Source organism: Lissotriton helveticus, chromosome 1_1, assembly GCF_964261635.1.
Source record: "Lissotriton helveticus chromosome 1_1, aLisHel1.1, whole genome shotgun sequence".
NCBI classification, from domain to species: domain Eukaryota; kingdom Metazoa; phylum Chordata; class Amphibia; order Caudata; family Salamandridae; genus Lissotriton; species Lissotriton helveticus.
In genome coordinates this window covers 1561224281-1561296369 of record NC_136057.1, presented here as the reverse complement: position 1 = coordinate 1561296369, position 72089 = coordinate 1561224281, and positions in this window count along the sequence as shown.

The following is a 72089-nucleotide window of genomic DNA, read 5'->3' as shown; positions in this document are numbered from 1 at the left end:
ACCTTCTACCTTTTTCTTTTGTAGAAGCGGTAGGTTTTCTTGAATTAGTTGCAACGCTCTGCCCTAAATGGAAGGTTCCGAGCCGGTTCTATTTTGCCAGAGTTGCGGTTCCAGCACTACATGAAGATGTGCTGCAGGCGATTGGGGCAGCTTTGCAGAAGAGTGCTGTTCACACAATACATCTGACAACAGACATGTGGACCAGTGGCCCAGGCGATGATTACATGTGCATCACTGCACACTGGGTCTCTTTTTCAGGTGTTATAGCAAAGCTAAACGCAGGTGTTGACCCGGACCAAGTTTTCAAAGCTGCTCGGAAACATGCAACACTAGCCATGTTTGCCTTGGAGAAAAGTCACACAGCAGAAAACCTTTTGGAAGAGTTTGACAAAAAGGTGTTGTCAATGCTATCCCCCCTAAAACGCAAGATTGGTTATGTTTCCACGGATAATGGCGCCAATGTAGTTAAGGCCATGTCACAGGGTCACCATGTTAGAGTGCCGTGTTTGGCGCACTGTATCAACCTGGTAGTTCAAAAATTCTTGAGTGATAAAGAGAGTCCAGCGTTCGAGGTAATGGCCACCTGCCGCAAAATGTGCAACCATTTCAGCCATTCTTTTAAGGCCCGGAAGCATCTGCGGAGACTGCTACTTCAACGTGGAATGCCAGTGAAAGCACTCATCCAGGAGGTGGCAACACGTTGGAACTCAACCTTCTACATGCTTGAGCGTCTGCATGAGCAGTATACGGTACTCGATCACTATTTCTTGACAGAGGCTACATCTCAGAAGGAGGACCTGCGGATGAGTAAGGCGCAATGGGCCATAGTTAAAAGCCTGACAGACATGCTTCGTCCTTTTGAGTTCTTCACGCGTGCAGTCAGCCAGGAGGACTGTAATTTGGGAAAAGCTATCCCATTGTTGTGCATACTGGAGCACCAACTGATGGCGGTTTCTTCTGAGTTTGAAAAAGATGAAAAAAAAAAAAACCATTTCATTTTGTCTGAGAAATTATTACATCGCCTACGTGGTGATGAACGTCTTAAAAACATCAACTCAGATCAGCATTACATTTGTGCTACTATTCTGGATCCACGCTACAAAAAGGCGCTGGCAGACAACGCATTCTTTCCTTTCGCTGATGCAGATGTTCAAAAGTACAAACATTGGTTAGCCTGGTCAGCCAAGAGGTTTGAAAAAGAACGGCAGGTTATTGAAGGAGAAGCCAGTACATCAGCATCAGCATCAGCAGGCCATCCGCAGTCACAAGAATCCACTTCTGCACCTGTGGCTGGGGCACAAGTGACCTCTCAGCCGTTAAAGACACCGGCAACTGGATCATCTGCACCACACACAATGACAACACTAACAGTGGCTGGGGAGGAGGATTGGCTAAGTTTGATGGGGTATGGTTCTCTAAAAAATGTCACAGGCACAGCAAAAAGTAAGCAAAGTGGAGGAACAGTTGATGACCTTGAGTCGATGGTGCAGGACTATCTGAATGACTCAACAGTGGTCTTTCTTAATGAGGAGCCATTGCAGTATTGGCATGGCAAAAAACAATTGTGGCCACAGCTCTACAACCTGGCTATAAACTATTTGTCTTGCCCACTCGCAAGTGTGTCTTCTGAACGTGTTTTCAGTGCTGCTGGTGGCATTGTAACTGCCAAACGGAGCCGCCTATCGCCCAAAAATGTGGAGCGGCTGACAATGATCAAGATGAATCAGCACCTCATACCACCAGATTACAAAGTGCGAGAAAGCACGCCACATGAAGACGATGAGGACAGCAACGTAGATGAGGGGATTTTTTCTCTGTTCGGTGCCACTGACCTCATCCAGCCTGAATTCGCAGAGTATGATGACGAAATCTTGTTCTTATTCCCTGACACCGAGCCCTGAAAATGAGACAATCAATCAAGAACTTTCTTTTTCGTCCTTATTCACTTTTATTCCTGTGTGCTTTGTGTCTCTCTTTCTTTGTTTTGCACAGTTAATTTAATTCAAACTTTAATCACCTAATCCCAAAAAGAAGACCATCATCAGTACTGTCTTCACTTGTTTGCTTATTGATTTGAAGGTGCCGCAGTCTACATTCCTCAGGTTCACAAGTTCTGAAGAACATGCTCCTCTATCCTCCTCCTCCAGACTGCGATTTCCCTCCAAGCAGAGTGCTGGATTACGCACAATGAAGAAAGACTCAGCACTTGTGGGGGTGTTGTACTTCTTTGCGGGTGAGTTGACGGTTTTGGGCCCATTGCTGTGAAGCTCTAATAATGGACAAAAGTGTTTTGGACCAAATATGAGGTGAAAATTTCTTGCCGTTTTTGCTGACTTGCTTGCCTTTGAGGTGCTCTTTGGCGGGGTTCCGGGGGTTTGTGTGTAATTTTTGGTGTCTGTCGAAGCACTGCTGCGACAGTCTAATCTTGATTGCATTTGCTTTTCAGGAAATCCGTGGTGGAAAACAGGAGTTATGATGATTGATGATGACCTAGCTGCACAGCGCGTTACTTTGGACCGAAGGCCGAGAGATATTGTAAGTATGAGATTTAGCTTTTTCGCTGTTTGGGGGTGTTGTCGGGTGTTTTTTTGCGGGTGGGTTGGCGCCGGCGGGTCTTGCCTGGGGCATTCCTGGGAAGGTCTAATACCGGATACAAGTGTTTTGGACAAAATCCATAAGGAACAGCCTTTTTTTTGCCATTTCTTCAGACATCTTGCTCAATGTAGCATTTTGGGGGGCTTCCTGCTGTTCGTGGGTGGGTTGCGGCCGGGGTCTCTGTCGAAGCACTGCTGCGACAGTCTAATCTTGATTGCATTTGCTTTTCAGGAAATCCGTGGTGGAAAACAGGAGTTATGATGATTGATGATGATGACGACCTAGCTGCACAGCGCCGCGTTTGGACCGAAGGCCGAGAGACATTGTAAGTATGAGATTTAGCTTTTTCGCTGTTTGGTGGTGTTGTGTCGCGTGTTTTTTTGCGGGTGGGTTGGCGCCGGCGGGTCTTGCCTGGGGCTTTCCTGGGAAGGTCTAATACCGGATACAAGTGTTTTGGACAAAATCCATAAGGAACAGCCTTTTTTTTGCCATTTCTTCAGACATCTTGCTCAATGTAGCATTTTGGGGGGCTTCCTGCTGTTCGTGGGTGGGTTGCGGCCGGGGTCTCTGTCGAAGCACTGCTGCGACAGTCTAATCTTGATTGCATTTGCTTTTCAGGAAATCCGTGGTGGAAAACAGGAGTTATGATGATTGATGATGATGACGACCTAGCTGCACAGCGCCGCGTTTGGACCGAAGGCCGAGAGACATTGTAAGTATGAGATTTAGCTTTTTCGCTGTTTGGTGGTGTTGTGTCGGGTGTTTTTTTGCGGGTGGGTTGGCGGGTCTTGCCTGGGGCATTCCTGGGAAGGTCTAATACCGGCTAGAAGTTAGTTGGACAAAATCCATAAGGAAACACCAGTTTTGGCACTTTGTAAGTTAGGGTTCGTTAGGGTTAGCCCTAGCAGCAGGATTGCATGTGTTTAGGGGGGTTCTATTGCAACGCGGTTCTGTTGTTGTAGAGCACTGTTGGAGCGATGCTGGCTATGGATACTTTTGCTTGCAGGCAAGTGGTTTGAATACAATCCACGGTCTGTATTTGGGTCTACTGTTACTTTCAAAGTACGTTTTGTAACCATTTTTCTGCTAGGCATCATCAAAGTGTGACTTTTTGAACCACACAGCGTACATACCTTTTATTTATTTATCAGTGGTATTGTAATAGCACTTCCTGTTTTCCGTTCAATAATTACAGGCCGGGTTTCAGTCAACATCCGCCAGGCAGGCAGTGGACAGGGTGTCTCTTCTGTCAGTGGTCACCACCACATTGATGGACGAAGCGTCAGCTGGAATGGAGGAGTGCCGCCAATAAGAGGAATTGTTTGCTGCATGCAACTTACTTACCAATTTCAACAGGACAACTCCAACAACATACGCAATACAGATACAGTATCCATTGTTGTCTTTTATTCTATGAGTGTGACTGCATGTGCTTACCTTTACTTTGTAACCAAAGATTGTCTGTAAACTCTGTATCTTCAATTATTGTTTGTCCATGCTCTGCTTTTTTTTTCTTCTCTCAACAAAACCTACCCAAAAAGAAACCCCCATTCCCATCCATTTTACAAACCCTAACCCTCTTCCCCCGGGCTGTGTTGTTTTGCTTGATGTCTGACTAAAATGACATCAATAATTCCACACACTTGCTGGGGAGGATAAGGTGATAGCAGCAACAGGCTGGTGAAGGAATACGAGGATATCTTCTAGACTTACTCAGCTTCAGTACTATATCTTCTAGTAGTAGTAGCCAATGTCAAATAAATTCAACGCAAGTACTAGTTATACTTGCAATACTTTACCATTTGTTAGGCTACATTATGGCACTGTTCTAGTGTACTGTCACCTGCTATTTTCTCGATCGTACCGTAACCGTTGTAATGCTACAGTAAGGAGTACAAACAAGGTTTCGTTTTCTTTTTTTCCATAGGCATGCAACTGCCACTGTGTCACACCACTAGTAACACCGCAATGAGGAAATGTCACCCGCCCAGGAATGACAACGTTAATCCCCATTTCACCTGGAGCCAGCCCTGGGCCTAGCCCTAATTTCTAACACAAATTACAGGTAAGATAAGCGTTTGGTGGGAGGTAGTATAATGGAGTATTATTTCGGAGTAGACAAGAGTTTGACGGTTGTACTACTAAAGTCCTACGACTGTTCAGGAAAACAAAGTTACTGTTACACCCCCGCCCCCCACCCACCAGACTGAAAAGCAGTAAAAAACAGGTATGGTCAGATAAAGTAGTTGAAAAATATATTTATTTATCCCTAACAAAATAATCTCCCTCACCCACCCTAACCCCAACGATTGTCTCTGAAACGTCCCAAAACGATCCCAACTCCCAAATCCCACCCCCCAAAAGTCTATAAAAAAAGGGCAAGGGACACTCCACTACTGGAGGGTGCTGGTGCTGGTGCATGATGCGGCATGGGCATCATACTCCTTGCGGAGGGTGGCAAGCTCGGAGCGGAGGCCCTTAACCAAGGTCTTATACCTCAGGACCTCCTGCTCCAGGTTGGACATGCGGACTCGGAGGCGGTGTTGGCGTTCCTTGCAGCTCCTGTGGGGGGCAGCTGGTGTTTCCGGTGCTTGGCGGTGGCGGTCGGCTTTCTTAGCCCGGCTCGGTCCCGCTGGTTTAGTCACGGAGGAGGATGCAGTCGAAGATGTTGCCCCGCTCGACTGCGTGTCCTCCTCCTCCTCCAGGGCCACCAGCCGCCGATACTCGGCGACTGTGGCCTCCAGCCTCCGTTGCCGGGCCAATCTAGCCTGCTCCCTCCTTGTTGTTGATTTGGAAGAAGGAGCAACTATATGAAGAAAGAAAGACATAGTCTGTAACCAATGCTCCTTATTAATAACACAAAGTGATTGAGCCGAAAGTTGGGTCACAGAGTACAAGTAGCAAATTGAAAGCACAGTACATAACTATTGAGGACAGTATCTATGTAACCCTCCCACTTCTGCATCCTTGCTCTAACAGTAGTGGTAGTTTAATGAACTAATTCTACGACCACTATGGACTTCCATTACAGTCGACTATGACAGTACACCAGTCTTATTCTTCTTCTTCTCTCTTGTTTAGGGAAATGGGTACGTTATCTTATGCAAGCCGGCAGAATGACATGGACACAGCACAGTGAAGTTGCACCCGAGAAAAAAAGTTGCACACCATGATGATGGAGACAGACTTGCGTTACTGTACCGGTCCAGTACATGCAGGTGGTGAAGCTATTACTTTTCTATTACGGGTGGCACTGAGAATACTCTGTTACAAGGGCTACTGCTTAATTAATTTACCTTTCACCCTACAGTGCAAATGAGTACTAGAAAAGGAAACTGAAGAAGCTAACTAATTTGATTATCTATCACTTCACATGGGACGTATTTAATGACAGATGAGATGACTTTAGGTGCTTTGCTTAATATTGAGTGAACACAGTGATACACCCACACATGAATGACGTACTACAAGTAAACTAAAGTTATTAAGAGAGGTACGGAGTGTCCACCGTAATAACCAGATATATGCTGTGAATGCAAACGCAATACAAAGTACTGCTACTATTCATGGAAGTATTGGACACATTTACAATTTCTTTTCCTTGCCTTCCCTGCACTGGGACGGACGTGCGGGTGCGGTGGTACATGCTCTTCAAGGTAACACTTACTTCACCTGGCGACCATCTACTCTCTCTAGATACACATTTGCTATGTAAGAGTCAGAGAATACCATGCTCCAGGCATCCATTCATTCAAAGTATACGCACACATACAGTTTCTGTTTCACCCACCCAGGCTGCTGTCCTTCCACCCATCCTTGCTTCATCATTGACCCAGCCATGCACCATACCATATTCTTTCCTTCCCAGCCACCTCTGGGTCCAAGCAAACACATATCGTTCTTCTTTGCCAGCCATCATACAAGTTCGCGTCCCACTTACTTACACCCTTCTTTCGCTTTTCGTTCATCCCATCCATCACGTTCGTCTAAGAACTTATTGGGATTCTTCTCACCAAAAACTTCACAGCTAAGTCGAAGTACATTTCGAGGAGGCTACTACCTGGTTGATTTGTAATTGTAATACACCCGTGCAGAAAGCACACTATGCAGTCTTCAATCTCAATAAGTAAGGAATATATAGCTTACCTGTTTCCGCCACCACCGTTTGATCCCCCACAGGAACGGCCACCAGCTCTTCTACCGCCGCATCCTCCCCAGAGGCCTCCGAGTCCAAGTCCAACACATCAGCCACCTCCGCGCTGGCCCCGTCACCAGATGTTACACCTACAAAGTACATTTAAGAAAGTTAGAATACACCACTCACTACTATATAATATTTGGTCTAGGAGAAATGTTAAAAAAACAGAATACAATGTAATAATTTGTGACTGTCTACTCCATAGTAAAAATGTCCCATTTTCCAGGGAAGGCTGTTGTCTTGCTGCACTTTTATGCACAACTGATGAATGCTTGCTTTTGATTTTTAACACGCACCACTTTTTCTCCTAACAGACAGAAGCTTGACTCCTGAGTCCTAAGAACACGACCAGGATCAAGTTCAAAGTAGGTGAGAGTTCGGCTCGACCACAAGAAATGTGTCCAATTAATCGTCAGCACTAACCACTTTTCCGTTTACAGTTAAATAGTTTTATGACAAAGTAGATTTCAATAAATGTGTTTACTTTTAATAAAGCTTTTACACTTAAATAGACTCTGTGGTTTTTGTTCCTCTAGACTAGAGTGGATGAGCTAAAGGTTTTGGAATTTTTGCAAGCATGAGTGCCTCTGACACTTCTTGACTGTGCTGTGACTCCGTACTACTCTCTTGTCCTGCGTACGATAATCTAGAGATCATTGGGGATCTATAATCGGTGACTTCGGGAGCTGAATGACTCTGCCACACTATCTAGTCAGTAAGGAGACAGTGCATAGAGGTATTGCTGAATATAATGGGAGTCCAATGGAATTGCCAAATGTCCAATCTTAGTTAGCTACACAGACAGACTAATAAAAATAGTCTAGTAATACCACAGGGAGTCATCATATTCGAGGCAGGATAAGAATTTATATTCAGTCTACAAGAAGATCAAAGACGATTTAGAAAAAATCGAATGAGGAACGCTAGGAAAAAATAGGTACTGTTTAGTAAAATGTAAACTTACTGGGGCCAGCAAAGGAGCCCTCGCCTGCCCGATCCTGGCCTGCATCCTCAGCACCCTCCTCCTGTGTCCTCTTGCCCTTGGGGGGAGCTGATGTACAACATGAAAGAAAGAAAAACCATAAAACATGGATGAGATTTTTCAACCAAATCAAACATTTCAAAAGAACAATAACAACATATTTTGGAAAAATAGCAAATAGATAGACAACTATTCCACGGGATCTATCTCATGTGGTATACTACGTTATTCGTATTGCCTGATTTGCGGAACGTTGACTTAGAAAGTTCCTATGTAACTCAATAAACAGACTACTAAAGAGGTTTGCCTAGGCCTGGCACTGCAGGCAGTAGTGCACAACACGTGACAGACAAAGTCCATCCTGCTTGCAGATCAGTGAATACTCAAACTATCAATCCACCCGCCACCACCGCCACTATTTCTTCTGATAGCCATGTGACTGTCTAAAGGAAGGACACTGGACTTCAGTCTGTTGGGGCTGATTTATAAGTCCCTTGCGGAAGTTGCGGCTGATTTTCCTCCATTGTTGCGTGCCTTTTCTGACGCAGCGGCAGAACAAAAGACTCGCCATGGTGTTGGTGCGGCGTATATATTAAAAAAAAAACACATATGGGCATATGGGCGATGCATCACGTTGTAAAGCCCTGCGCCATCAGGGGGCGTTCCGGCGCAAGGGAGGGCGTACCTGCGCAGGAACGAATCCTAAAAGTGGCTGAGGGAAATCTACAAGATGTCAATCAGTCATTTTTATGACAATGATGCATGACTCAAACCCTGCGCGCTTGAAGCCGACGTACGGCTTGATGCAGCATTGGGGAGATAGGGTACCCCAGAGCATTGCTGGAGCTGCGCCATCGTTGGCACGCAACTCCAGCAATGCGCTGCCTTTACGGCACAGATGCGTAAGGCTTCTGTGACGTTTTGGGCCAATGGGTGGTGGTGGCATGGCACACAATTACTGCCGCATCCCTGCTACTTTGCAGGGATGCGCCGGTAATTGAAAATATGACCCTTACTGTCTAGCATTACGCAGTTCTTTTCTTTACAGTACACTGATACATAATTTCTCAGGCCAATGAAATGCTTCTGAACACAACATACAAAACAAAGAAGCATAGTAGCAAGCAAGGCTACTGAGAAGGAGAGCAGTGCACCTGAAAATGAAATGCATAGAAGATTTTGAAATATAATTTACCTCAATGTAATCGGCAGCATTATTGCTCTTGGTAAAGAACAAAGATTTGCAAATAACAGAGCCGGATAAAACAGAGTAGTAAATGTACTACTACTACTACTCACCAAGCCCGGGGACCTCTACGCCGAGCGCGTCCAGCAAGTCCCGCTCCCGGTCCATGACATCGGTCCAGCGGTGGGTGGCCTGGTTATACGTGCGCCGGACCCCAGAGATCTTGTACATGGCCCGGCACACCTTCTCCCACCGCTGGCGGCGCTCCCGGATGCCATAGCCGGTCGCGATCTTGCCGCCTCCCAGGATCGTCTTGGGGAGGCGGCGCTGGACATGGAAGATCAGTGCCGCCACTTCCTCCGCGCTAAAGATCTCCCTCGGGACCACTTGCTCCCCCCTTAAACGCCCGCACGGGAGCCGGGCACGGGGTGCGGGACCCTTCCCCTTCTCAGGGTGCTTCCCGGCTCCCTTTACCATGGTCTGGGCAGAAATAAACTTAAATGATAAAGAAGAAATAGAATAGTGAAGAAGAAAATAAAAGAGTTTAAAAAAGTAGTTTAAAAGTAACTAAAAGCTGCAGAAAACACAAAAATATAGAGCTAGAAAAATAGAGGGTTAGATAATAAGTAAAATTAGATCAAAAAAACTTCAAACAAGCAAAGGATGGCAGAGATTGAGAGAGGATAGAGAAAGCATGCCCAGAACCATAGCAATGAATGAGAAACAAGATGGCCGCGCCCGTTCACGACCGCGTGGGTAAGTTCGCGCGAGATTTTCCTTGCGAGTACGCGCGAACTTGTACTCGCGAGCAGCACACTTTGCGAGATTACACATAGCGGGCGGAAACGGAATTACGTCACGCCAACAAGATGGCCGCGCCCGTGTACGACCGATAGGGTAACTTGGCAAACGAATAGCTAGAAGCGCCTCGCGAACACGCGCAAGATCACGCGAACATACACGTCGCAACAAAAACAATTTTGTATTCGCACGTATTCGCGGCTTCCGAAATCGATCTCGCACGGATTCGCGCCCCAAATAACGCGCGAAATTGCAAAAAAAACGATTTTAGCTAAAATGAAAGCAATGAGCAGGTGCAAAAGTTCAAACTTAACATTAGTAACATTCAAGGTAGTGCTTCCTGATGGGCCCCTCCAGAGTTTGCAACAATTCTATGACCCTGCTATGACCCAAACAGCAGGCTCATAGAATAGCACCATAAAGGTCCTGTAAAAAAAAAAAATCACTGCAACAAATAGCAAATTACAGATAAGGAAGGAAGCAGGTGCCAGCCAGACTGGAACTTTCAAAATTACTGACACATTAATGAAACACAAATTAATTGATGGCAGTTGAAGAAGGGCAGGTGTGCTAGCTTTTTTCAACCACCATAATCTACAGTAATAAATAAACCTAATAGGTGCCTGTGAGGATGTACTAGAGGGTGGCATGGGTGTCCCAGAGGGTGGCAGTGGTGAAACAGAGGGTGCTGTGAACCTGTGATGATAAACCAGACGTAGAAACAACATAGTCGCGGCCGTTGCAAGCCGAAAAGTAAGTTCGCAATTGCGAACTTGTCCCAAAATCGGCGCGAACACGCGCCAACACAAAAAACGGAAAAATCCGCAAGTCCGCTAGAGTTCGCGGATCTTCGCGGATTGCGAATCCGTAAATACGCAAGTTCGCGGATTGCCAATCCGCAAAATCCGCCCATGCTTAATTGAAGCTGAGTAGGATGCATAAGCCTCCAGCAATCCACCAGGCCGAACGTATCCAGAAACCCACCCAGCCACTGTTGGGCCAAAGGGGTGTCCCTAGGGGGGTGACGATCATGTAGACCTGAAAACACAGAATTAAAGTCACCTGCTATGAAGAGAGCACTATCTGGGAGGTTCAACAACACACGGCCCAAATCGGAAAAGGTAGAGGTCTGTAGACCAGGGGGCACATAAACGGCAAACAAGGAAAGGGTCCGACCCTCATAGCGACCCACGAGGACGGCATAACGTCCCCGATCATCAAGGATCACATCATCAATAGCTAGGGGGAGGGAAGCCCGAACAAGGATACCCACCCCCCTAGAACCCGTGGTAAACCCCGAATGCGCGGCGAGGCGATAGCCCCACCTATTCATTGCACGACAGGTATTGCCCACCAGATGAGTCTCCTGTAGAAAAACAATATCTGGAGACAAACGTCGTAGACATCGCAACACCACACCCCGCTTAATACGATCCCCCAGACCATTAACATTCCACGAAACAAACCTCAACCCGCTACCCCCCATCCCACACAGCAACGCCGCAACCCCCCTCCAGTGAGCATGACATCAAAAACATCTTTAGCAAGATAGAATCCCCTTGAGAACACAACACACAAACATCAAACTTCCCATCCACCCACCCCCCAACAATAAAGGAAACACCCCCCACCCTGCACCCCTGCAAGAAGCTAAAAAGCCACCCCAACATGCAGTGTGCCTGTCGCCCAAGAACCCCCATTCTACAAAAAGACCCCGGAGGAGGAAAGGCTCTGGCCCACCCGCCACCCCCACAAAACAAATAACAAGGAAAACACATAGACAATAGAGGCACTGAGGCATAGAATCCCAGAAGAAGTTACTTTACACGAGGACCCGGGCTTAGACCAACAGTTCAGCTCTCTACACCACCCTCAGCACCACCCGGGTGGGCGGCTGACTCAGCCGCAGGAGGTCGGTCTGGCAGAGAGTCCAGCCAGTCATTCACAGAATCAGGCCGATCAAAGAAAAAGGTTCGGTCATTGTACTCAACTCGCAGCCTGGTCGGAAAAAGCATAGCGTAGCGCAATCCCATGTCCCGGAGAAGCTTCTTAACTTCACGGAAGCCCATACACTGTTTCTGCACCTGTTGAGAAAAGTCCGGATAAAAGTTCACCGTGGCATTCTCAAAGGCCACCGGGCCCTTCACACGCGATGCCTGCAGGATAGCGTCCCGATCCCTATAGTGGAAGAGTTTCGCAACAATAGGCCTCGGCGGGGCGCCCGGCTTACCCTGGCCTCCCGGAACACGATGGGCACGCTCCACGGCGAAGAACTTACTCAGCCCAGACCGAGAGAGGTAGTTCTGGATCAGGTCCTCGACCAGGAGATCAACAGAGTGCGGTTCCGGATTCTCCGGAACGCCAACCACACGCACATTACAGCGACGTGCCCTGTTCTCAAAGTCCTCCAAGCGCCGGGTCATGAAATCGTTCACCCTGCGGAGGTTGCCAATCTCCGTCTGTATCTCCGAGACGTCTGCCGTGAGGCTGGATGACTTGAGATCCAATGACTTCACCTTCTCATTGGTTTTAGATAGGTCGGCCCGAATCAAGGTCACATCAATGGCCACAGTGTCGATTTTGTGGGCCAAAGCTTCATATTGTTGGCCTATCGTTTCCTTCATGCCAGAAATGGCGCCCATGATGTCCTGCAAGGACGGTTCCATTGACGCGTCCACACTGTGGTCAATCGCACTTGGGCCAGGCAGGGCGGCTCCGGGGGACCCCTTCGCATGGGTGTAGCGGTCCATAACGTTAGACTGGACCGGGCCCCCACGCAGGGGCGTCTTGGTCTTCCGTGTCTCTCGGTCCCCTCTGCCAGCCATGTCGGAAACCGCGTCACCAGGAGACTCACTCGACTCGATGGAAACGGCCACAGGAAAGCAGGGCGTCGGGACCAAAAGGCAGCTGCAAGGGTACCACTAGGAGAGGACCAGCCTGAAAGGAGAATAAGCCAGCCAAAGGCCCGACAGCCGTCTCGTGCGCCGGACCCAGCCCAGGCCAGACTCCCCAGCCAGATGTCTCAGTCTGAGGCCGAATCGAAACCGAAACTTAAGAGGGGGACCCACAAGTCCAATCCCCCTGCCGCTGTTGTTCAACTCCGAGACGGCCAGAGAGCCTCACCCAGTCCCGGGCGCACCGCGAGGGCGGACCCCGAAAGTTCGAATCGCCGTAACTTCGGCGCCCCGGGTCCAAATCAAATTCCAAAAGTCCCAGGAAGATCAGCCCAGCGTCCTCTACATAAATCCTCGTGAAGAATCAGGATATGTTCAGGATATCATGCCGGGAGTGGCGGGGGTCCGGAGAGCGCTGTGCTCACGCGGCCATCACGGATGCCCGCCAAGCTCCTCCTCTAAGACGACTTTGTTGAGGTGGACGTGGCAGGAGATCTGCACCTTCTCCTAGGACTAGGAGACCGATGAGATCTACTGCGATCCCTTGAGTGTGCATGCCTCTTTACTGGAGACCTAGATCTTCTTGGAGACCCTCCAGCCGGTGGTCTTGAAGCTTCCAAGGTAAGAGGCCTGCTATTAGGCTTGGGCTGCATCTTCCAATGACGGATGCTCTCCAACCATCTAGGAGACATGGTCGCAGGAGGTGATCTACGCACCGGAGACCCCTCCGGGGTAACCTGCACAATTTGTATTCCCATCGACGATGAATAGGAGCTCCGAATAGACTGCGGAGATCTAGACGCCGATGTAGACACCTCTCTGGGAACCAATTGTCTGTCCCTCAACGTCGAATGCCTCGACGTCGAAGCAGAATGAGCCACAATAGAAGACTCCTTATGAGGAGAGGCTCTGACCGATGGAGACCTGTTCGACGATGCCCTCGACGTCGGGTCTTTCGACGTCGATCTTGGATGGTCAGCCAATGTCCTGGATGTTGGCTCTGACCTCGACAAAGACCTATGAGGGGTCATCGAGGCCGATCTAGAATGTCTCAACGCCGACCGTGAAGCAGGTGGTCGGAGACCTCGACGTCGACTTTCTCGACGTTGGTTGCCTTTTCGACATCGAACGAGCCTTTTCATGCCTCGAGTCCGAGGCATGCCTCGATGTCGACCCATGTCTCGACGGCGACCTCGATCTTCTTCTTTTCTCAGGTCTCGACGTCAATGCACTTCTATCTCTCGACGTCGATCTCCTTCTCACTCTCGACGTCATCTTCACCGCAACCGACACAAAATGCTTTGACATCGACAGACTTCTCGACGGCGATCTCGACCTCTGCTTCAGCGGCACAGGCCACAGGCCAGGTTGCTCCCCCACTGCGTCAACACCACCCCTGCTGCCCCCTTGCTGCCTCTACTTTCCCGCCGTTTTTTTTCCCGCCTCCCGCTCCTGCTGCTGCCTCCCCTGCGTCCCCACCCCTGCCCCTGATTGGACCCCTGCTCCCCCTCCCACCTGCTCCTCCCTCCCTCGCCCCTTATTAAGGGAGGGCACTGCGCACTAAGGGAGAGACCCTCGACCCTGGTCACAGGCCAGGTCGCTCCCCCACCGCGTCAGCACCACCCCTGCTGCCCCCTTGCTGCCTCTACTTTCCCACAGTTTTTTCTCCCGCCTCCTGCTCCCGCCGCTGCCTCCCCTGTGGCCCCGCCCCCCGTGCCTGATTGGACCCCGCTCCCCCTCCCACCTGCTCCTCCCTATCTCGCCCCTTCTTAAGGGAGGGCGCTGCACACTAAGGGAGCGAGCCTCGACCCTGGTCACAGGCCAGGTCGCTCCCCCACCGCATCAGCACCACCCCTGCTGCCCCCTTGCTACCTCTACTTTCCCGCCATTTTTTCCCCCGCCTCCCGCTCCCGGCGCTGCCTCCCCTGCGGCCCCGCCACCAGCGCCTGATTGGACTCCCGCTCCCCCTCCCACCTGCTCCTCCCTCCCTCGCCCCTTCTTAATGAAGGCCACTGCACTGGGCCAGGGACAGACTAATTTGCATATAGCCAGGTTCTGAGCTGGGATGGGGCAGTGAGATAAATAACGGTGATGGATCAAGCCCTGATCTTTGGACTGGGTAAGAGTGGTCTGCTTAATTCAGACACTCTGTTCATCACCACCCCCTTTTCTGTATCGTTTTTGGCCACTATAGGTGTGGCAGGGTATACTCAGACATGAGTCCCTTTCTCACTGCTCCATCAGGATTCAAGCAAGCCGGGCCGAAGAGGCTGAAATGCCAGAAACCGGTCCCCGGTAGCTTGTCTTCTTTCTGGTGAAGAATTGGCTTGGTAGTTTGGTCTGCCCTGTTCCCATGATGCACTGGGCCAGGGACAGACTAATTTGCATATAGCCAGGTTCTGAGCTGGGATGGGGCAGTGAGATAAATAACGGTGATGGATCAAGCCCTGATCTTTGGACTGGGTAAGAGTGGTCTGCTTAATTCAGACACTCTGTTCATCACCACCCCCTTTTCTGTATCGTTTTTGGCCACTATAGGTGTGGCAGGGTATACTCAGACATGAGTCCCTTTCTCACTGCTCCATCAGGATTCAAGCAAGCCGGGCCGAAGAGGCTGAAATGCCAGAAACCGGTCCCCGGTAGCTTGTCTTCTTTCTGGTGAAGAATTGGCTTGGTAGTTTGGTCTGCCCTGTTCCCATGATGCACTGGGCCAGGGACAGACTAATTTGCATATAGCCAGGTTCTGAGCTGGGATGGGGCAGTGAGATAAATAACGGTGATGGATCAAGCCCTGATCTTTGGACTGGGTAAGAGTGGTCTGCTTAATTCAGACACTCTGTTCATCACCACCCCCTTTTCTGTATCGTTTTTGGCCACTATAGGTGTGGCAGGGTATACTCAGACATGAGTCCCTTTCTCACTGCTCCATCAGGATTCAAGCAAGCCGGGCCGAAGAGGCTGAAATGCCAGAAACCGGTCCCCGGTAGCTTGTCTTCTTTCTGGTGAAGAATTGGCTTGGTAGTTTGGTCTGCCCTGTTCCCATGATGCACTGGGCCAGGGACAGACTAATTTGCATATAGCCAGGTTCTGAGCTGGGATGGGGCAGTGAGATAAATAACGGTGATGGATCAAGCCCTGATCTTTGGACTGGGTAAGAGTGGTCTGCTTAATTCAGACACTCTGTTCATCACCACCCCCTTTTCTGTATCGTTTTTGGCCACTATAGGTGTGGCAGGGTATACTCAGACATGAGTCCCTTTCTCACTGCTCCATCAGGATTCAAGCAAGCCGGGCCGAAGAGGCTGAATTGCCAGAAACCGGTCCCCGGTAGCTTGTCTTCTTTCTGGTGAAGAATTGGCTTGGTAGTTTGGTCTGCCCTGTTCCCATGATGCACTGGGCCAGGGACAGACTAATTTGCATATAGCCAGGTTCTGAGCTGGGATGGGGCAGTGAGATAAATAATGGTGATGGATCAAGCCCTGATCTTTGGACTGGGTAAGAGTGGTCTGCTTAATTCAGACACTCTGTTCATCACCACCCCCTTTTCTGTATCGCTGGCGCACCAAAGGCAAGCCCATCTGTGCCCGTCCGTGTCTGAACCGCGCCCAGTGCCAGATCCCCTGACCCCGCCGAAGCCAAGCTGCCCGACTGAGATACGACTCCACCGCCCTCAACGCACTCAACACCGGACGACCACCCGCCTGCTACCAAGCCACCCCGAAGCGCACCCATGGACCCTTCACCTGCCAAGCCTGCAAATTCACCTGCCTCCGTACCTGCACCCCACCCACCAAACACAGCAACAACAACAACAACCACCTCAAGTGCATCCTGCTCAACACCCGCTCCGTCCACAAACACTCCGTCGAACTCTGGAAACTCCTCGACACAACAGCTCCAGATGTCGCCTTCCTCACGGAAACCTGGATGAACGCCTCTTCGGCCCCCGACATCGCCATAGCCATCCCGGACGTATACAAAATCACCCGGAAGGACCGCGTCAACAAAACCGGAGGAGGAGTCGCCATCATCTACAGGAACACCATCCGCGTCACGACCAATGCCGAAGACACACTCACCGCCGCCAAACACCTACACTTCCAGATCCACACCGACTGACCCCCAGACCACCCTCAGAGGAACCCTCATCTACCAACCCCCGGGCCCACAAACACAATTCAGCGAGACCATCGCCGACTTCATCAGCCCGCATGCCCTAGCCTCTCCAGAGTACATCCTCCTAGGGGACCTGAACTTCAACCTGGAGAAAAACAACGACAGCAACACCATCACCCTGCTCGACAACCTCGCCAACAAGCAACTGGTGGACACGCCCACCCACCTTGCTGGCCACACACTCGACCCCATCTTTTCCGCCAGCAACCACGTCTCCTTCAGCCACTCCTCCGGACTACACTGGACCGACCACAGCTGCATTCACTTCACCTTCAAAAAGACCACCTCCCACCACCAGACACCACAGATCGCAGCAGATGCTGGAGCAAAGTCACCACAGACCAACTGACCGCATCGCTGAGCCAGAACTCACCTGCCGACACCCCCGACACCAACGACGCAGCGCACAACCTTGCACAGTGGATCACCAACTGTGCCGACGACCTCGCCCCTCTGAAGAAACCCCCAGGCAAGACTAGCAACAGAAAATCTGTATGGTTCACAGACGCCCTCAAAATCGGAAAGAAATCATGCAGAACCCGCAAAAAAGCCTGGCGCCACAAGCGGACACAAGAAAACATGACAGCCCTCAAGAGCGCCACCCGCGAATACCACCAGATGATCTGCACAACCAAAAGGACATCATTCAAAGAGCGGCTGGACAACAACGACCACAACAGCAAGGAACTCTTCAGCATCGTCAAAGAGCTCTCCAATCCCAGCGCCAGCAACAACGACATCTCACCGTCACAAGACCTCTGCAACTCCCTCGCCACATTCTTCCACCGCAAGATCACAGACATACATGACAGCTTCGGACCCCAGACCCCGCCCCCAACCACCAAACCAATGACCCCCACCTCCAGCCTCAACGCATGGACCCCCATCAGCACCGAAGACACCACCCGCGTCATGAACAGCATCCACTCAGGCTCCCCCTCCGACCCATGCCCTCATCATATCTTCAACAAAGCCGACACCATCATCGCACCTCACCTCCGGAACGTCATTAACAACTCCATCACGTCAGCCACATTCCCTGAAAGCTGGAAACACGCAGAAATCAACGCCCTACTGAAGAAACCAACAGCGGACCCCAAAGACCTCAAGAACTTCCGCCCCATCTCTCTCCTCCCCTTCCCGGCTGAAGTCATCGAGAAGACCATGAACAAACAGCTGACAGCATTCCTTGAAGAAAACAACTCACTTGACCCATCCCAGTCTGGATTCCGAGCCAACCACAGTACCGAGACCGCCCTCATCGCAGCCACCGATGACATCAGGACCCTGATGGACAACCGAGAGACAGCCGCCCTCATCCTCCTAGACCTCTCAGCAGCCTTTGACACCATCTGCCACCGCACCCTAATAACCCGCGTCTACAACACTGGGATCCAAGGAAAGGCCCTAGACTGGATCACATTGTTCCTCTCCGACAGAACCCAGAGAGTCCACCTCCCACCCTTCCGCTCCGAGGCCTCCAAGATCATCTGCGGCATACCCCAGGGCTCTTCACTCAGCCCTACCCTCTACAACATCTACATGAGCCGCCTCGCTGCCATCGCACGCAAACACAACATCAACATCATCTCTTACGCCGACGACACCCAACTGATACTCTCCCTCACCAAAGACCCCCTCACCCCAAAGCCAACTTCCAGGACGGAATGAAAGATGTCGCAGAATGGATGAAGCTCAGCCGTTTGAAGCTCAACTCGGACAAGACCGAGGTCCTCATCCTCGGACAATCCCCATCCGCTTGGGATGACTCCTGGTGGCCCACGATGCTGTGCACCCCACCGATACCCACAGACCACGCACGCAACCTGGGATTCATACTGGACTCCTCCCTCACGAAGACCAAGCAAGTCAACGCAGTCTCGTCCTCATGTTTCAACATCCTGCGCATGCTCCGAAAGATCTTCTGGTGGATCCCCACCGAAACCAGAAAGACGGTCACCCAGGCCCTCGTCACCAGCCGACTGGACTACGGAAACGCCCTGTACGCAGGAACCACAGCCAAACTTCAGAAACGCCTTCAATGTATACAGAATGCCTCCACTCGACTCATCCTCGACATCCCTCGCCACAGCCACATATCTGCCCACCTGAGAAACCTGCACTGGCTCCCCTTCAGCAAGAGGATCACATTCAGGCTGCTCACCCACGCACACAAAGCGCTCCACGACTCGGGCCCCGAATACCTCAACAACCGCCTGTCATTCTACACTCCCACCCGCCAGATCCGCTCCACCAGCCTCGCCCTTGCCACCGTCCCTCGGATTCGCAGAACCACCACCGGAGGAAGATCATTTTCCTACCTGGCAGCCAAGACATGGAACTCCCTCACCGCACACTTACGACTGACCCAGGACCATCTCACCTTCAGGAAACACCTCAAGACCTGGCTATTCGAGCAGTAGCGGCACCCCCCTCTGTTCAGCACCTTGAGACCCTCACGGGTGAGTAGCGCGCTTTACAAATTGATTGATTGATTGATTGATTGCTTCGACGTCGACTTGTGCCTTAAAGGCGATGTCTTCGACGTCGGCGTACTTCTCTCTACTGGTCTCGACGTCGACATACCTGACGGCGATCTAGACTTCGACGCTGAGCTCACTTTCTTCGACGTCAACGCCTCTTCATGTAGTTTTTTCTTACTTCTACCCTCAGGGGAAGCAGATCTTCGATGTTTTTCCGGAGAAGAGGGCCTTCCAGACGAAATCTCACCTCTTGCCCCCTTTTCATGATGTCTTTCTCTCTCTCCATACGCCCCAAAAGCCGAATCTTCTCTCTTTCCTTCAAAGTTCTTCTGGAAAGTTTGAGGCAATGATAACATTTTTCCACATCAAGTGTGGAAGGAAGACAAACCACACAAACAGAATGAGGATCTGTTTTGGACATTTTCTTCCCACAGGAAGGACAGTTGTAGAATAAAGGTGGCATAACTGACGAAAATTTAGCTAAGACTTCGGGCCCGATGTAGGTAATCCCAGATTACCGATTCTTAAATACCGAATCATACTGATTCGGTATTTAAGAACTGGCCATCGGGATGTAGATAATTTTACCGAATTAATTACCGAATCGGTATGATTCGGTAATTAATGAATCGGGATTTACCGATTCTGTAATTGCCATTGATTCCTATGGGCCTTACCGATTCGGTAATTGGGGGAAACATTGAAGGGTGGCAGGGTGTCACTTTGACACCCTGTGGCACCCCTCAATTGTGCATGGGTGCACATGTTGCAGACATACATGCCCTTAGGGCATGTATGTCTGCAACATGGCACTGTTTAAAAAGCAGAAGAAATGCTTTTTAAAGGGTTTTCATAATTTACCACCAACTACTAGTTGGTGGTAAATTAAGAATTCTTAAACCCCTGTAGCACTGATTACAGTGCTACCTACATGTCAAAATACAGATTTGGTAATTATACCGATTCGGTATTTAACCGATTCGGTAAAATTACGGAATCTGTATTTTAACATGCCCCTACATCTCAAAAACCAATTACCGGTTGGTAACGGCCGAAATCGGTAATTGGCCACCTACATCTGGCCCTTAGTCAGAAGAGATTGAAAAATACCACCAACAGCACAAACTGTCGAAAAAAGTAGAAACAAACTAAATTATGACTGAAAAACAATCAGATTCAGTCGAGCTCCAGTTCCAGGTTCCTCACAGAACAAGCCGGAAAAAAAACTGACCTAACTGTCACCTGTGGGGCATGATGGGAGCAGAGTCCCCCTGGAGGCCTTAAAGGCAAAGTGGTCAGATTCTCTGAGGCCTTAAAGGCGAGGTGACATTCTCCTTTTCTGTACTGGGATGTTATTTATTTTTGCAGCCTACTTAGGCTAATTGCCTTTTATTACCTGTTCTTTGATGAAAATAAAAGTTTTTTTTTCTGTGGAATGCATTTAAGGCTCAGGTCCTTTTCTTGCATTTGATTTTATAGATTATTTTCATTCTGCAGAAGGCATGTAATTAGGGCTTTATTAGCCTATTGGTTATGGATAGGGCTGCATATTATTAGTTTATACATGTATATGTGCATAATTCTTTTAGTACTATGTACTCTTTTATATATTTTACATATATATATGCATTAGTCTATATGTTCCGGGTTCCCGCTTATGGGCGGAGATAATTCAGTGCTTATGACATTTGATGAGTATCCCCTGGAAGAGAAGGGACATGAGAACACTCTGGGCCACTTCTTCCAATTTAACTCCGATTACTAGAACTTTGTAGTAGCCTGAGATGAAAAGGGGGTTAATGACAATTGAAACCGTGAGGTACAGTGTGTCATTAGGACCACACAATAAAAGTCAGAATTACTAACTTGAAATTAATTGAGTTATTACAAACTCAAAGTCAAACTAATATTAAAAAAAATCTCTAGAGCATACGTCAAAAGTAAAGAATTATCAAAGGTAGACCAAAACGTAGACTAAAATGACCAGCAATATTGGTCCTCAACAACAATGAACATACAAGAATCTCTGGCCGCGATACAAAACATGAGGAAGAGAACTTGATTACTGGATGACTGGATGAATAGTTCTGATCCTTCTCCCATACATGGATAGATAGGGAAACCCCTTATGTTAAGGAAGAAAAAAAGGTGTCATCATCAGAACCTCTGTAGAGGTTCTACAAGTAAGGGGTCATGTAGAGCAATCAGAGATGTCATGAGAGGTATGTACCTCTCCAAGTCGTAAAAGCATCTGACTAAACCCAAGGTGGTTTCACTAACTAAAAATGCACAAAGAACATTTGACAAAACATGACCTCATTCACATCATAATATGTTTTCAGTTCCCAGAAAAGAACTTGGCGCCTTGAACATTACTGCCATATTCCAGTTTCTGACAGTACCAACTGGTATGACTCCTTTGTTCTTCAATTAAAATCATTTGGTCTTGCCAACTTTTCCTTGCCTCATTATCTTTGAAATACAATGTGCCTTTCATTAACTAATGAATGCCTTTGGTCTGCACTTGCAAAGGAAACAAGCTTACAGAAAAACAATTTTCATATTAGTATTAACTATTTCAACTGTAAGCTTAAGGCCCACAGTCACCCTAACTTAAACCTTTTCTCTTTAACCCCTTTGTTGCGGGGTGTTTTCCCCCCTGTGCGGGGGGGAGGGGGGCCGTGCGCGGCGCCGCTGTTCTTGTGACGAGCCCGGCTCGTCATGAGGCACAGTGCAGCTGCACTCATGACGAGAGGAGCTCGTCACAATCACACCTGTTTTTCGAACATTCAGCACAGCGGGGTAATTATCCCCGTGTGCGAACGTTCCCACGGCTGTGACAAGCTCAGCTCGTCATGAGTGCAGCTCAACCGTGCCTCATGACGAGCTGAGCTCATCATGAGCATGGAAGAGGTTAAGACACATTAGTTCTACAACCTACATTTAATCCTATAAATGAAATCTTTGATAATAAGTCAGGTATATTGTGCTGTATTCTTTGTAGCACAGCAACTAATACATGTAATTTTAAATTAGCCACAACATTCTGGTCACAATTTAGAAAACATTAAACACACTTATAATCCACTCTCACTAATCCCTGGTGAATTTACACTGCATTAAAAGCATTTTAGCTCACCACCTTACAATCTGAACCCACAGAAGATTAATATCAGCAGTATAGATGCTTCTGAAAAGAAAAATCATTAACATGAAAGCCTATATTCATGAAAGCACACAAGAGAAGCACTTTCAATAACTTTGGTGCACCACATTTCATCTATATCATTGCATCACAGTATATAGGGCCAAAAGTAAATATATATGTGTGGCCTAGCCAAATATAAAAGGATGAAGCTAAAATTATGCTGCTCCAGACATGTCACTGTGGTTCTTAATAAGTAGCAACAGCACAACCAGAAAAATGAGGGCTATTTCACATTGAATCGTAGCCAAATTATTTAAAATAACATTCGTTTATTGAGTGTTCAGCCTCAAGCTGACGTAAAAAAAACACATTACAACAATGTCTTCATTTCGACACATTTGCCAATTTGGTTTCCTTCTTTCTTAAGGTGTTCGGAAAGCAATATTAAATCTCCAGCAAGGTCGATGTGTTTTTTAACGCTTGCACATCCACTATTCCTTCTTTGCAAGGTAAGAAATCTTACTTACGGGCATGGAGTTCACGTTCTTGAAGAGCATATCCTGCTGGGATGCACTTGGATTGTCACTATGACAAATGACCATGTAAAATAGGCCACAAATACATCAGGAGTATGCAAATCTGGTTTTTAGCCACTATTAGTCTATAAAACCAGAACCGGCAAAGGGTGAGATTCAGGAACAAGCATCTATAGGCAGTTTCAGAAATATGAAAAACTAAGTCATGCATTTGTGAAATCAGAACTTATTCATCAGGTGAGGCTTTATGAAAAAAAGGTCCGTCATAGTCGCATACCTGTCTTCAAGGAAACTCTGACGGCTTACCTCATCAAATATTAATTCGCTCTTAATTATATGATGTAATCACAGCCTTTGACAACAGTAGATTGCTGATTTTGGAATTTCACAGAATATAAAGTCTAGAATATCGTGCTATCAAAAATATGGAAATATTTCTTTCAAGTAGGACTTTGTGATATTTTTATAAGGCAAGCATAAACTCTTGGTGCAAGGGTGTCTGCTTTGTTGGAATTATTATTTTGTGCAGAAAGGGACACATTACTACACAAAAAGAATCAATAGAGGCATGTTCCTCTTTTTATAGAAAGAGGAAAACAGGAGGAGAAATAAATGTATTTCTCCTCATTACGCCACACCTGGGAAGGTGCACAGTTTTGAAGCATTCCCAGATGTATCCTATGTTGAAAATCTGTGAATGTTTCAAATTACATGGGCATTGCGTGGGAACACCTAATGCAGAGATCATGGCACACCTAACTGGCGTAGTGGGAGGCAACACAGAGACTTGCACTGCGTTGCCTTAGCCAATCTCTACGAGGCCATAGCAAGCCACACAGGGTGGTTTTTCGTGGCCTTATAGATATGATTGAGAGGCCAATGCCACTGGAACGTCATTAAAAGTGACACTCACTCCGACGGTGCAGGCCTTTTGTAAATGTAAAAGCATTTTGGCGTGACAGCCTATAATGCACTACTAATGTTCACTGCTCTTTAGAAACTAGATTGAAAATACATTGAACTGGTGTCCTGCACACCTTTTGTATTATTGGGAATACTTCACTTACAATGTTCATGCACACAAGTTCAGCGCAGCTCAGGGGCATCACCCTCCAAAGCGTCCGGCCAGCGCAACTTCATCCGGCCTGTGATGAAGAGAGGCGCCTCCCACCGTTGGTAATCCCCCTCTCTACCTTCCCTTACAGCGGATCATTTCAGAATCATGCAAAGTGCCAGCAGGCCTCTTTACCTTATCCATCACCCATGCCCTCAACCAAGAATATACCTCATTAGGAACTTCCCCATCATGGGCAGTGTCCGCAGTTCCATTTACCAACACATCCACCAGAGCACTGCATAGTGCTTTGTCCCTGCCAGGGGATACCGGTCACCAGGAAAAATCCCCCAAAATGTTCAAGTTCCGGCAACCCGGGGTAGGGCAGAAAGGTCCAGAACCACCCTCCTGTCTGCCAAGTACCCACACAAATCAACACCCCTCCAAGGGGAAAATTCAGTAAATCAGTCCACATTTGGGGTAGCCCCCATTTATGCTGCAAGAAATACCGCCACATTCCAACTCCTTCCAAGGTGTGCAGTGAAGGGAAAAAGAGGCCGATCTCTCACCTTGTGGTGCCTTATAAGCTGCAGCCCTTGGGTGCCATCCGATGACGTCATGGGCAACCCTCTTTTGTGGCGACACCGAAGAAGGACGAATCTCCACCTTGGCTGCTCCTTTCCATGGAGGGACTAATCCCTCCCATTGGCTTTATGCTGGGGGTGCCTTCACAGTGCGCTCACAACGTGCATCTCCCTGTCCCCCACTGAATGAACTCACAAGGAGATAGACAACAGCCATTAATGTGGTTTGAAGAAGGGCATAACCTTTTATTCACATAGACTCATTGGGAAATGATAAATGATAACCATTGTTAAGTAGACATTGTTATGAGAATACAGGATGTAAGATCAGCTAGATCACACATAATTGTTATGAGAAGCAGGACATGAGGCAGAGAAACAGCTCAGAGATTGTGCAAACAATACAACAGTATCTCCACATTCCCTTACAGTGAAACATTTCAGAATCATGGAAAGTGCTAGCAGGCCCCTTTACCTTATCCATCGCCCATGCCCTCAAACAGCGGCATACCCTATTAGGAACTCCCCCATTATCACTCTGATGGGCAGTGTCCACATATCCATTTACCAACACATCAACCAGGGCACCACATAGCGCTTCACCCCTGCTACTGGATACCTGTCACCAAGCAAAATGTTCAAGTTCCATCAACCCGGGGTAGGGCAGAAAAGTCCAGGACTGGTATATTTCATATAGCTACCCCATGAAGGCACAGGTAACACTGCAACCTTTCACCTATATCCTTCCCTACATTTCATACAGAATGGTTCATAGGGACTGACCTTTTACCTAGAACGCAGGTTTTTCCCTGGTTCGATACTCATACAGTATGAGGCTTCTTGGAAGCACAGCAGGACTCACAGCAGGATGGACATCTCCTGTATAATATCTATGTTAAAGTTCAAGCCTGATGTCATCCTTTTGGCCGACACAATAACACAGCAAGGTAGGACCCCTGGGGCATCATGCCTTGCTAAGAAATACAGAGGAGACCGTGGCTTCCCGGCTGACACACTGACCAGAGATGCTGAGGTTCTTGCATGCAGATGCTCCAGCTAGCAGTGGTCTAACATCCCTCGTGGTGTATCCAATTCGAGACCAGGATGGGGTCCCATATTCTCTCTTTACTCAGGTAATGTGGTTGACTAGACTTTACAGGGATTCTTGGCATAATGCATAACACCTACACCGATGCTAGGTACATTTAGGTACATCTAGTTAGAGAGACATCGTAGGAGTACACACTTTCTTATCATGTGTTTATGTACTTTTATATATACATGATTACTCTAAGAGGGTAGAACTATACCATCAATCAATCAATCAATCAATCAGAGTACTTGTAGAGTGCGCTACTTACCTGTGAGGGTCGCAAGGCGCTGAGGGGAGGGGGGGTGCTGCTACTGCTCGAAAATCCAGTTCTTGAGTAGTCTTCTGAAGGCGAGTAGGTCTTGGGTCTGTCGTATGTGGGTAGGGAGGGTATTCCAGGTCTTGGCGGCGAGGTAGGAGAAGGATCTGCTGCCGGAGGTCGTTCATTGGATGCGGGGGACAGCGGCGAGTGCGAGGCTGGCGGAGGGGAGCTGGCGGGTGGGGGTGTAGAAGCTGAGTCTGCTGTTCAGGTAGGCTGGTCCGGCGTTGTGGAGTGCTTTGTGTGCGTGGGTGAGGAGCTTGAAGGTGATCCTCTTGTCGATGTGGAGCAAGTGTAGGTCTCTCCCTTTACTTTCATAGTACTGCTAATCATATATCTCTGCTAATGTCTAATGGTTGTTACAGTGAATCTATTCTACACTAGAATAACAACTGTTCAATAAATTCTTATTGAAATGCCTAGACTGTTTTATTCTGTGTATCTCTGAGACAAACGAAGTGAGCATGAGTGACTGAGCGAAAAGTAGTATATTGTTTCCACGATCCTGGGGGATCAGGGCTGTCATGTTCTGAGATTGCCAGAAACAATTTTCTCCCCGATAGGAGGAGATTCTAGTGGCACTGTGAGCTAGCTTATGCAAACAGGTTAACATATCCGGTGGGGGTGCTCGGAACCAGTCTGCCACCAAACCCACAGTTCATGTTATCCGAACGCCCAGATCCTGTATAGGATATATAGGAACTATATGACATGGCGACACCAACGTTGGTTGGGTGCTTATTTACCAATAGAATCTGAGTAGTTCAGTCATGCTATTCTCAGAGACCCCCTACTTACAAAACACCAGAGACGTCTGGAGTGGGTGGGCACAAACTCCGCCACAGCTGAGTAGGATAAAAATCATATTTATTAGCTGTTGGCTAATCAAGCTTGAAGGACACAGTGTTCTTAAAATTGTACATTAAAACCTTATCTTAGTTCCCATGAACAAACTTCTTCTTTACAAAAATGACTGAGACAGTAGATAACCCAGTAGAAAATCTACTCCTCTCCCACTGGGAAGAAGATACACTCGCAATTCAGATTGCAGAAAAATTCAGACATATAATAACCCTGAAACTGTTAGAAAATACACTAAATTCCACTGGGAAGAAGATACACTCGCAATTCCGATTGCAGAAAAATTCAGACATATAATCACCCTGAAACTGTTAGAAAATACACTAAATACCACATACTTTATATTTACATCAGTCTATTCACATCATTTCATTGAACCTCATACCACATAATTCCACTACACATAACCTACATCCATTCCACTCCAAGAAACGTTAGTAAAACACTTTTACATTTACAACAACAATAGCTCTAACTCTCGCAAATGTGAAACCTATTACATTGCAAATGCTTCTTTAACTAGTATACACGTTTGCAGAAAGGTGGAGAAAAAGGGCTGGGCATCCGACCAGCGCTCAGGAATTCCGCTGCATAGGACTTACAGGAGATACCAGGAGGGCTTCTTTGCCCCCAAAGTCTCTCAGGAGTAAAGTGGACTTCATCCCCCATCCCATAGTCTGCCAGGAGGTGCGTTTGGAGAGTAGTGGAGACAGGTGAGCGTGGCCTCTGAAGACCCCGTAGCAATCCCACTGTGTGGTACTTAGTGGAGGTAACAGGAGGGGTTGTTGGCCCCTAAGGACAACCTTGGGGGACAACTACCCCGCCTATTATCTCCTGTAAGTCCCACACAGCAGGATTGCTAAGTTCTAATACCAAACTACGCCCCCTTTCCCCACCACTCTGCAAACGCGCTCCCTGACGTGCTCTTGATTTAACGTCCACTTTGCTGCTGGGGTTCCTTAGGGGCCTACTAGTCTACCTGATACCTCCAGTATGCCCCAGATAGTAGGATTGCTGATAATTGGACCCCCCACTCCCCACCACTCTGCAAATGTGCAAAAAAAAAGGGGCATGGCCTTGGACCACCTCTCAGCAATCCCACTGTGTGGGGCTTACTGGGGGGACCTGGTATGCTAGTTGGCCCCTAAGGACCCTCAAGATTCCAGGGGAGTTCATCCCATAAACTAGAACGTGCCAGGAGGTGCATTTGCAGAGTGGTGCAGGGAGGGGCGGAGTAGCCCCCCTTTTCTTAGCAATTTTTCAGCCCTGTGGACCCCATCCCCTAAGGTCTGAGTATTTATTTTAATTAAAACAAAACAGGAAAGGGGCTGCGTGACCCCCTCCTGAGGCAGATTTCAGCTCCAGGGACACCATCCCCTGGGGAATGGCCACTTGTCTTTTTTAAACTACAGTTAAAGGAGGGGGCAGCGCGTCCTACCTCCTGAGGCCTTTTACTATCCTGTGGACCCCATCCCCGGGGTCTGGCCTCAACTGTGGGAACTACGGAGCGAGCACCAATGCCCCTGTAGTCCCGGACGGCTCCCCACCTCCTGCGGGAGCCGTTATTGCTTTTGGAAAAGGGGAGCAGCTCCCTTTGTCCGAAAGCAATACTGCTTCGCTCCATGTAGCGAAGCAGAGTTGCAATGACAGGGCGAGAGCCATGCTCCGGCCCTGTCATTGCAAACAGAAATGTCCTGAGGGTGGGCACCCCAGGACATTGCTGGAGCCATCTAGGGCTCCACAAAGAGGCCATGCAGCCCCCCTTCAACATGTTTAAAGCTCCGGGGTGGTGGTGCTCCCCAGGGCCGAGGGTCCGCAATGGACTCCTGCACTTCAATGATCTATGCCTCAGGGAGGTGGTGGACCCCGGGGTAGTGTGGAGGGGATAAACACCCCCATACACAGTTTTTAAAAGTAGCCCCAGAAAGTGGCGGTCCCCAGGGCTGTGTGGGGGCACCAACCCCACCCTCATTTAAACACTGAAATCCGGGGGAGGTGATGGTCCCTGGGGCTTGGACGGCCTGTGAGGCCCCCACCCATTCTTTTTATATGCCCCGGGGAGGTGGTGGTCACGGGGCAGCATCGGGGCAGGAGCCCCCCACACTCATATTAATTAATATGCCCAGGAAGGTGATGGTTTCCGTGGCTGTGGGGGGCAATGTGCCTCCGTGCATAGTTAATAAAGCCCCGGGGTGTTGGTGGTCCCCATGGCTGAGGGGGCCCATTTGGCCCCACATATATTTGGCATATTACCCCCGGCACCTGGCCCACCCAGAGCTTATTACAAGGAAGCAGGGGAGACCGTTTCTTCATTTTTTTAAATAAAAGTGTGGCGCGATTTGCGCACCCAGCATGAATCCCACTGAAAAAAATAATTTAAGAAGATTCTTTTTTGGGACCTGGGGGTGCCTGTGGGACCCTCTGAGCAGGCCCAGGGGGCCAGGTTGTTTTTACCCTGCCCCCTTTTCTTTTTTTTAAACCTTTTTTCTTGTGGCTCGGTTCTACCGTGTCACAAGATGGCTGCCAACACTTCCTGGTTTGGCGTGTTGGCAGCCACTCAGAGTCAAGCTCGTGCTCGAGAGGGTTTGCGGCTCCAATGCGGTCACCAGGTATCGATATTATTTTATGTATGTATTTCTCAGAAACTACTAAACAGATTTACACCATTTAAAGTAAAGAGTGCACTCTGGACAAAGAGCTACCTCTCTGCAAAATTTGGTGTATTCTGTCCAGAAGCTCGGCCTGTAGCTGTAACAAAAGTTTACTATGGAAATTAACATGGAGAAACGCATTTTGGGACCTCCCTTTCTTCTCGGCCCCCGCTTGTTGAATCACCCTGAAACTTTCCAGACAGGAGCTGGCCGAAAAGACCCATTGGTTTTGCAAATGTTGCGATGATTTATCAAACGGCGCCAAAGATATTGACAAATAAAAAAATGATTTTCCTATGGAAACTAGGTCCTAACTATAACTATAGCGACCACCAGTAGGTAATATATATATCTCTCGCTCCTGCCCGCTTCTGCTGCATTGAGAAACACTCGACCACCAATAGAGATTTGCAAGTATAACTCTTTGTTAAAGGTACGGGAGCCGTCATTCTGCTAATCCTTTCGCAGCTCCTACTCCACTGCCGACGCGTTTCGAATTTAATCTTCTTCATGGGCGGTGGTAAGTAAATGGCACAATCTGGTCACTGCTTCTCTTAATTACTCGCAATAGAGCGCCCTTTGATGGGCTGTTCTGTATGAAAACTGTGCAATGAGTTATGGGAGTTGCAGTGCCAGATTAGGCTCCTGTACCCTTAATAAAGAGTTATGCTTGCAACTCTCTGTTGGTGGTCGAGTGCTTCTCAATGCAGCGGAAGCAAGCAGGAGTGAGATATATATATATTACCTACTGGCGGTCGCCAGTAGGTATATATAGTTAGGATTTTTTCTCTATGGGTTTTTTGAAAATTCTATGTCTAATAACTTTGCCGTTTGTGGACGGAATTGGCTGAAATTTTCAGGAAAATGGCACATTTTGTTTCTGAGCAGCCTTTGAAAATTTGGGGGGGGTTCGTCAAGGGGGGGCCGAGAAAAAAGGGGGGTCCCAAAACGCGTTTTTCCCATGTTAATTTCCATAGGGCGGTTGGCCTCACTTTTAGCCCGAACGGCTGAATGGATTTGCACGAAACTTGGCAAAATTGTAGGGACTGGTAGCCCGATGTGCCTTTTGTAGGTCTCAATATATGTGCTCCAGTGGATTTTGAGAAATTAACGTTTAAAAAAAGATATATATCTGTAAGCGCGGACCAGGCAGCGGTCTGGTTCGCGGACTTTTCGCGCAACGGAGCTTTGTGAAGCGAAGCTGATTGGTTCTCCGGCGTCTGTCAACATTCCAAACAGTCCGTAGCGGCCGCCATCTTGTCTCTCGGTAGGATCGAGAGACAAGAGGAGGCGAAAGCGAAGGGGCAAATGACCATAAGGGGGAATAGTAGATCCTCGCTGACCCCCTAGGTTTGATGTGGAGGTTTTAAAAGGGCCCCGCGGGGCAAAAAAAAAAATAATAATAATAATCGAACGGCTGAATGGATTTGCACGAAACTTGGCAAAATTTTAGGGACTGGTAGCCCGATGTGCCTTTGCTAGGTCTCAATATATGTGCTCCAGTGGATTTTGAGAAATTAACGTTCAAAAAAAGATATATATCTGTAACAGCGCTCCGCTTCGCGTACTTTTCGCGTTACGGAGGTTTGCGAAGCTGATTGGTTTTTCGGCGTCTGTAAACATTTCAAACAGTCCGTAGCGGCCGCCATCTTGTCTCTCGGTAGGATCGAGAGACAAGAGGAGGCCAAAGCGAAGGGGCAAATGACCATAAGGGGGCATAGTAGATCGTCCCTGACCCCCTAGGTTTGATGTGGAGGCTTTGAAAGGTTCTCGCAGGGCAAAAAAATATATACCGTTTTTTTAGTTTTTTTGCGTGGAGTGCGCTCGGTTCGCGAACCGGGAAGCGTTCTGGGGAGCGTACTTTCTTGAAAATTAGTGAAAAAAGTTAGAGTACAATAATAATTGTGAGTGATCAGATGTAGGGTAGCTCTGAGAAGAGCTTTTGGGTTTATGGTACATTTAGGTACTTATAAGTAGGTACCAATGCACATTCTTAAATTCAGAGTGAAAACTCTGTTGCCCTCATCTGAGAAGTGAACTCCATCTCCTCTGTAGATATCTTGCATGTAGTAACGCAAGTTATTGTTGTACAGGGAGCCCATTCCATGGTCTCTCATGTAAGCTGAAACAGATTTGTTTACATGCTTCCTCGATTTCTCAATTTGTGGACAAAATTGGTTCGACCACCTCCATTTCTGTCTTTGGCATATATTTGAATATACCAAGGCAGTCTGAGGAAAAAGTGCCATCAATTGCTCAAAGGTGTCCTTTAAAAGCATTTCCAGACCTACCCCAGTCAAAGTGCCCAAATCATTACCTCCACAGTGCACAATTAACAGGTCAGGTTTTGGCAAATGCATAAAGGTTTTCACCAATGGTATCAATTGGTGACATTTTAATCCTCTGTGGCCAAACCACTTAATTTCCACATCTTGTAAATTGAGGTTAGGTAAATTCCTGTTTTCAGCGTACCTTTGAGCCCAATAGATGTAGCTATGTCCAACAATCCAGACAGAAAACATGGCGAGAGAAGGTTCTCCTGCAGTCAGATGAAGTGTGGCAATGAAATGGCAGTTGAAAAAATGAGAGTGTAAAATGAAAAAAACTGAGGAGTTTCTGTGTTAATGAAGCAGTAAGAGTGATTGGTGGATTTTGATTGCTGAAAACAGAAAGTTAGTGTGCATGGATGAGTTCGTTGAAAGATGTATTTTGAGTGGCGAAGAAAAAATCATTAAATGAAAGAATGCTTTGGATATGCAGGTGCACTGAGAGTTCAGAGTTCAATTGCAACATTGTTGTGTGAGAGGTCTTGCAAGAGGTGGTTGCTATGCAGAAAAAGCAGAGAGGGGGCAGAGGGGGGAAGGGTTTTGCTTTGAAAAAAAGTGAGGGAAGAGTTTTGATTGGGTGACACGAGAGATCTGTGTGAGGAATTACAGCATTTCTGTGCTTTTGATAGCTGCAGACTCTGGAGTGCATACCTTTTGCTCTGCTGAAGACAAATTGGTGTGTTTCTGAGACTGTTTTGAAACTCAAAGTACTTGCTAAGGTGAGAAAAAATTTCTTTAATTTAGATAGAAAATAGTGTGCTTTAAGGAGAAAATTATGAAGAAAGTTGTGTTTTTCAAATGTTGCTTTGTCTCAAGTGTTTCACAAATAGATTTTGTTTGTTTGAGAAATTGTAATTGGAGAAAATGTGAAGTATTAGTACTGACAGGGCTTTTATGTGCATAGGAGCTGTGGAGTGTTTTCAAATTATGACTTGTAAATCGTTTTTGAGAAAAAGCAATGGTTTTAATATTGATGAGAAGGATATAATGGTGTCTGCTTCTTTATAAGGTAATTGAGAGTCTTTCCCATTTCAATGTAAGAAGTTTGTCTGTGGAGCAAATTGCTTGTAAATATGCTCCCACCTGTGCATGGCAAATTTAGATTTTGAATGTTTCCGTTACATAGGCATGTTAAAGGTGACTGAAACATGCTGCAAAGGCAATCAAAAAATGCTTTTATGTGTCTTAAGGACATTTTAAGTCATTTCCCCATGTGCAGTGTTTTCAAATTATGAGTTGAAAATCGTTTTTGAGGTAAAGGAATGTTTTCAAAATTTATGTGCGCCATATGACCCCAAATTTTTTTTTCAGGGGTGCAGCAGGGTGTTCTTGAGATACCCCTGCACCGTCGGAAAAATTCGTAATTTGCGATGAGGTAATTGCTAATCGCAAATTGCACCTTCATTCCTATGGGCCTCCTGCTGCATGGAAATGAATGGGTAATCTTGCTGAAATGCAAAGTCGAATCTGTATTTAAAAGGGTCTGCACCTCTGTACGGGTGTTCGCTATGTGAAGCACGAAAGTTTCACGGGCCGAACTCAAGGCCACCTCTCTCTGAGACAAAAGAGCTCTTATTCTTGCCATGCTGTTGAAATGTGCTCCCAAGGTTGGTATTTGTGGCCAGATTGAAAACTCCCTATGTTCATGTGTGGGAGGAAATAGAACATTTCTGCAGCAAATAACCCGTTCATTTACTGTTACGATAAAATGAATACTTTTAATTAACCCAGAACAATCTTCATTATTGAGCATCAAATAACTACCATTTTCCAAGAACTTGAACGTGGGGATGATAGCAGGAACTGGCGTGCCTTGCAACACGCAAGCCATATTTGGTCGGTGTTTGTTGCATGAACCGTGTAACTGTCTGTGCCTACACATTAGTGAATGATCTGGCGTCTCAGTGCATTCCTCTCCATTCAGATAAAGTTCTTGATCATCTTTGAAAATCTGTATGTGTATGGAAGCGACCAGACTTGATGAAGAAAACCACTACCTAAAGGTTAATAACGACCTATTGGTATATATTTCATACAATTTGAAAACTTATATAAAGCAAAAGGCAGCGTTATTAAACCGTGGATAAGGCACGTTGCCAAAGCAGTCAACCTTTTGGATTTATACTGGAAATGTTAAAGGAAGAATTACGGAGTAGGGCCTGTAAATCTTTAATAGACAACGAGTAAAATTACTCCAACCATCGTATTCCTCTAACTCCGGGATAGTAGGGGTGTTTAATTTTTTAGAAGTAGCCAATCCAAAGCATTTGGTCTGGGAAATTGTTTCATTCACAAACAACATATGTTTTGGGATGAGACATGCACGGTGGAAAGCCTCAGTGCCTTGTACCTGCCAGGTTCGTGAACCCCAAACTGATGTAGATCCTGGATATTTTTACTCTGTATTACGTTAGCATGGTCTCATTACTGGTTTAAACGCCATTTTTCCTTTTTTGTAACTTCTGCACACGACACTTAGTTGTTGCTTTAGCTTTCAGCCTACCTGCGTCAAGATCTATGCCTGCTTCAAGCAGGCGCAGGGTTTTGATGTAGCTTTGTCCTATCTGATTGTAAATGCGGCACACCGTGGGTGGCAGAGCAGCGGTGCACGTTAACTGGTGCATCCCTGGGGATGTGCTAGTTAATATAAATCTGCCCCTTTACATTTAATTATGTGCAGGGGACACAGAGTAGGTGAGGTTTATCCAAGGTTAAGAAGAGATGAGTCCTGTTCAGTGAAAAATTGGAGATAGGCTTCAGTATATTATATACTTAAGTAGTGTGTTAAGTTTTTGATGACTGTTATTAATTTACTGTTGGGTAATAGTGGTTAATAACATTTTTTATTATATTTTACCACAGATTCAACTGCACATTATTTCAAGATTTTAGGATGCCTAGCAAAGAAAGAGTAAGAAAGGCTGGAAAACGTCAAAGACAGCAGGAGCATGGAATATTGCAGCAGTCCTCTAACAAAAAGATTTGTCAAGTCACCAAGAAAGCACCGGGTAAGAGTCGAAAAACAGTCATAAGAAATCTGTGTAGTAAAAAAAATATTACTACAGAAAATGTTTCACTCCAGAAAAGGAGACCGAATTCAAATGGTAAGGAAAGGCCAATGAGAAATGTTACTGCTAGAGTAAGAGATAACTCTATGCATGAAAGTAGAAGGAAACAACAGTTTAGGGATATTCGTAAACGAATGTTCCGCAACAGGATAATTGGGAATATTAAGAAAGGTCAGCAGAAAGTGGTTTTTTATAAGAGAAAAAAAATAGTTGAGAAAGTTATTGATCAGGCATTTGAATTTAAACGTAAGTTATTTATTTTGACAATCAATAGAATTAGGAAGCTAAACAAGGTAATTTATGATTTCAAAAGAAATAGTAGATGGAAGAGAATAGTTAATCGTAGTAATTTTTGTGAAGTTTTTTCTGGAGAATGGATGCATAGTTCAAGCTCTGAGGCATTTTTTAATGAGGAGAGTTATTTCCAGGATAATGATTTGGTGCATGCAGTTGACACCAGTGGTCGAGCTTATGAAGTGAAAGATGGTTGTCCAGTTGAAAAAGAAAAACTTGTGAGAACAGAGATAGAAGAGGTGTTAGGTAATGAGGTTTTAGGGAGACGTCCTAAGGGTCCTGTGTACACCTGGAAGTGTAGTAGTATTTGCAGTGTACGACAGGATTCCATCAATTTGCTTTGTGATTTTATACGGTCATTTAGTAAGAAAAGTTTGAAGCAGAAAATGAAGTTGTTGCAAGAATTAGATCCTTGCAGAGTGAGAGAAGTGATAGGTTTGCATGGTCATTCACTGGCTTGTCTTTCCAGGAGAGTATGCCAGAGTGTTTTTCATCATTTCAGGATGCTAGCAGTGCATCATAATAAAGTGAGGAAATTAGTTAGAATGTTGTATTATGCTAAGAGTCCAGCAATTATGCTAAAACAATTATGCGCTGCTCTTTTGCATGGTTCTGAAATAGATGTGAAGAATATATGTGAAGAAATTGAGTTTTGTTACTTTGGAAGTAAAGAGGAGAATGTTGAAATTGACCAAGAAGAAGAGAGTAATGTGGAAGATAGTGTACAGGTTTCCAGTACAGATAATTTCCAGAGGGAAATTGCGACGTTTGAGGTGAAATCAAGTGAGAGGCCAAATTTCACTTGTGTGTGTTGTCGACACACTTATTATAAGAATCAGACTAAGTTAGTGGATTTATATGGAAAAAGTTAAAGGGAAAATAATAGTGAATGGAAGGATTTTACAACATACTTGATGGTAGAAAATTGTTTTGATTTGGGATTGGATCAACGTGTGTGTACTTATTGTTGTAACAAATTAAATCAAAACCAGATGCCTGCTAGAGCAGTTCATAATAATCTGGAATTGGTTGAAATTCCTTCTGAATTGAAGGATTTAAATACTTATGAATCTATTTTGATTCAAAGTATCCATCCCTTTCAGGCTATTGTAAGAATGGAGCCAAAGACAGGGAAATTGCCTCCATCAGATTTACAGAGAGGATTAAAGGGAAGAGTTGTTTATTTGCCTCTAGATTTGAAGAAAAACATTAACACAATTGGAGTAGAAAAAGTGGAAGAGGAACCTCTGGTTATCTTAGTTAATGGGGTTCCGACAAAGAATAAGAAAATATGGCAAGATTTAGTAGATGTTAGGAAAGTCAAAAGGGCAACATTGTATTTGAAAAAATATAATAAATACTATAAAAATGTATATGTTGCAGAAGAGGAAGTAAGTGAGGAAGAGGATAGCGATTTGTGTGCTGGTCAAATTGAGAAAGTAGAACCCTGTACTAGTGAAGAAATATATGAACATTATAGTGTTCATCCTTTGCATTCCAAGGAAGTCATGGGGAATGCTATTGAGTTGTTTCAAATGAAACAAGCGAAAGGGAGTCCCATTAGTGTTTGGGAGGAAAGTTTGGAAGCTCGGTGTTTCCCACAGCTTTTTCCAACAGGTCAGGGAGGAAGATATGATGAGCGACCTCATCAAATTCCTGCTTCTGAATACCGGACTTTGCGATTGTATGCAGGAGATCCTAGGTTTCGACAATGCATTCCTTATTTGTTTCATCTCCTGTTTGAAAGCGATCTGTCTGGACTGTCATATGCAGTGAACCACATCTTGAAAAGTGGTATACACATGCAAAACATCTCGGCAAGTGACTTTATGGATAAAGTCAATGTCCAAGACAGTATTTTGGATTCTCACCTGATTAATCTCATGGCGTGTCAGCGTGGTACTAATGAGTACTGGTACCGTCGGCATGGTGATTTAAAATGTATGCTGAGGAACTTAGGAACTCCCACATGGTTCCTCACTTTGAGCTGTGCTGAGTATGGCTGGGAAGACTTACTTGAATTTCTACGAGAGGCAAATGCTAACGTAGAAAACATCGAATTCAAGACACCCGGAGAACTGTGCTCTTTGGATCCAGTCAATGTATGTAGGTACTTCAATCATAGATTTGAAGGTATGATGTCTTTCATCATGAATAAGAAGAATCCACCTCTTGGAGAGGTGTTGGATTTCTTCTGGAGGAAGGAGTACCAAGCAAGAGGTGCTCCTCATATACATATGTTGCTGTGGATCAAGGATGCACCTAAATTTGGAACGGATGCAGACGACTCAGTGATGAGTTTCATAGAACAGTATTCTACGTGTGCTGTTCCAAACGCAAAGGAGAAAAAAAGCCTAAGAGAAAAAGTTCTACGTTTCCAAAGCCATCGATGTGGAAAGTACTGTCGTCGTAAATTCCGGAACAAAGACAAGTTCTACACCAAATGTCGTTTCGGCTTTCCACGATCGGTGATTTCTAAAGGAAGAGTGAACAGTTTGATGTCTTCGCTGCGACATAATGTGATGAAGAAATCACCTAAAAACACATACAATTTGAAGAGGAACGAAGAGTCTAAGTACATCAACGACTACAACCCGGTGATTTTGTCCATGTGGAATGCTAACATGGATATACAGTTTGTGGCTGATAACTGTATGGCTGTGGCTAGGTATGTGACATCTTACATCACCAAAAAAGAGAAGACAGAATTGAAGGGTATGTGGGAGGACATTTCCCATGAAAAGAGCCTCAGCAAGAAGTTGTACAGTTTCAGTCTGAAGATGTTGTCGCATCGAGAAATCGGAGCTTACGAATGTTCTGACCGGTTGTCTTCAGCAAGTCTCTATGCCAAGTCCAGGAGTATCGTTTGGGCGAGTGTTGGTCTTGCTGCAACGCGTAATCGAGTTCTGAAACCTGTGCGGGAAATTGAGTATTTGCCGGAAAAGGAGCCAAACAGTACCGACATTTTGAAGAGCAAAATGTTGGATACATATTATCCAAATCGAAGCAGTCACCTCGAGAATGTTTGTCTGTATGAGGTTCTGCAAAATTACATATTCAAGAGGAACATCAAAGAAGATACTGAGAAAGGAGTGTATGCTGTAATAGGAAGTGAGGGATGTCTGGTCAAGCAAAGAAAATGCCACTTGATAAACCATCGAAAATTGAGTGGCGAATCTCGTGAAAAAAAGGAGTTTTTCTATTTAGCACTTTTGCAACTTTTTAAGCCTTGGCGTGCAGAAGAGGAACTGCTTGGAGATTTCCTCTGTTACGAAGACTCTTTCAATGCTGCCAAGGAGACCATAGAATGTCCTGCTTTTCCCAAATATGTAGAAATGTTGAATGTGGAAATTGAGCAGGAAGCAACGATTGCAGCCGAGATTGCCAGAGACAGTTCTCAGGACAGTCAGAGTTCTGCTTCATTGAGTCAGGATCCACTAGGAGGACCTCTTATCGAAAATGAAGCTGCCACTGCTATGAATGAAGTGGAAAGAGCCATGGCACATGCTCAGGAGGATGCGGTTAACTTAGAAGAGTTGGAAAGACAACTCAACGTTGAGCAGAGGAAAATATATGACGAACTTACCATGCAAATTGATCATGGATTAAGTCATGATAAGAAAGAGTGCTCATGTACGTCGTTGAAGCCTGTCCGACTGTACGTGAGTGGAGAAGCGGGAACTGGAAAAAGTTTCCTTATTAAAGCAATTTCATGTTATTTGCAGGAAAGGACAGAGTCATCGCTGTCTTGTGTTGTCACCGCTCCAACTGGACTGGCAGCACATAACATTAAAGGGATTACTTTACATCGTTTACTGATGCTGCCAGTGGAGCATGACAACAAATTAGAATATCACAAGCTATCTGGAGATGCTTGTTTTGAAGTTTCAAGAGTCTTGAGGAAAATGAAACTTCTTATCATTGACGAAGTAAGCATGGTTTCCAATGTTATGCTTGCCTTTGTGCATTTGAGAATGCAAGAAGTTCTCAAAACAGAGTATGATGTGTTATTTGGTGGCAAACACATCATTGTTTTTGGAGATCTTCTGCAGCTGACACCAGTGAAAGGGCAACCTGTGTTCAAAATGCTCACGCATGAAGATACCAGGAAGTGCTTAGGGAGTATTGGCAACGTCAATATATGGTTAAACTTCAATTATGCTGAACTGCATGAAAATATGCGTCAGGCAAAGGATGAAGTTTACAAGACTATTCTACAAGATGTTAGAATTGGAAAAGTGACCGAGCATGGGAAAGAAGCTTTACATGCACGATTACTGACAAATTTATATCCAGACGAAGATGTTGTGCCTGAGAATATTTTTCAGAAAGTTACTGAGAAAAAATCTGGAATATGTTTGATGCCAACTCTTGCAGAATGTGCCAAATTCAACAACAAAATGTTGCATTTAGAAAAGCAAGAGATTGTGAAATTGGAAGCTATTGACAGAGTAGAGCATATGGGATCAACAATTATTTTGTCTGAGAATCTGAAAACAAAATTGGATTCATTAGAGAAGAGTATATCTAAAACTGCGGGTTTTGAAAAGACTCTGAATGTGTGCTTGAACTGCCGTATAATTTTAAGAAGGAATTTACATGTTGAAAGAGGTCTGGTAAATGGATCAATGGGTAATGTTGTTGATTTTGTGAAATACAGAAATAGAGATGGAATTGAATTTTTAAAAATTAAATTTGATGGCATTGAGGAAGTACAGCTAATTGCTCGTTGTTCTGCTAGATTTTTGCTTGTAAAAGACTTATATGTTCGTCGTAAGCAGTTTCCTGTTTGCTTGGCATATGCGGTGACAATCCATAAATCGCAAGGTTTAAGTGTAGACTGTGCATTGGTGAATATTGGCAGTTCTGTGTTCAAGGAGGGTATGGCATATGTGGCATTGTCACGAGTTAGGACTTTATCGGGATTGTACTTGATTGAGTGTGATGTCACAAACATTTGTGCGGATCTAGATTGTGTTAAGGAATACAATAGGTTGAGAAGAGAGTATGCGCCACATTTGCCTCAGTATCCTTTGTTTGAGAAACGTGTGGTAGGCCGGAAACGAAGAAATGTGACCAATACTGGGGAGGTTGTAGCAAAAAGACGAAAAGTTGATGAACCTGAAATTATAAGCAGAAACAAAAAGGATTCTGTTGAAGATGTTGTTGGTTTTCAATTTGAAAACAGTTCTGGTGTCAACTGCTATGCTAATGTAGTGGTTAATGTTGTCTTTTCTCTAGAAACTTTAAAAGAACAGATTGTGGTCAATTCGGATCAAAGATTTTGCAGTTTGTTAAATTCTGTGTTAGAGAAATGTAGCACTGATAGAACAAACATAGAAAGTGTGTCTGAAATTCGAAATCTGTTAGACAGATGTTCAGGCCAAACACAATTCTCTCAAAATAGTCAGCAAGATTGTCAGGAGTTTTTAATGTATATGCTTGATGTATTGCATGATGAAGGTGTAGATGTAGATCACCTGTTTGGGCTTTCTTATCAATGGCAGCATGACTGCGAGAACTGTAGGGTATCAGCTACTACTAGTGTAGACTCAGAAAGATTTATATATTTAACTTTGCCAGACAGTAAATCAGTCTCTTTTAATAAGCTAGTAAAAGCCGCTGATCACAACATGGAGTGTAGCCAATGTAAATCTGAAATGATGTCCACTTTATTTATACGAACATATGGCCAGTATGTCATTTTAATGTTCCAACGATGTAGGCCTGATGGAACAAAATTGACAACTTTAATTAAAAATTTTGTGGCTTCACAGTTGTCAATATCAGGAAGGACTTTTGTAACTGTAGCAATTATATATCATGATGGTCCTTCAATAACATCAGGACATTATACAGCTTATTTAAAGTGTAGAAATGGCTGGTCATTCTGCAATGATTCTGTTTTAATTTTCAAAAAAAAATTGCCATATGACCTTAAAAACTCTTACCTGGTGTTTTTAAAACCAAAATTTTAGGGAAAGAATCTCGGGATGTGCTCTGAGGAATTTCAAGAAGTTCTCATGGCTCCTACACTATTTGGCCTTGAGGATAAGTGTAGTACAGAGACATAACTTTTTACCATAACACTGGACGTTATTGAGAAATACGTGCACTTTGAATGAGTTCAGAAAAACTATTTCTTTTTATAAGCTAATTGAAGCAGCGAATCAAAACATGGAGTAGAGGGAATGTAAGTCTGCAATGCTGTCTACTGTTTTACATTGCTTTGTGATTAAAAGTGATGTAGAGAATTAAATAATTGTACTAGTCATAAAGGTAGTGTAAGTCTGCTTCATAGTAAGCAGTATCAGTGTGATAGGAAATGTAGAACATGATTGAGCAAGAAGGGGAAGATATTACTAGTCCAGGATTGTGTAAATGATCTTCAACATTTTAATTCTGAAAGTTGCGGAAATGCGAAAAGACGGGATTGGCTTACAAGAAATCCAAGAGTTATACATGGCTCTGACACGATTTGGCCTTGTGGAATCGTGTGGTAGAGAGCGAGAAGTCATTTATTGTATGTAACATGTTTTTGAAAACGATGGAGGTTTTCTTTCAGAAAGTGGCGGGTTGAAAGTAATAACAGCACAACAGAGTGTAAGCTGTTCATAGGACATCCTTGGCAGTCATGGAAAGTAAGTTAACTTTAAGGAGTTCTGAATTCTGATTTGTAATGTATGGGTTTTTTAAACACAATCATTTTGATTGTGTTTTTTTTCCCCCGCTGTTATATGATGAATACCTTCAAGTCACTGTTTTAGTGAAATTTGATACATTCTGAGAACAGCAAAAATAAACCATTTAACATGTATAATTAATTCTGTTCTGTTTGCATTTATGATGTACATGTAGAACTGTGTAGGAGGCATGGAGAAGGTGAGGCTTCTGTCAGTGTCAAAGTTGTTGCATACAGTGCTCATATTCTACGTAGTCTTTTATATTTCATTACTTTCACTGTTTCTGACAGATCTAAAATTTTTTTTTTTAAAAGAACAGTAAGTATAAGGGAAGGAAACAGACAGTTATGTTAAAAGAAACACAGCTATAGGGAATAAACTAGGGATACTGTTACCCGCAATCCTCTGCTGATGATGTCACTGAGCATGTCATGAATGATGTAATATGTGACATCATCAGCAGTGGATTACGGGTAATAGTATCTCTAGTTTACTCCCCTATAGCTGTCTTTCTTTTAACATAACTGTCTGTTTCCTTCCCTTATACTTACTGTTCTTTTTTATAAAAAAATTTTTTTGGTTCGCTTCCGGTTCGCGTACCGGGGAGCGAACTGGGAAGCGAACTAAGAGAAATAGAGGTTGGCACAGTTGCAAATATTGTACCAATTTTTTTATAACGGGGAGGTAGTTCTGAAAAGAACTTTTTTTTAAATTGTTTTTGTTGTTTTATATTTTTTTTATTATTTTTCTGAACATTTTTTTACTTTTTTTGAATTTTTCTGAACAGTTTTATATTTTTTTTGTTTTTTTTTCGGAGGGGGCAACGAAAACGATTCATTGTAAAGGGCTCAACAGGAGGAAGAAAACAAAAAAAAGAATTTATTGTTTGGGGAGTTTCGGACAAACATGAGCATGATTGTTAATAGCTCTGTTGATCAGAGTGATGCTACTTTCTGCGTAGCAAATGATTCCACTGCAATGTACGCAGACTTGTTTTACTTCACGAAATCTCGTTTGTATATTTGGCACCATCTCCCTGCCCTCTGGTCCCGTTACTTCCGGTACAACAGATCTTCTGGCCATAATAGGGAGATTATCTAGGTCGTCCTGTTCCTCTTCTTCCTCTTCTTGCTGAATTATAACTTTAGCAGGTGGTCCACTCTTCCTTGGATGTGGTGGAGGTGGTGGGGAAGCACCAGCTGAAGCTAGTAAAGAAGCCATTGCTCACTGGTAACAAAGGGTCTTTCTCTCACAATGATGAAAGTCAGAGTGAGGAAAGAAGGAGGGATTTTCACCATTTGGGAAAAAAAATAGTTCTCAACCAATGAAAAGTGTTCATTTTAGATCATATGACCTAGTCTTACATCATTAGGAAACCGAAAGTGAAATGAACCAATGAAAAGTGTTATTACCAAGTCACATGACCTGCTGTGTTTACGTTACGCGCTTTGCAGGGCCTCCCGGTTTGCTTCCAGAAACCTGTGCTTTGCGACTCGGTAAGCGTACGAGTTCGCTAACGTAGCACGTCATATGACGTATCACGCGACAACGCGAAACGTCATGCGGACGGGAGGCGTCACGATGTTGTTTTCTAACGCGGCAGTTGCGGTAAAGAAACGTTTACCGGCTCGCGGTCTATTTCGCGGCATCAAGGTCAGCTAACGGGAAGCTTCCCGATTCGCGAAGCGGGAACGAAGAAAAAAAAATATTTTAAAAAAAAAATTATTCATAAACATATAAAATATATTTTTGGATTTAAAGAAGAATACATTTTACAGCTACAGATATTAGCTGTTAAAAAACCAATGAAATTCACAGAAAAAACCATAGGTTATAGACCATATATAGTTAGGAATTAGCATTTACAAAACCTTGAAAATTCACTGAAAAAACCATAGGTTATAGACCATATATAGTTAGGAATTAGCATTTAAAAAACCTTATTTTACTCACACAAAACCATTGAAATTCCATATATAGTTAGTTGCACTAACTATATATCGCGCACCCGTAATCCACTGCTGATGATGTCACATATTACATCATTCATGACATGGTCAGTGACATCACTGATGACATCACTGATGACATCTCAAATGACATCACTGATGATATCTCATTTGACATCAATGGTCACATCAATGATGATATCATTAATGTGACAATACAATGCATCTCCTCACACTTTAATATAACCTCTGTTACACCCAGTGTTAAATACAGAGTATAATTTTTGAAACCATTGACACACCAATACTAGTTACTACATACCCACTCACTGATTCCTACGTCTACACACACATTCACTCATTCACCCATACAATCATTCATACATACAATCACTCATCTTTACAACACTATCATATGCACTCATACACCTATACAGACACTCACACTCTGCCACTCATCCATGGAGTTACTCACACACCTAGTCAGTCCTGTAAAGAATCAATCACAGTTCCATTTTCTAATCTACACAGTTAAACATAGAGTACCTTACATTTTAAAACATATACTAACACATACTTACTCTCTTATAGAATCACTGAAACAAGTACACATTGATCTGCACAGAGTCACACACCTCCCAGCCAGTCATACACACACTCAGTCTCCCATACAAATACTTGTGCAACCAATCAATAACCCATATAGCTACTTATATAGCTACTGATCAACACATGCAGCAGCTTGCACAACAACAGACATGCTGATGCACACTTTCAGACAGTTTAGTCACTAACCCGTGCATTTAGTAAGACGCATTTAATCACTCACTCATACAGTCAATCACGCACCTACTAAAACCTTCATTGAGACACTTATATATCCACTCATTCTTCAATATGTAAAACATATTTAAACTTTACAGAAACACATAATCACTGGATGTTGTCATCAGTGATGTCATCAGTGATGTCACTGACCATGTCATGAATGATGTAATATGTGACATCATCAGCAGTGGATTACGGGTGCGCGATATATAGTTAGTGCAACTAACTATATATGGAATTTCAATGGTTTTGTGTGAGTAAAATAAGGTTTTTTAAATGCTAATTCCTAACTATATATGGTCTATAACCTATGGTTTTTTCAGTGAATTTTCAAGGTTTTGTAAATGCTAATTCCTAACTATATATGGTCTATAACCTATGGTTTTTTCTGTGAATATATATATATATATTCACTGAAAAAAACATAGGTTTCAGGTCATATATAGTTAGGTATTAGCATTTAAAAAACCATTGAAATTGCTCCTATATAGTTAGTTGGACTAACTATATTTCGCGCACCCGCAATCCACTGCTGATGATGTCAGATATTACATCATTCATGACATGGTCAGTGACATCACTGATGACATCTCAAATGACATCACTGATGACATCACTGATGGCATCATCCAGTGACTGTGTGTTTCTGTAAAGTTTAAATATGTTTTACATATTGAAGAATGAGTAGATAAATAAGTGTCTGGATGAAGTATTTAGTAGGCGTGTGACTGACTGTATGAGTGAGTGATTAAATGTGTCTTACTGAATGCATGGGTTAGTGACTAAACTGTCTGAATGTGTGCATCATATGTCTGTTGTTGTGTAAGATGCTGTATGTGTTGATCAGTAGCTATATGAGTGGCTATATGGGTCATTGATTGGTTGCCCAAGTATTTGTATGTGAGACTGAGATTGTGTGTGGATGACTGGGAGGTGTGTGATTCTGTGCATAGATGTGTGAGCAGTTGATTCACTAGGTGTATGAATTCAACAGTGCATATGGAAACAGCTGTATGGGCGGTTTACTGTGTGCATTGGTGTGTTGGTGAGTGAATGTATATCTCAGTGCTACATGTCCAAGTAAGTACATATGTAAAACACAGTGCATGTGAGAGTTGGTATATATAAATGACTATACATGAGAGCCAGTGATTATGCAAGTGGCTGTATGGATCAATGTGTACTTGTATCAGTGATTGTTTAAGAGAGTAAGTATGTTTTAGTATATGTTTGAATAAGTAAGGTGTTGTGTTTATAACTGTATAGATGAGGAAATGGGAGTGTGATTGATTCTTTTCATGACTGACTAGGTGTGTGAGAAACTCCATGGATGAGTGAAAGTGTGTGAATGTCTCTATAGGTGTATAAGTGCATATGATAGTATTGTATTGATGAGTGACTGTATGTATGAGTGATTGTATGGGTGAATGAGTGGATGTGTGTGTAAACCTAGGAATCAGTGAGTGCGTATGTAGTAACTGGTATTGGTGTGTCAATGGTTTCAAGAATGGTAGTTTGTATTTAAGACTGGGTGTATCAAAGGTTAGATTAGAGTGTGAGGAGGTGCATTGTATTATCGCATGAATGATCTCATCAGTGATGTCAATTGAGATGTCATCAGTGATGTCATTTGAGATGTCGTCAGTGATGTCATCAGTGATGTCACTGACCATGTCATGAATGATGTAATATGTGACATCATCAGCAGTGGATTGCGGGTGCGCGAAATATAGTTAGTCCAACTAACTATATAGGAGCAATTTCAATATTTTTTTAAATGCTAATACCTAACTATATATAACATGAAACCTATGGTTTTTTCAGTGAATTTGCACGTTTTTTTAAATGCTAATTCCTAACTATATATGACTTGAAACCTATGGTTTTTTCAGTGAATTTCCAAGGTTTTTTAAATGCTAATACCTAACTATATATGACCTGAAACCTATGCTGTTTTTAGTGAATTTGCAAGGTTTTTTAATTGCTAATACCTAACTATGTAAGGCTTCAAACCAATAGTTTTTTCAGTGAATATATATATTTTTATTTTCAAGTTTTTTTTTTATATGATTACAGGGTCCGCGCACTGTGAGCGCTCCAAAAGCACACCGTAAACGCTCTGAGCTCTTACCCCGACAAATGTTTAAAAAATTCTAAAACATAATATCCACGTTTTTAACGTTGATTTTAAAGGTAGACAATATTTGCTTTAATGTAGAAAATGTTTTTTTAAAACTTTTAACAACAGTATATTACTTTTTAAAGTAGTAACAAATCTCGCGAGGGTGCGTCGCACGTGCACGCAACGTAAGAGCTCTGTCCGCGCAACGTTATGTTATGCTATGTTATGTTATGTTACACTGCATTTCTAAAGCGCACCGCTACTCAGAGTATCCCGGCGCTGCTACCCTGAGCCCCCACCACTAGCTGAACAGAAAGAACCTCAATGGACTCAGAACAAAAGTGTTTTTAGATTCTTTTTAAAGATAACCGGATCAGAAATCCTCCTGAGGGCGAGAGGAAGCTCATTCCAGGCTATGCCAGCCTTACGGGTGAAAGAGCAGCCACCTAACCTATGGTGTGAGAAGCGCGGGTTCTGAATAAGGAGTTGGTCTGAAGACCGAAAAGTCCTAGAAGGAATATAGAAAGAAAAGTGCAGGTAGAGTGGGCTCCGAGCTCTTATCCCCAAAAGTTTTATAAACTTTAAATCGTTATATCTACGTATTCATTGCACAATGTAAAGGTACACATTATCTGGGATAATAAAGAACATGTTAATTTAAACTTTTAAAGACCATATATAACTTTATTAAAGCAATTATAAATCTCGCGAGGGTGCGTATTACGTAAGCGCATCGTAAGATGACATAACCGCTCCGTAAACGCTCCGTAAGATTACGCTCAACCATGTGACCTAAAAACAAGAAATTTTTATAATACTTCCTACTCCAATTGTAGACAGACCCCTCCCATGTTCATCATTCTTCTTTGGCTTTCAGAGAAGCAACGTCTACTTTCAACAGCTCCTGGCGTGTTTGGAAATGGCTGAAACGTGAGGAATCAGAACATTCTTCTTCAGAAGAATATGTGGAAGAGGACCCCCATCCATCTAAAAAAGAGTCCATAGTCTATAAGTTTTTTTCATTCCCAGAAGGTTTGAAGAAAGTCAATGCACCGCATGTCACATGCAACATCTGTGACACAGTATTGTCAAGAGGCAATCCAAATAAAAAATACTCTTTTGGAACCTATAGCATGGAACGCCATGTTAAGAATATGCACCCCAACAATTGGGCTAGAGCTGTGGTGCGTAGATCTGAAGAGCAGGGCTGTGCCCCTAGTACTTCAACAGCACCACCAATGCCAGTTCCACGATTGCCAAAATCTAGCCGGAATTGAAAAATCTAATGATGCAGTGCATACAGAGCAATAAATTAGTTTCGTTTGGACAACAGTCCATAGAAGTTATTTTGCAGAAAAACAGGAGCCACAAGTGCACCAAATAATGTTTTTCTTTATTTTTCATGGTTTGTTCATGTTGAACAATTGTTTTGGTTATAAAGTCCATTTGTTTACACTGTTCTTCTAGCAACCAAAAAACAAACAAAAAAAAAAAACAGTTATTTTTAGAACTACCTGTACTGGTCAAAAAAAGAACTATATTTCTATGTTTGTATGTAAAAGTTTGTTATAGTAAATGTAAAAGTGCAAAACTATAAGGATGTGGTACAGCATAAATCTATAGGGTGTTTACCTATAGTATACTGTAGTACTTCCAAAGCACTGAAATGTAACATATGTATATAAATATGTTACAACTCAATGGGCCAGATGTACATAATCTCGATTTACCTACTCATAAATACCAAGGGCCCGATGTAGGTAATCCCAGAATACCACTTCTTAAATTCTGAATCATACCAATTCGGTATTTAAGAACTGGCAATGGGGATGTAGATATTTTTACCGAATTAATTACCGATTCGGTGAAATTCGGTAATTACCGATTCGATAATTACCGAATCTGTATTTGCCATTGATTCCTATGGGCCTTGAAGCCCGTAGGAATCAATGGCAAATACCGATTCGGTAATTACCGAATCGGTAAATACCGAATCCTGCCAGGGGGAACAGGGTGTCACTTTGACACCCTGTAGCACCCCTGTTTTTGGCTTGTGTGCAATGTGACACACATACATGCCCTTAAGGAATGTATGTGTGCCACATGGCACAGGTGTACATGCACAGATGTGCATGTACACAGGAAATCCTTATTTACCACCCAATTGTATTGAGTGGTAAATAACAAATTCTTAGACGCCTCTAGCATGATCAACAGTGCTACCTACATTAGAATTTACAGATTTGGTATTTTTACCGAGTCTGTATTTACCGATTCGGTAATTTTACCGAATCGGTAAATACAGAATCGGTAAAAATACCCATTCTGTAAATAAATGCCTCCTACAGAGGAAAAGGCATTTTACAGTCGGTAACGGCCACATTTAGCCGCTACCGACCAGAATATGCCTACCTACATCACGTCCCAAATCATACCACTTCAATATTTAAGAGTAGGTAAATGGGATGTAGGTAATTTCTCTTTTGAAATTACTGAATCTGTTTAATTCAGTCATTTTACCGAATCGGTATTTACCAATTCGGTAATTGGCATTGATTCCTATGGGCCTTGAGGTCAATAGGAATCAATGGCAATTACTGAATCAGTAAATACCAATTCGGTAAAATTACCGAATTGTCAAGGGGGACAGGTTGTCACTTTGACAGCCTGTTGCACCCCTGATTCTGACTTCAGTGCCATGTCACACACATACATGGTCTTACGACATGTATGTGTGCCACATGGCACAAATGTACATGCACAGTTGTGCATGTACACAGCAATTCATTATTTACCCCCAAAAGTGTTATCGTTATATCTACATATTCATTGTACAATATAAAAGTACACATTATCTGGGAAAATAAAGAACATGTTTATTTTAATTTTTAAACAACATATATAACTTTAGTTAAGCAACTTTTAAACAACATATATAACTTTATTTAAGCAACTTTTAAAAAACATATATAACTTTATTTAAGCAATTACAAATCTTGTAAGGGTGCGTACCAAACAGTTCTTTTTACAACTACCTCTACTGGTTAAAAAAAGAACTACATTTCTATGTTTGTATGTAAAAGTTTGTCATACTGAATTTCAAAGTGCAAAACTATAAGGATGTGGTACAGCATAAACCTATAAGGTGTTTACCTATAGTATACTGTGCTACTTCCAAAGCACTGAAATATAACATATCTATATAAATATGTTACAACTCAATGGGCCAGATGTACGTAATCTCGATTTACCTACTCATAAATACCAAATCATACCACTTCAATATTTAAGAGTAGGTAATTTGGATGTAGGTAATTTCTCTTTTGAAATTACCGAATCTGTATAATTCAGTCATTTTACCGAATCTGTATTTACCGATTTGGTAATTGCCATTGATTCCTATAAGTCTTTAGGCCAATAGGAATCAATGGCAATTACCGAATCAGTAAATACCGAATCAGTAAAATTAGCGAATTGACAAGGGGGACAGGTTGTCACTTTGACAGCCTGTTGCACCCCTGATTCTGACTTGTGTGCCATGTCACACACATACATGGTCTTACGACACGTATGTGTGCCACATGGCACAAATTTACATGCAGAGATATGCATGTACACAGGAATTCATTATTTACCTCTGAAAGTTTTATAAACTTGAAATCGTTATATCTATGTATTCATTGAACAATATAAAGGAACACATTACCTGGGAAAATAAAGAACATGTTTATTTTAAACTTTTAAACAACATATATAACTTTATTTAAACAATTATAAATATCACGAGGGTGCTAAATCATTATATCTACATATTCATTATACAATAAAGGAACATATTAACTGAGAGAATAAAGAACATGTTTATTTTAAACTTTTAAACAACATATATAACTTTATTTAAACAATTATAAATGTCACAAGGGTGCGTACCATGTAAGCACAACATAAGATGACGTAAGCGCTCCGTAAATAAAACGTAAACGCAACATAAGCTTACAAGAGCACTCCGTAAATGCTCCATAAACACTCCGTAAGCTTACGTCCAACCATGTGACCTGATAACAAAAGATTTTATTGGTTTATAATACTTCCTACTCTAATTCTTGAAAGACCCCTCCCATCTTCATCATTGTTAATGTTAATGTTAGTTGGGATTTGTTAAGCGCTCGTACGCCCGGAGGCTTCATGGCGCTGTAGAAGGAACCAAACAGGACAGTCGAAGGACAGGCAGTGCTATCGGTAGTAAGCTTGAGAAAACAGCCAGGTCTTCAGAGATTGCCTAAAGCTAAGTATGTTATCAATCTGCTTTATATGGAGAGGAAAGGAATTCCAGAGTACAGCAGCTTGGTGGTCGAAGCAGCTGCCTCCGTGGCGTTTCCTCTTGAAAGGAGGCACAGTCAAGAGTGATTTGTAGGTGGATCGAAGGTGACGGGAGGGGCAATATTTTTTGAAAAGATCTCTGATAAAGGAAGGGCCAGAGTCGTTCAGAGAGCGGAACAGAATACACCCAGTCTTAAAGGCCACACGTTGCTCAACTGGCAACCAGTGTAGTTGCTTAAGGCCAGGTCTGATGGATTGCCTCTTGGGTATATTCAGCAGCAGCCTGGCAGCTTGGTTCTGAACAAGCTGGAGGCGTTTAAGCTCACCAATTTGGAGGCCGAGGTAAAGACTGTTAGAGAAGTCCAGCCTGGATAGAACCAAGGAGAGGACAATCTGTGTAAGGGCTGCTGAGGAGAAAAAGCGGGCAATTTTTCTTATTTTCTTCAATTGAAAAATGCTGGAAGATACCACCGCTCCAACCTGTCTTTTTAGCGAGAGATCCTCGCTGATAAAAATGCCTAGGCTTTTAACCACGGGAGATTTAGTAGGGGGGGCTCCCATGTTAGTGGGCCAGAAGTTAGGGTTCCAGCTTAGTGGGCTCTGTCCGGGCAGGACCAGCTCGGTCTTGCCCGGATTGAGCTTCAGATGATTGCAGCTCATCCAACTCAGTATGTGGGACATGGTTCTTTGGAATACGTCCACTGAGTCAGTGTTGTTGAGAGGGAAGATGAGCTGCAAATCATCCGCATAATTGAAGATGGTTACATTAGCATGACGCAAGGAGTGCAAAAGAGGGCGTAAGTAAACATTAAAAAGAAGGGGAGATAACGAGGAGCCCTGTGGTACCCCACAGGTGGTGGGTATAGTGGGAGCGGTGAAGGAGCCGAGTCTGACTGATTGTGTGCGGTCCGAGATAAAAGAGCGGATCCAGCTCAGTGCAGGGCCCCTGAGACCTGCCTGCTCGACACGGTCTACCAAGATGGTGTGGTCGACCGTGTCGAACGCAGCAGAGAGGTCCAATAGTACAAGCGCCTGGTGGGTTCCTGCGTCTGCATTCCGCCTCAGAGTGTTTAACACCGAGAGGATAACCGCCTCGGTGGAGTGGCAAGGGCGGAATCCTGCTTGATTCGGTGCCAGATATTCAGACTTTTCCAAGAAGCTGGAGATAGTTTCGCACACATGTGACTCCAGCAGCTTGGCACAGTATGGTAACAGCGATATAGGTCTGTAGTTGATGGGATCTAGCGGGTTGGCACCTGCCTTTTTTATGAGGGGAACGAGGAGGGCTTTTTTCAATTTGCGTGGGACTTTGCCCTGTGCAAGTGACCCATTCAGTAAAGAAAGTAAGCACTCAGGGAGATTGGTGCCCACTTCTTTCATGATGTGAGGGGGGCAAATGTCATCAGGAGAGCCTGTTTTGACTTTGGTTAGTAATTTGAGTAGCTTGATATCGTCTATGGGGGGGAAAGAGTCTAAAGTGGCAGGGTTATAGCAGGTGTCAGCAAATAATAGAGGGGACTGAGTAGTAGAAATGCTTTGCTTGATCTTGCATATTTTATCATAGAAAAAAGAGTTGAGTGTGTTGCAGAGCTCTTGGGTAGGAACCGTAGGGAGGGAGGTTCTGTCGCAAGAGCTGAGGTTTTCCACGATGTTAAACAACTCTTTAGACTTGTTTTGGGCCTTGAGAATTTTATCTGAGAAGTAGTCAGTTTTGTATTTGAGGATGAGATTTTGATATTCCCTGCGGGCCTTACGGAAGTTGGCTCTGTCATGCTCTAAGTAGGCTGTGCGCCATTTGCGCTCCATTTGACGAGTTTTAAGTTTAAGGGCTTTTAGATGAGGTGTGAACCATCTGTGAGCATCGTTGGGGCGGGAGCGAGAGAAGTTAACGCAGGGGGCGTGGGCTTCAGCTGCCTGGAGTAGCCAGTCGGAGAAGACTGCTACTGATTTCTCTATGTCCAGTTCGAGTGAGGGGCAAGTAGAGGTTAACATTTGGAGGAAGGACGGAACGTCGACCTTTTTCCACATTCTTGCCTTCCCGCCTTGTTGGGGCGAAGGTTTGCTGTTTTTAGCAATGGTTATGGTGAAATTGATCAGGAAGTGGTCCGACCAAATGCAAGGCAGGATGGAATTCACCGCCAGGGAGATGTTTTGAGACCAGATTTGGTCAAGGCTGTGACCTTTCTCGTGTGTTGGAAGGTGAATGTGTTGGATGAGATTAAGATCAGAAAGAGTGTCCTTGAGTGTGGCTGCCTGAGAATCAGACTCCGCTGAATCCAGCCAGAAATTGAGATCGCCCAGGAGTAGGATTTTATCATGGGAGATGATAAGGGGGGCTAGTTGTTCCGATAGAGATGCAGCAAAGGTAGGCATATTTTGAGGGGGGCGATAGATGAGGATCACGAGAAGAGAGCCAGTGTCCGCATCCATTTTAAAGATTACATTATCTGATCCTGTCAGATCAAAGGATGGCAGGAGAGAGACTTTAAGGTTTTTGCGAATAATCGCAGCGACCCCTCCGCCCCTCTTACCAGCTGGCCTATCGACATGCAGTATATAGTACTCAGCGGGGACTGCCGCCAAGATATCAGGTAGGGATGCGTCGTTAAGCCAAGTCTCAGATAGGCATAGAAGGTCTGGTTGATCGGCCTGAAGCAGAAGAAAGATGTCCAGGTGATGTTTTACCATGGACCTGGTGTTTAGGTATAGACATTTTAAAGTAGTCTGAGGCACATGTGGGGGTGGGAGGGTAGAGCGTGGAGAGGGCTTAAAGGTTTTAGTAAGCATGAGGTCAGGTTTTAGTATGCCATATGTGGCGGCGCGCTTTAAAGCGTGAGCGGGCGGGGGGAAGGTGGTGCTGTCAGCAGGTCTTAGTGACAGCAGCGAAGCAGCGGAGTAACAGTAATTTTGACCAGGGGGTTTGGCCCCGAGCCCCGGACTGCCTCGGACGGGCGCAGACGGGCTTGCCTTAGGCGCGCCTTCGGCGCGCAAACGGCGCTCCCGCTGCGCTCGTCCGCTGCGCTTCCGGTGGCAGCACATGTTATACCCGGATTAGGGGCGTGGCTTACAAGGGGGGCGTGGCCTACGTCCTCGGCGGACTGGCGCGAATGTTGACGTTGCAGCCGGCGCTAGAAGCGCTGCCCAGGCTGTTCAGAATGACAAAGTGCAAGAAATACGGGTAATTTCAATTTTAAAAGATGATTTTAAAACAAAGTTACTCCCGGCCTTCGCCTGCGGAGTTTAGCTCAATCTGGGGCGGCACGCAGCGAGCCTGCGCTTTTGAAGGGCGTCAGGGGGCGTGGCTTACAAGGGGGGCGTGGCCTACGTCCTCGGCGGACTGGCGCGAATGTTGACGTTGCAGCCGGCGCTAGAAGCGCTGCCCAGGCTGTTCAGAATGACAAAGTGCAAGAAATACGGGTAATTTCAATTTTAAAAGATGATTTTAAAACAAAGTTACTCCCGGCCTTCGCCTGCGGAGTTTAGCTCAATCTGGGGCGGCACGCAGCGAGCCTGCGCTTTTGAAGGGCGTCAGGGGGCGTGGCTTACAAGGGGGGCGTGGCCTACGTCCTCGGCGGACTGGCGCGAATGTTGACGTTGCAGCCGGCGCTAGAAGCGCTGCCCAGGCTGTTCAGAATGACAAAGTGCAAGAAATACGGGTAATTTCAATTTTAAAAGATGATTTTAAAACAAAGTTACTCCCGGCCTTCGCCTGCGGAGTTTAGCTCAATCTTCTTCATCTCTTCATCTCTTCATCTCTTCATTCTTCATTCTTCTTTGGCTTTCGAGGAAGCAACACCTTTTTTCATCAGCACTTTGCTCTTGAAAAATCTACTGAAATGGCTGAACAGCTGGAACCTGAGAAACCCATAGAACAGAGAGAGAGTCCATAGTACGGAATTTTTTTTAATGCCCAGAAAAATAGAAAAAGGTAAATGTGCCTTTTGTCACATGTAAAATCTGTGACACAGTACTTTCAAGAGGGGAACCACAGAAGAAGTACAGCTTTGGAACTTATAGCATGGAACACCATGTCCGAAATATACACCCAAACAATTGGAGTAAAGCTGTAATGAAAAGATCAGAGGAGCAGGGATCTGCTCCCAGCACTTCTTCTGAAGCAACAGCACCACCAATGCAAGCATCAATGGTTGCAAATATCCAACCTGAACTTATCAATTTGATAATCCAATGCATTTGTTGCCAGAAACTAATAGCCTTTGGACGAGAGCATTCTGAACACAAGGAACTTGAGGATTATTCTACTTCATCTTCAGAAGAGTTTGTTCCTAAAACCCCTTGAACACAGAGAGAGTCCATAGTACGGAAATGTTTAAAAAACCCAGAGAGAGAAAAAGGTAAATGCGCCTTTTGTCACATGTAAAATCTGTCACACAGTACTTTCAAAAGGGAATCCACAGAAACAGTACAGCTTTGGAACTTATAGCATGGAATGCCATGTCCGGAATATACACCCAAACAATTGGAGTAAAGCTGTAATAAAAAGATCATCAGAGGAGCAGGGCTCTACTCCCAGCACTTCTTCTGAAGCAACAGGAAGCACAGGTGCATTACCAGGAGCATTTTTTCTTTTCTCTGAAGATTGTCTTCTGGATGAATCTTCTAATTGAGTCCTCTTGATTGATACACCTTGCTTATAGAGTCTTTGTTTGCGGTTCTTGGTAGGCATAATCTATTATGACTCTGTAGATATTTACAATCTGTTGAAAAGAAAAATATGACATAATATAGACCACTACCAACATAGCACATAGCAATTACATTAACTAAACAATTTAAACACTAGTTCACATCTCTCTTTGTGTGTCTCATATCACTCTCTGCCTGCACCATCTCCCTCTTTGCATGCCTCATCTCACTCTCTCCTTCCACCATCTCTCTGTTTGTATGTGTGTGTCATCTCAATCCCTGCCTACACCATCTGTCTGTTTGTATGTGTGTCTCATTTCACTTTCTGTGTCTAAAAGGATTTACCATACTAAATTTATTTTGTTGAAATGTCTGGCTTTAAGTTTTTTGACAAGGAACACACTGAGTGTCTATGTGAATTAAGGAATTATATTTTCATCTTTTTCCATAATGTTAGCTGTGTGTGCTCACGATTTGTATCTTTTAGCTTACAGGGTACACTTCTTTTTAAAGTGTTTCTCATGCTTGAATTCAATGCTGGTACAGAGATAGTGCTAATAGTTTAATTTGGCTTGTAAATATGCTCCTTTTTGACAAGTACCTTGCGCAACCTTTAACATGGGTGCAAACAGTGAATATATGGAGAGGGATAGGAATAGCAGATAGAAAACAATATGAAATGGTGTGGAAGATGCATAAAGGATTTCACTAATGGCATCAATTGAGATGGAATATAAGATAAAGAGGGGCATATTTACAAGTCCATTGCACAATGTTTAACATGGGTACAAGCAGTAAATGCATGCAGAGTGATAAAATTGGCACACAGACAAGAATATGAAATGCCTTGAGAGATGTGTAAAGGATTTTACTAAAGGCATAAATTGAGATAGAATATACAAAAAAGAGAGGCATATTTACAAGCCCCTTGCGCAATGTTTGACATGGGTGCAAGCAGAAAATGCATGCAGAGTAATACAATTGGCACACAGACAAGAATATGCATTACGCAAGGGGTTTGTAAATATGCTAATGAAACCATTACACTATCTCTATACCAGCATTAATGTTAAACATTGCACAAGGGGCTTGTAAATATGCCTCTCTTTTTTCTATATTCTATCTCAATTTATGCCATTAGTAAAATACTTTACGCATCTCTCACAGCATTTCATATTCTTATCAGTGTGCCAATTTTATTACTCTGCATGCATTTTCTGCTTGCACCCATGTCAAACATTGCGCAAGGGGCTTGTAAATATGCCTCTCTTTTTTGTATATTCCATCTCAATTTATGCCATTAGTAAAATCCTTTACAGATCTCTCAAAGCATTTCATATTCTTGACTGTGTGCCAATTTTATTACTCTGCATGCATTTTTTCCTGGAACCCATATCAAACATTGTGCAAGCGGCTTGTAAATATGCCAATGAAACCATTACACAATCTCTGAACCAGCATTAATGTCAAACATTGTGCAAGCGGCTTGTAAATATGCCAATGAAACCATTACACTATCTCTATACCAGCATTAATGTTAAACATTGCGCAAGGGGCTTGTAAATATGCCAATGAAACTATTACACTATCTCTATACCAGCATTAATGTCAAACATTGCGCAAGGGGCTTGTAAATATGCCAATGAAACCATTACACTATCTCTATACCAGCATTAATGTCAAAAATTGCGCAAGGGGCTTGTAAATATGCCAATGAAAACATTACACTATCTCTATACCAGCATTCATGTCAAACATTGCGCAAGCGGCTTGTAAATATGCCAATGAAACCATTACACTATCTCTATACCAGCATTAATGTCAAAAATTGTGCAAGCGGCTTGTAAATATGCCAATGGAAACATTACACTATCTCTATACCAGCATTAATGTCAAACATTGCACAAGGGGCTTGTAAATATGCCAATGAAACTATTACACTATCTCTATACCAGCATTAATGTCAAACATTGCGCAAGTGGCTTGTAAATATGCCAATGAAACCATTACACTATCTCTAGACAAGCATTAATGTCAAAAATTGCGCAAGCGGCTTGTAAATATGCCAATGAAAACATTACACTATCTCTATACCAGCATTAATGTCAAACATTGCGCAAGGACCTTGTAAATATGCCAATGAAACCATTACACTATCTCTATACCAGCATTAATGTTAAACATTGTGCAAGTGGCTTGTAAATATGCCAATGAAACCATTACACAATCTCTATACCAGCATTAATGTCAAACATTGCACAAGGGGCTTGTAAATATGCCAATGAAACCATTACACTATCTCTATACCAGCATTAATGTCAAACATTGCGCAAGGGGCTTCTAAATATGCCAATGAAAACATTACGCTATCTCTATACCAGCATTAATGTCAAACATTGCGCAAGGGGCTTGTAAATATGCCAATGAAACCATTACACTATCTCTATACCAGCATTAATGTCAAACATTGCGCAAGCGGCTTGTAAATATGCCAATTAAACCATTACACTATCTCTATACCAGCATTAATGTCAAACATTGCGCAAGCGGCTTGTAAATATGCCATTGAAACCATTACACTATCTCTATACCAGCATTAATGTCAAACATTGCGCAAGCGGCTTGTAAATATGCCCCTCTTTATCTTATATTCCATCTCAATTGATGCCATTAGTGAAATCCTTTATGCATTTCGCACACCATTTCATATGGGTTTCTATCTGCCATTCCTATCCCTCTCCATACATTCACTGCTTCCACCCATGTTAAAGGTTGCACAAGGCGCTTCTAAAAAAGGAGCATATTTACAAGTCCAATGAAACCATTACACTATCTCTATACCAGCATTGAATCCAAGCATAAAAAACAATTAAAAAAAAGTCTACCTTATAAACTAAAAAATACAAACTGTAAGCACACACAGCTAACATTATGGAAAAAGGTAAAAAAATAATTCCTTAATTCACACAGACACTCACTGTGATCCTTGTCAAAAACCTTTAAGCCACACATGTTATCAAAAAACATTTAGCATTGTAAATCATTTTACACACAGAGCACAACCCATTTAAATGAACACTACACTACAATGCAGAAACCTGACTCATTTTCAAAATACAACAGGAATGAAGCCCAATATGCTTGTTATGCTTCCCAATACTGCAAACAGCATTCTCGCTATTTTATTCACCTTTAAAATCGCTTTTGAAAATATAGAACAGTGTCAAACACACAGCAGATTTTCTTAAGCAGAATCTCTGAAATGCACCTCAGACACTGAAACCAGAAATGGCACACTTTCCTGCTCATTCTTTACACATATTTCAGGTCTTAACCAATGAAATCTCTTACCACACTATTTCAAAACTAAACTAAGATTTCAATTGGTTCTACATTCCCACAATTTCAAACTCACATAATATTCACCCATCCCCCTAGTGCTCATTCAACCTGTCACCATGGTAACTCCCACCTAAGGAAGAACAGAGTTTAAAAGTTCATTATACTTTGTTGCAAACGAATCCACCAAGGTTGTTAGAGCTTTCAAAATAACAGCTAATCATGTGCAATGTTCCTTTCAATGACCTTTTCGGAACCAATAGAATTGCTTCTTTTAAAAAACAAAACTATGCACCCTAATATGCTCTTTTCCATTTTCAGAAAGCACCAATCATTTCTTAAGCTTCAAGTGCAGTGAATGTCCTCCTCTTTTTTTTCTACAATGCAAGCTTTCCAACTGCCATTTCATTTACAGCCCTCATCTGAGTACAACCAGACCTGCCTTGAAGATGCCTTCAGTATGGTTTGTAGGACACAGTTTTGTATTCTGGTCTAAAAGGTATGCAACAAACAGAGGAATTTTAAACCTTGATTTACCAAATGTGGATATTTTATGGATTGGCCAGAGAGGATTGAGATGTCACCAATGGATACCATTGGTGAAATCCTTCATGCATCTCCCACATCTTGACCTTATAATTGTGCACTGTGGTGGAAATGACTTATGCACTTTTACTGGGGTTGGTCTGGAAATGCTATTGAAGGACATCTTTGGACAATTGATGTCACTTTTTCCTCAAACTGCCTTTGTTATGCCAAAGACAAAAATGGAATTGGTCCAATCAATTTTGTCCACAGATTGAGAAAGCAAGGAAACATGTAAATAATTCTGTTTCTGCATACATGAGAGACTATGGAATGGGTTGTATATACCACAACATCTTGCGTTACAACATGCAAGGCATATATAGGACAGATGGTGTACATTTCTCTGATGAAGGGAACAGAGTCTATCTCTGTAACATCAGACTCTGCATTGGTACTTACTTGTAGGTACCAAAAAAAACACAATGAACACAACGCCTCTTTTTAGAGCCAACTAACATGTAAACACTCAAATATAATTTTTTACTTTATTTTTTGTATTAATTTTTACCGAGGTCCGCGCACTGAGCACTCACCAAGCATTCCCCGTGCGCGGACCTATCGTGTTTTCTGTTATTTTTTTTAATAAAAACATTATTTTTTACCTTAGGAGTCCTTGAACGACCCCCTGAGAAGGCATAAGGGGTCAGGGACACTCTACCCTACCCCTTCCCACGTTTTTAAGTTATATTTTTCACTCTCTTCTGAAACCACAAAATGGCGGCGATAGGGTTCGCGCACCGTGCATTTACCGAGCACTCACAGTGCACGGACTTATTGGAATTCTTTTTTTTTAAAATAAAACTAAATGGAAATGGACATCGTCTCCTCTGTAGATAGCTTGTATGTAGTAATGCAAGTTATTGTGGTATATTGAATCCATACTGTAGTCTTTCAGGAAAGCAGAAACAGATTTGTTTACATGATTCCTTCCTTTCTCAATGTGTGGTCAGAATTGGCGTAGGGGGTCATGAGTTCCTACTCTGGTGAAACACACTTGCTGTTCTATATACTTACTTATGTTGTAAACTAGTGCATCAGAGACAGTCAGTGACAGAAAGGATACAGGACATGAAGAACACAAAATTGTATCACTTTGCTACTACCTCATAAATTACATTTAAATAAGTATAATTTTCAAAACAATTTCTCTTTACTAAATTAAAATGTATTTATCAGAATTTTCAAAATCTAAAAGAACATGTAGGATTTCTTCATCAGAAATTTCATCCATCAAAGTGTCTGAAAATGATTCGTCAAACTCGACAACTTCTACACATTCCATTAATTCCATATCTAGTGTTTCATCAAAAAAATCTGCCATGGTATCTCCTTCATGTTCTTCATGATTTGTTTCATCCATAGGATCAATATACACCTCAGAATAAGTTGCCTCAATAAACGTTGCTGTTATTTCAAAGAAGATGTTGGTAGGCTCCTAATTTTCATTCATCATTTTATGTTAGTGTACTATTAAAAGAAAGAGAAATAGCGCTTACTGCATAATTTCCTGCTCTGGTGAGACACACTTGCTGTTCTTTAGACTTACTTATGTTGCAATCTTCTGCATCAGAGACAGACAGTGAGAGAAAGGATGCAGGACATGAAGAAGAGATGTCAAATATACATTTAAGACAATTTTGGGGAAGAACGGAAGTATTTATGAGTAAACTTACTATGTAAAACAAAAAAATATCAGTTTGCTACTACCTCATAAATTACATTTAGTTAAGTATAAATTCTCATACAATATTTATTTACTAAATTTAAATTTATTGTTGGAATTTCCAAAATTTAAATGATCGTCTAAAATTGCATCATCAGCAATGTCAATATTGAAAATTTCCCAAAAAGAATCCTCAAACTCAATGAACTCCAAAGCGTCCATTAAATCTGAATCCAAGGATTCATCATAGAAATCGTCCATGCCATCTCCTCCATCATAAAGCTCTCCTTCAGGATTACTCTCATCAACAGGAACATCCTCAATAACAGTCACAAAAATGTCTATAACCATGTCAAATGACTTCATTTTCAACCATTATTGATGTAAGTGTACTATTAAAAGAAAGATAAAGACAGTGAGATGTTGCAGGGTAAGAGTGAGATAGGGCAGAGAAAAACTATTAAATTCTATAAGAAGAGTTATTACTGTGTAAATCTCACACCAGAAATTGAACACCAAAATGTCCACACAAAAGTACCTCAGACACTATAGTCACAAAATGGCACTGATTCCCTGGACAATGTTTAGTATCAAGCAAGAATTAGAAATATAAAGCACTGCATCTGATGTTGCCCTACTCACTCCATAAGTATAACAGAAAAACATTAAATAACTAACAGAAAACATGTTTCCTAATAACTTAAAGTGAACAATAGTTCTCTTTACAAATTAACAACTCACCTTCTAGAAAACTGTTGTACAGTAAATTCTGTCTCAATCTCACACCTCAGAAGTATACCTCAAACACTAAAATCTCAAAATGGATGTGTTTCCCTCTCATTTTTCATACATATTCAAATACCCAGCCAATCACATTTCATCACACACAAAATCAAAACTAAAGTAACATTTTAATTGGTTCAAATTATCAACACATTCAAACTCACATAATCTTCAACCTACCCCCAATGCTCTCTACCAATTACCATACTAACTCTCCACAAAACAACTACCTAAACCCAAAGGTGAAAGAGTCATCACTCAATGTTGCACTCAACCAACATCTAAACACTGAAACTTGTTATTTAAAGTATTTCTTTTTTGTCTTTTTGAGCCGCGGTCCGCGCACGGTGCGCGGACCCCGCGATTTAAAAATATTTTTTTTTTTCAACCTTCGGGGTCCTTTACAGACACCATGACAAAACCTAGGGGGCTCAGGAATCTCTACCCTGCCTCCTTGTCAACTATTACACTTCTGTTTACAACCACTATCATCTGCCACAAAAACAAGATGGCGGACAACACTTCCTCATTTCGACTGAATGGAATGTTGACAGACGTCCAACAGCCAATCAGAATTCCGCGTGCGCAGGCTAAGGTCCGCGCACGTGCAAGGACAGTGCAAGGACGGTGCAAGCCCGAGAGCGCACCGTGTCCCGCCTATAGATATATAATTTGAAAAAAGTCGATTTTCTCAACAATTACTGAAGGGATTTTCACCAAATATACAAAAGGCACTTCTGCATACCAGGCTCTACCATTTTGCCAAGTTTGCAATAATTCCATTCAGCCGTTCGGGCTGTAGCTGTGTCTAAAGGTCCTATGGAAAATTGCATTGGACTCAAATTCACATTCAATTTTCTCAAAAACTACAGGAGGGATTTACACCAAACATACAAAAGGCACTGCTGCATATCAGTCCCTACCATTTTGCCAAATATGGTGTAATTCCGTTCAGCCGTTCGAGCTGTAGCCTTCTCAGAATGTCCCTATGGAAATTAACGTGGAGAAAACACGGCCCCCGCTTGACGAATCCCCGCGAAACTTTCAGGGAAGGAGCAGAGCACAGCGAGGCAAACTTAAGGAAAATTACAGGCAGATCCCTCAATCGGCGCCAAAGTTATTACCAATAGAATGCTAGGTCCTAACTATATATACCTACTGGCGACCGCCAGTAGGATATATATATATATATATATATACATATATATATATATATATATATAGATATATATATTTCTATATGAGCTTGAACCCACAGTGAGTAAACCGAAGCAAGTTCACAAGTATTGGCTTTCCATTTCCCCGTAGCCAATGCTGATAAAGAAGATTCAATCACAATTTTTTCATTATTCAGTAGGAAGCTGCTACAGAAAAAGTTCGAGAACATTTTCTAACTGTTGCAAAAAATCTAAATCATTGACACGGTCATTTGATTTTTTGTAACTACTTAGGAAATGTAACTTTCATAAAATTTGTATTTGCCTGCCTGGGCCACTGTAGGTTATCTGCCTTAGTCTGCAGCCACTGCCCTGCCTGTAATGAGGTTTGCAATCCCTTTATTGAGTCACGCAATTTCAAAAAAACCTTATTAATCCATTCCGGCCATAAAAGACAAATAAAATACATCAGCATTTTTAAAGCACAACTCTGTCACCTCAGGGGTATCTGAGTGCTGTGTCTCCGTCAAAGAGCCATGTCTTGAGTATCTTTCTGAAGTTTGCCAGCAAGGGGGCCATACGGAGCTGGAGGAGGAGGTTGTTCTAGGTCTTGGCTGCAATGTAGAGGGAGCGGCTGCTGCGGATGTGTGGGGATGCGGGGGTGTGTGTGCCAGGGCATATGAAGAGGGGCATAGGTGTCTAGTGGGGTTGGTGGAAGTTCCGTTGATTGTTGAGGTAGGCGTGTCCTAGTGTCATGGAGTGCTTTGTAGGCATGTGAGGATCTAGAACTGGCATATTTTCTGGTTGGGGAGCCAGTGAAGTTTTCTCTGGTGGGGGGCAATGTGGGTTCATTTGGGGTGGTACAGGATGAGTCTGGCTGCAGCACTATGTATGGTCTGGAATCTTCTCAGGAGCTGTATGGGGATACTGAGTAGAGGTAGTTGCCATAATCTAGGTGGCTGGTGACAACGGCCTGAGTGACTGTCTTTCTGGTGTTGGCTAAGATCCATCTGGAGATTCTGCAGAACATGCAAAGTGTGTCAAAGCTGGAGGAGGCGACTGCATTTACTTGTTGTTTCATGGTCAGTTGGCAGTCAAGGATGATGCAGAGGTTTGGCGTATGGTCAGGTGGTGTGGGTGTAGGGTGGGTATGAGTTGATTACTAGTGGGGCGATGAGGTTGGGAATGGTGTCACAGAATGGTTTGCGGTGTCCCAAGGGTCTGTAGGTGAGGGTGCCTCTTATTGCAGACTTCTTGTCAGCTTGTAGTGGGACGTTAAGGTGTTCCTTGAGAGGTGTGGGGTTGTCATTGGTGATGGTGCATTTGGTTGTTTCCTTGAAGATGATGGTGATGCCTCCGCCTTGTTTGTTGGCTCAGTCATGGTGGATCATCTTATAGCCTTCGGGAGTGGCCGTGGTGATGGGGTTTGAGGAGAGGTTGAGCCATGTTTCAATTATAAAGGCTACATCCATGGAGAGGGTGGTGATGGTGTCCCAGATTTCCATGGCGTGTTTGCAGGGTGAGTGGGTGTTGAGCAGGATACAATGGAGCAGTCGCAGGGTGTTCTTAATCTTGTGGGCAGGCATGATGCTGGATCTTTCGTAGGTTATGTCGCAGGAGAAGTGGTAGTGTCAGCAGGTGAATGGTTCTTTGGTGTATTTTGGGAAGGAGGAAATACAAACGTTTTGATGTCGGCATGGTCTAGGAGTTCCTTGGTGGAGTACCGTCGGGTGGTAGGAGGGCCAGGGGTCCTGGCGCGGGGCATTGTACAGCCAGCAATGTGTTGGCGATGTGCCTGCTGCGCGTGTTGTCCTGATGCAGCCTTCATTAGTGGTCCTGGTGGTGGTCCTAGTGCAGGGGGCACAGGGGAGCGAATAGACAGTAGGCAGCACAGGGACAGCAGATAGCACAGGAACAGCAGGCAGTGCAGGGACAGCAGGCAGCACAGGGCCAGCAAGCAGTGTGGGGATAGCAGGTGGTACAGGTACAGCAGGAAGTGCGGGGATGGGGGTACAGTATCTTAAACTAGGGGTCAGGGGAAAGAGGGGAGGCCGACCCCAGCCTCCTCCAGGCTCCTATGGGCACGGGCGGGCCTGCCCTTGGCCTGCATGTATCCCATGTTGCAGGAGTCACAGACGCACTATATCCTGTGACGGAATTTTCAATTTGCTGTATTTCATGGTTAGGTCAAGGTTACTCGAGAAAGTGACAAAACCGGTCCACTAGCGTGCATAAAGCATTGGGAGTATTGGTCATTAGGACCAGATTGTCCACGTATAGCAACCCAGGTACCTGGATGCCAGCTGTTCTGGGGTGTCAACGAGACTAGAGGTCAGATATGGACAGAGATCATTTATACATATAATAAAAAGTAGGGGGGCTAATATGCACCCTTGGCGGGCACCCCTTTAAAACTGAACTCTTGCGACATATCGCCTATAGCACTAATACAAACCTTTATTCTCAGGTCACCATGTAAACAGTACACTGAGCCACACAATAGACCAATTTGATTTGCAGGTCAACCTGAATGGGAATAGGTGATCCATCTGAGAGCAGCAGAATTATCTGAGTGGGGAATGCCATGCTTTCTCATAAGCACGACCACTAGTGTCAACTGCTTGCAACAAATCATTACTCCGAAAATAACTTTCTTCATTAAAAAAAGGCTCAGAACTTGAACTATGGGGTCCATTAGGATGGCGGGCGGACTTTGTCCGCCCGCCCGCCACCCTAACGGAGATCTGGAACGCCCGCCATAAGGGCGGGGGTCCCGTTGTGGGGATTAAGATGTGCCCGCCACAGTGGCGGGCACATCCTATATGTTTTACATTGTGGCGGGCGGTGCTCTCTGCACCGCCTGCTACAATGCAAAACATATGTTGACGCTTTTCAAGATGCAAAGCGGCAGGCACCGCGCGGTGCCTGCCGCTTTGCATATGTACATGTGAGGGGGTACCATAGGTACCCCCCCATGTGCCCCCCAACAGTGGTGGCAACCTGGGGGCCCCCGCAGCAATCTACACCTGCCTTCCGTGGCGGCATTTCCGCCGCGGAAAGGCCCCTACTTTGTGCCATCGTAATATGGCTGGCGTTGTCCATTGGACACCGCCACCATATTAATCTATTGCGACCGCGGCGGTAAAGCGGCGGACGGTCTTTCCGTCCGCCGCTGTCCCCTCCGCCATCCTAATCTGGCAGAGGGGAAAACAAGAGTGCTTGTAGGGCGGATTGCCTCTGCCAGGGTGGCGGTGGCCACCGCCACCCTGGCGGAGGCAATCCGCCTGACATCCTAATGGACCCCTATGTTTCCATTCACCCAAAAAAAAATCACAAAAATTACTTCTGTTAATTACTCTTCTCCACTTACTTTTGGCCTTCATTAAATGGATTGGCTTATCTAGTGATCAAATTCTATTGATTACTAAAATGAACAATTTTGTTTTCAATTCCAAAGCTTTCTCAACTACATTTTCTATACCTTTCTTTTTCTTATAAAATGCTGTTTTTTTTACACCCCTTATTTTCTTTAAGTAAATTTGAAACAACTCTATTATAAAACATTTTTTTCCTAATTTCCATAAATTGATTTTTCCTCCTTTTACTATACACTATTTTTTCTGTAGTTGACTTTCCATGATTCTTCTGTTTATTCTTCTTTTTCTTTTTCGTTGCAGACACACTAATGCTATTTTTCCCTTTGTCCACACTACTCTAAGGGCCAGATGTAGGTAATCCCAGATTACCGATTCTTAAATACCGAATCATACCGATTCGGTATTTAAGAACTGGCAATCGGGATGTAGGTATTTTTACCTATTCAATTTCCGAATCGGTAAGATTCGGTAATTACCGAATCGGTATTTACCGATTCCGTAATTGCCATTGATTCCTATGGGCTTTGAGGCCCACAGGAATCAATGTCAATTACCGAATCGGTAAATACCGATTCGGTAAAATTACCGATTTTACAAGGGGGACAGGGTGTCACTTTGACACCCTGTTGCACCCCTGATTCTGGCTTGTGTAAAATGTGACACACATACATGCCCTCAGGGCATGTATGTGTGCCACATGTCACCGGTGTACATGCACAGATGTGCATGTACACAGAAATTCATTATTTACCACCTAGTATTATTTGGTGGTAAATAATGAATTTGTAAGGGCCTGTGGCACTGTTTTCAGTGCCACCTACATCTGGATTTACAGAATCGATAAATTTACCGATTCGGTATTTTACCAAATCGGTAAATATACCGAATCTGTAACTTTACCGATTCTGTAAAGTTAGGCCCTCTACATCTCAAACTCCAAATACCGGTCGGTAACGGCCGAAATCGGCCGTTACCGACCGGTATTTGGCGACCTACATCTGGCCCTAAGTCTTTAATATTGTCCTCAGAAAAGTGTTCCTTCTCTTACCAGGACTTTTTTTCTTTTTCTTAACACACGGTTCTTCATGTAAATCTTGTGAATGACTTCTCTTCAAATAAACACCTTTCTTTCATTGTTTCCTCTTCTGAGTTCGGGTAGGCATTACACCATTTCTTCAGTATTGATTGACAGAATCTATTATAAAAATATATATATAACATTACAAAAATAAACATATGAAATATTCTATAATATTACTTATAAGATCAGAGGCAGAATAATGCGGAGAAACGTGAGACAATGAAAATAAAAGTACTTACAACAAGAGAGGAAAAAGTATGAAGCAAGGAAAAAAATATAACCAAAAAGGGGAGTATAAACAGACACTGTAAATAAACGGATGAAGGAAGTATGAATAAACTGAAAAGTATCAATAGGTAAAGGAGAGTATAAAGAGAAACGTGGAAATATGAGGAGAGAAGAAAGAGTATAAGAAGAAAAAAGAGAGTAACAGGACACAGGGGGCACTGTAAAAGAAGAGAGAAATACTCTAAAGAAAAAAGAAGGAATATGTGAAAAGACACGCAACTATAAGAACAAAAAACGAATACTAGCCAAGGACAGTGTGTATAAGGACACAGAGAACAGTACCAGAAGAGAGCACAAAGAATGTGGGGAAAAGGGGAACATAAAGAAAAAAGGGGTGTACAAGAACAGAAGATACAGATTGAGGAGAAAAGAAGGAGTATAAGAAGATGGAGGATTATAAACAGTAAAACATGTATGACAAAACATGCAGAAGTATGACAAGAGAAACAAATATAAAGAGACAGATCACTATGAAAAGACGGAGAATTTGAGGAAACTGTTGTAGAGTGTATGCAGTGAGTCAAGGGAGTATAAGAGCATAGCGCAAACAATATGAACAGATTTAAGAAGTATACACAGAAATGACAGAAAATGAAAACAGAAAAGAAATATGAAGAAAAAGAGGAAAATATGAACACAGAGAGAAGGAGTATAGGACAAAAGAAAATGTAAGAAAAACTCAGTAGTATGAGGAGAAATGCAGAAGTAAGACAACAGAGAGCAGAATATGAAAACAGGGGGGGTATAAGAACAGGGGGAAAATAATGAGAGGAATATGACAAAAATAAAAGACGGCATTATTAGTAAAGAGTGCAAAGTATAAGAAAAGAGAGGAGAAATGTGACTACAGAGAGAAGAGTATTAGAACAAAAACAAGAGTATGAGAAAAGAATAGGGAGTACCTGCAAAGAACAGCAAGACTAAGAAGAAACACAGAATATAAGAACAGAAGAGTATATATGAAGAAAGAGGAAAGAATGTAAAAAGACACAGACAAAAATGTGGAGTAAACACAATTATAAAGGTAGACTGACCGTATAAGTACAGAGGGAGTACTATGAGAACACAGTAAGAACTATGACAACAGTGGTGAATATAAAAACAAAAGAGAATATAAAGAATAGGACAAATATGCAAAAAGAGGAGCAAGTATGAACAAAAATGTATAAAAAGAGAGCAGAGTATAAGAAAAAGAAGATAGTATAATCAGAGAGGAAGGAGTAAGACAAGACAGGAGTGAGTATGACAAGAGACAGTAGAAAATATACAGAAAAGTGAGAATATAGCTGCATATTATCAAGGACCAGTCTTAAAATTATCGCTGTTTTATCGGCAAGAAACTGACGATAAAACGGCGATAATGGGCTTGATGATACGCCCTTGTTAATTCCCATAGAAACCCATCTTCTGATGTTAACATGGGCTTCTATAGGAATTAACAAGAGCGTATTATCAAGCCCATTATCGCCGTTTTATCGGCAGTTTCCTGCCAATAAAACGGCGATAATTTTAACACCGCTCCTTGATAATATGCCCCATAATTCCTTTATATACACACATACACAGTGTCATATTACCCAAAAAAATTATAAGACCATACATTTTACCAAAACACATTTACTACTGTAAAACTTTAAAAAGCAGCGAATATAGGGCATATTATCAAGGACCGCTGTTAAAATTCTCCACATTTCATCGGCACGAAACTACCGATAAAATGGACCACAATGGGCTTGATAATACACCCTTGTTAATTCCCATAGAAACCCATGTTCTGGTGTTAACATGGGCTTTTATACGAAATAACAAAGGTGTAATATCAAGCCCATTATCGCCATTTTATCGGTACTTTCCGGCCGAACAAACTGACATAATTTTAACACCACTCCTTCATAATATGCCCCTTAATTCCTTAATGTACACACATGCACAATGTGATATTAGACAAAAAAATATGAGACCATGCATTTTACCATTTACTACTGAAAAACGTTTAAGTGACTATATATATTCCTTGTATATAATTACTAGATTTCAGTGAACAACACTGACTCATTTTCCAAATACATAAGCAATTTACTACATTATTTCCGCCACTATTACATCAAACAAAACTAACAGAATAAAACAGCAAAAACGCACAAGGGGCTTGTAAATCGACCCAGACTATATACAGAGGGAAACAAACAAAAAGAGGACATAACAAGGAGTATCAAGAAAAAAAAATATGAAGAGAATAGGAACAAAGCGGCATATTATCAACAAAAATCAATACATTATCGCCGCTTTTATCGGCAGAAAACAGCCGATAAAACGGCGATAATGCGCTTGATAATATGCCCTTGAGAATTCCCATAGAAACCCATGTTCACACCAGAACATGGGCTTCTATGGGAATTCTCAAGGGCATATTATCAAGCCCATTATCGCCGTTTTGTCACCAGTTTTCTGCCGATAAAAGCGGCGATAATTTATCGCCTTTTGTTGATAATATGCCCCAAAACGAGGGAACAGAAAGAATAAGAGAAGAAATAGGAAAATATAAAGACAAAAAAGCGCAATATCACCACAGAGGACAATATAAGAAAAAGACAGTGCTACCAAGAGAGAGAAAGGAGTAAGAGGAGACAGAGGTAAGTATGAAAAAAGAGGCTAGAAATTATGGAAAAAGTGACAAATACAGGCCCATATTATGAACAAAGGGCGACACATTGTCGCCGCTTTTATCGACAGGAAACTGTTGGTAAAGCAGCGATAATGCGCTTGATAATATGGCCTTGTGAATTCCCATACAAGCACAGGTAAACACCATAACCTGGGCTTCTATGGCTATTCACAACAACATATTATCAAGCCCATTATCGCCGCTTTACCGGAAATTTCCTGCCAATAAAAACAGCGATAATGTATAGCCCTTTCTTGATAATATGCCACATAATTCCTTGAACTACACAGACGCACAATGTGATATTAAGCAATAAAACATAACAGCATGCATTATAGTAAAACACATTCACTACTATAAAACGTTTAACAAGGCACGAATATCAGGGCATGTTATCAAGACAGGCGATACAATTATTGCCGCTTAATCGGCAGAAAACTGCCAATTAATCAGCGATAATGGGCTTGATAATATGCTCTACGCAATTCCAATCGAAACCCATGTTAGATGTCCCTCACATCTAACATAGACTTTGATTGGAATTCCATACAGCATATTATCAAACCCATTCTCGCTGCTTTATCTGCAGTTTTCTGCCGATTAAGGGGGTCATTAGGATGGCGGGCGGACTTAGTCCGCCCGCCATCCCATCGTTAATCGGGACCGCCCGCCTTAAGAGGGGGGGGTCCCTCGGGGGTATTAAGATGCGTCCGCCACTGTGGCGGGTGCATCCTGTATTTTTAGCATTGTGGCGGGCGGTGCTCTCAGCACCGCCCGCCACAATGCTAAAAATGCACTTTTACATTTGCCTTAACAAAGCGGCAGGCACTGCGTGTGTGCACCCCCCACCTCTCCTTCACTCTGGGGGCCCGCAGGGGGCCCCCAGAGTGAAGACCGCTTGCCTTTCCGTGGCGGAATCGCCGCCACGGAAAGGCATCTCCCTAAGCCCATTATAATATGGCTGGCGGTGTCTAATAGACACCGCCACCATATTAATCCTTTCCCGCCCCGGCTGAAAGGCGACCGGGGCGGAAAAGTGTCGGACGGTCTTTCCGTCCGCCGAGGTCCCGTCCACCATACTAATATGGCGGGGGGAATTCGAATGCAGATGTCGGGCAGATTGCCCCCGCCAGGCTGGCGGTAGCCACCCCCAGCCTGGCAGGGGCAATCCGCCCGACATCCTAATGGGCCCCTAAGTGTCAATAATTGTATCGTCTGTCTTGATAATATGCCCCATAATTCCTTAATGTACAAACATGCACCACATACATTCCCATACAATTTATCAATTCACCTTTCAAATCGATTTGTACATTAAGAAGAATGCCACTCATGCAGTAGATATTCTTATA